Here is a 61,184-nt window from a genome sequence, read left to right as displayed (position 1 = left end):
TTTTTTTTCTTTTTTGTGTGTGTGATGGAAGTAATGCAGCCTAAAGAAGCATTGAAGTATCACGAAAATGAGATATCTTCTTCCCAAAATTTGTAAACCATTATCATATTTGCATATGTTTTTCAATACTTTGAAATAAAATGTGTGTGTGTATAATGGAAAATAATGAGAAGAAATACAAAGATTATGAAATATTCAAAATAAGAAAAGTTGAGAATGACAAATTATGTGATGGAGACTAAAATCAATGGAAAATGGGACTAAATAACTAAAGTCATCTTTGCTCTCTCATTTTCACTGTTGTGTGCTCCTCATTTTAATCTCTCTCATCCTATTTCAAAACACACACTTTAGAATATCCTACAAAATATCATATCATATTAAAACTATATTATTTGTGCAAACATTAATTTTAATTGAACTTACTTCCCAAACTTCTTAAAATATTGACAAGGACTAAACATCCAATGGTCTCACCCATAGCTAGGTTTTTCATGTATGGACCATATCATTTCTTTCTCTTTCTTCTCTTTCAAATCAGATAAAAAATACCATTTTGATTCCTGTGTTTACTCTCAATTTCATTATTCTATTTTAGTCCTACCAAATTAATTTTTATCGACTTTGATTGAATAACAATAATTATAATAATTTTCAAAGGAGAAAATACACTGTGTGAATATTTTCACAATTTATATGAGGAATATTAATAGAAACTAATTATTTTCTAGAAAAATGAACCATAAACTTACTGTAAAGACTAAGTCTAATTTTAAGATTTATTAAAAATAATGAACTAAAATAGTAACCATCTGGGTTGGCCTAGTGGTAAACAAAGGACATGAGTTTGATAAAGAATTAAAAGGGAATGGGTCCAATTCATGGTGGTCTCTACCTAGGATTTAATATGGGTAACTGCAATAGATCTCATTTTTAGTGATAATAAGTAAGTGCATAACATTTTAAAAAAAATATTATAAATTAGCAAAGTCTATCAATTATATGGTCTACCGTTGATAGACTTCTACTAATAATATGGTCTATTACTGATAGACTTCTACCAGTATTATGATTTATCACTAATAAACAATCTAAATTTGGCTATATCTGTAATTTTTTGGCACTGTGCTACATGTGCTAATACTTTAGGCTTGATCGTTATATTTGCAATTGCCCCATTTAATATCCTATAAGTTTTCTTAACTTGACACTTAATTATTACAAAATCAAGCGGGTTGTTCTATGAGATTAGTCGAAGTGTATGTAAGATGGTTCGGACACTCGCGAATATATAAAAAAAAAAAAAAAACTAAAATAGTATTTTAATTAAAAAAATATATTATTATTATTATTATTATTAATTTCTTAGTCCAAAGGAAAAAGAAAAGGTGGGACAAGAGAAAAAGAATGGCATGGCCATTGGGACCAAAGAGTTGAAATCTTGGAAGACAAGGAAGAAATTATAGTACAATGACCGACCTATGTTATAGCTTTTCAGCTCAAACATGGTACCATTTTTCTCTTATGCTATTCTTTGCTGTCATTTTTAATTATGATGGTAGGATTAGCTGGATTGCAATTAACACATCGTACGTACTTCTCGAACTCATTATTTTACGTTCGTTCAAGCATAGTTCAAATTGTTATATATTATAGTCATAAGTTCGAATCTTCTTCTCTAATTTTTTCATAATATAATACTCTTGAGTGAAGAAAAAATTATTTTATACTACTCGATATAATTCAAGTAATTAGAGATTATGTCTTTTTTTTTTCTTTAAAAGAGTCGAAGATTTGAACTTGATTTATAATATGACGTTATTTTTAAAAAGAAAAAAGAAAATTGATGGTCTCATTCAAGAGAGAAAAAAAAAAACGAGGGTAGTATTAGCTGTATTGCATTCAATTGGTGCATTGAATGTAGTTAGATTCATGATTCTATGTTGATTCGAATGTAATTTTAAATGGTCAAATATTAATGTAGGTGTCTAGTTTTAAATTTTCTTTCACTCATTTGTAATGTAAATTTAAGTCTTTAAGAAAAATAAAATGAATGGTTGTCCATTTATTTCTTTTCTATATCTGATCTTAATATAATAAACATTATTTTAGTACATATTAATTTTTTAGATCTTAATGAGTTAATTAAGAATATTTTTTATTTACATTTATTTAAGAAAATTTATTTTAAATAAAAAAATACTAAAATATTTTCAAATATAACAAAATGTCATAGTCTACTCTATCAATATCTATCAATATATATTACTAAGTGATATTTTGCTATATTTGTAAATATTTTTCTTCATTTTACTATATTTGAAAATAACCATTTTATTAATATTGTAACTATATTTTTATTACATTTATTTAAAAATGTTTTAACTTTGTTTTTTTTTCCTTTGTAATCTATCTAAACGCTTTTTTTATAAATAGGATCAGTTTGATGTTGAATAAAATATTTTTAATGTGTTTACTTAAAAATATGTTTTTAAAATTGGATTTGGATCGTTTTTCAATAAAATTAATTAAAAGTTTAGAAATTTTGAGTATAACGCAGGTTATGTCAATCATCGTTGATTTAAGTTGATTTTAATTAATTAAAAATTAAAAAATTAAAATATAATATTCTAAAATTTTTAAGTACTTACTATAATATTGAAAGTAAATAGATTAAAACCTAATGTTTAAAAGTTTAAAAATTAGAACTAAAGAAGTGAAAGGTCAAGAACAAAAGTAGGACTTGTGTGTGTATATATGCAATAAAACGAAAATATATTTTTTAAATAAAAACAAAATATTCTTTATTTTTCATACGTATATAAATGTCTTTTTTTTTTTACAACTACTTATATAAATAATTGATTAGTCTCTCATAGAAATAAAAATCTCATTGATAAATTTTTGGAAAAAAAAATCAAACAAACAAACCATGTGATCGTTACCTACATAAATAAATGTCTGTTAAATTCATAAAAAAAAAAAATGCGTTTCATTGCGAATGGATTTTTTAGTTTTTAATAAAAAAAAAAAAAATATTAACCAATTTATTTCTCAAAAAAATTAAAATATATATATTTTTTGAATTTAGGAAGAAATTTTGAAAACGGGACATTTTGATAATGTGATATGCATTTTATCATAGTTTATTTACATATTTTTAATTGTATATATTAATTTAAATTTTTTATTTATTTTGTCTCTAATATTTTCATCTTTATAATTTTTTTTCTTTCTAATATGGTCTCTCTTAAAAATAAAATGTCCAATCCCCTAGTTTTACTGCAATATACTTTAAGAAAACCCAAATTTAGACATAGCCGGATAAGATTTATTTTTTATTATTTTTATTTAATATACATAAAATTAAAGTTTAACCCAATTATTAAAACACATTTTCGTTCAAAATTTTGGTATGAAAATAGTATAATGATAGTATACAAATATAAACCTTTTTTTAAAAAAATAATAAAATAATAAATAAAGAAGATAGTATACAAATATAAACGAGAAGAATGATTTATTTATTATTTATTATCATCTGCCCAAGCTGCAAAATTTGAAATTGTGATATTTCATAATAATTTAAAATTTTATTCATCAAAACCTTCTAAAGTAGTTTTTGGAATAAATTTATCTTCCTTTTCTTAACAATCCCTTGTATTACCAAACTTTCCCTATTTTCACCATAATTAACTTTTTTTTTCCATTTGGAAACACATCCTTGATTAAAAAAAAACCCCAATTACTTTTCATCCTCCTACTTTGTCTCTTTGCAAAAGAACGTGAAAATATTAATCAACAAAAAAAAATATCAATCAAAGATTAGATTGAAAATACCTATCACAAAGATAGAAGGACCTCCCAGCCTAAGGTCGAGGGACAAACAAAACATAACGAAAAAACGAAAAGAAAATGGCATAAACTCATACTACAAATAAAGCACACCAAACTCAAGGAAAAAGGTCTCAAAGCAAAGAGTCCCTTTGGATCCTTACAAGAGAAGTCCCGGTCCACTTAGAACAACAAATAAAAATCTCAGGTCGATCAATCAAACTAATCACCTGAGCCGGACGCATAGAAGCCTATGAACTCGAAAATTACGCTCACACCAAATATGGTAGATAATTACACACCAAGCAACTCTCCAAACCTTACGCCTCAACCGCTTTCTAGAGCTAAACTAACAAATTCAAGTAAGCTTCATATCCCATTGTGAAATCTTGTGGGAACATTGACCCAACAAAAACATATCACCTCAAATAGTCTTACTAAAAGGATGGCCAAAGAATAAATTATCTCTAGACCCACCTCCACCAATACACAGAACATAGTCACTAGGGGTATCATAACAACAACAATGAACACGATCACGAATTTGCAAGCGATTCTAAATAACCAGCCAAGAAATGAAGGAGTGCCTGAGAATATTACCTCCAAACTAAATGAGGCTGGCCCAAAGCACCACATGATACCTAAGACATAATGACTCTCGCACACTAACTACCAAAAAACACACTAGAACCACAAGAGACCTAGATAACACTATCCTCCCGACCAACCTCAACCCTAATCAAATGAACCTATATAGGGATTATATTTGAAATCTATTAGATAAGGGAAAAAAAAAGAAAAAAATAATAATTTGTGGATGTATTATTAAACATTTTTAAAAGATTTGTTAGACTCAACATAAATAATTTAGAGACTTATTACACATAAGTTTGAGACTAAAATTTATAATTTAACATTCATACTATTGTGTAGAACTAAAGTTTTTAATACCATAAATATACCGACTATTTGTATATTAGTATATGTATACATATGTGAAAAAAAATTAGAACATAATAAAAAATTTATTACTGGATTTAAGTGTAATAAAAATTAAAATAATATATAAATATATAGAGATTGCAAAATTAGAAAATTGAAAATTAAAATTGTATATTAGCATATATGTTGGAACATTTATAAATGAAATGTGAATAGTTATACGTGGTATTAATTTTTAAAAGAGAAACTTGAAATAAAGTTCGAATATGTTTATAAAAAATGAAAATTAAAAAAATAAATAAATAAGAAATAATTTTCTACATCAGATTTGAATCTTGAACACAAGGGCCCACAATTTATTTCGGCCACTTTAGTGACCGTTGGAATAAGTCTACTATTTATTGTTTTAATAAACCGTATATTGTATGATACATATATTAAAAGTTACCCCACCTGACCCCTTTTTGGATCCATCCTCGAAGTTGATATCTTTGGCATTGGAAACAAATATCTAAATAAATTGATTATTTAAGTAGTCGACATTAAACACAATAACTAGTCCGTTTAATTGGTAATCTGGATTCTATTTTATATTTTCAGATCCATTGAATTAAACGAATATGTGTTTGGTAGACAATTCAGATTCTATTTCTGTTTCTGAAAACTGTTTTCGAATTCTGTAATCCAACCGGTGCAAATTCAAAAAACAATATTTTTATACTTTTATTGTATTCAGAATTTGAATGTTAAAATTTAAAATGCAGAAATTATATTAAGTAAAAATAAAGATATTCAGAAATACTATATGTCATATTATAAATTCAATTCTCTTTTTCTTTAAAGAAAATATGTATTATGTAATATACTATAAATTAGTTAACTTGCAAATTTGGTTTCATGGTTTTTATAAAGTTAGAAGTTAGTCCCTATAGTTTTAAAAGTTAGACTTTAGTCTATGTGATTTGATATAACTTCATATATAGTCCTTATGGTTTGTCAAAATTCTTTTATTCTCTTAAATAATCTCTACTATAGGTACAATTTATGAAGCTTTCATCAAAATTCTAATTATAAATTATATGACCCTTCTAACTTTCTCCAAACTATGGGAATTAATATTTCCGTTTATCTTATTAATTAGATAACATTACAAAATAATAATTATACAAACTTTTTTTAAACATAAAACATATCACAAATAAATTAATAATAGTTTCTTGTCAAATAACATGTTGTGGGTAAGTATAACTAATTTTCATTGTTTAAATTATAAATCAATTTTTGAATATGCTACCAAACACATTTATGTATGTATGAAGTTTGTATATACAATTTAATTTTTAATTAATTCTATTGTTTTCAAAAATTTTATGTTTACAGATTCTCTACTAAACAGATCTAGAGTGTATATTTTATTTTCAAAATCAAATGGCATCTAGTGAAGACAAAAGGTTATTGTCGCCTAAGATTTGAATAATTTAGATAACACGATAAAGTAAAATTTTCAAAAAATTAAAGGAAAAAAAAACGTTTTACTGGTAATACTTTAGGGTGATGTTAGCATCTTTTATCTAAAATCACATTATTTGGGCATCAATTATTTGTCCATCCAAATTAAATAATCCTGCATGGACTTAATAATCATAATCTTTAAAAATCTAATCCCATCTCAACCGAAAAAGGGGAAATGATTTTTACTTTGATACAATCATTGTTCTCTAACAAACCTTGACGCTCCGGAAATGAACACATTATTTTCTTGCTAACCAAAATTTATTATTATGGGACGCAATGAGAAATGAATTTTTAGAGCACATGCCAATTTATAATTGTACTTAAAATTGACAAGCATGCAACTCCTTCTTAAAATAAGCCACGTGTTTGTGTTCCAATCAAATATTATTGTCTCGTCCTCAACGAAAGTGATAATATTATCAAAGATATGAATATTGTTCGTGGATGGAATTACAAGATTAGTCCCTAAAACTTTTAAGTACTTTGTGCCTAGAAGGTGTTCGAAGATTTCTATTTAAAATTAAATTCATTGAATGAAGTTTGAATTTGTATGACTTATGTACAGTTATACAATATAATGTCTATATTTTGGTTCCTTTGATTCTTTCTCTTATAAGTTTTATAGGGAAGTTTTAGTAATCTATGTCGTCTTCTTAAAGTTTCGACTTTGACATCTTCAAAAACTCAATAAATATATTATTTTAGTCTTTCAAATCTTTATCCTTCAGACCTTCAACAAAGGTTAAATTGATTGCTTTAGCTTATCTTTCCACCCTCTAGGAAAATTCGATTATACGTTTCCAAATCTTTCAAATCTTCAATTTTTCAAAAGTCTTGACACAACGCTGATCCAATCTTCTAATTCCTCCCTTTGATAGTACCAGATTAGAGCGTTGTGCTCATAGAAGAACCACTATTTTCTGCCTTGAAAGCAAATCAGTGCAACCTCGGTACTAAATAATCACAAGAAATAAGTTGCTCTCCTTAACACCGATCTTCAATGTGCATTTAGTAGGGAAAGAATGAAATTGAAAGGAAAAATGGAGTCCAAAACAATAACAAAAAGACAAAATGTCTGAAGTAAGATATGAAATTGTATATTTTCCTCAAAAACATCAATATAAAGAGAGACAATGGTTTTCAAATTTGAAAAATAAATATCAGATCCACAAAATCAATGGAGAAAAACTTTAATAAATTTTTTTTTTGTAATGTTAATAAAATGGTAACTTTTTGGTAGAAAAATAAAAGAGAAATGTAGTAAAAAGTTATTTTTTTTAAGCACGAGCTTAGGTACTCAAACCTGCCACCTGTCCATTTGATTGGACGATGTTGTGACGGCGCACGACGTATATGAGAATGTTCTATTTCCACTACAACTACAATTTAGAATTTTACATGCAAGTCTTTGGGGTCCATCCCTTTGGACTTGGGCTTATATCTCTAAACAAAAACTAAATTTGAGTCTAACATTTTCCTTTGGCGATCCTGGGTTCAATCGTCTTAATTTATTCAAGGTCCAAGGTTAATCCCCATCGGGAACGGGACGATATCCCCACCCTATCCCTGCGCCCAAAACATTTTTTTTAATAATTTTTTAATAATAACAACATAAATAAATATAATAAAACAGTAGCTTTCAACTTTTTTTTACTTTTTTTTAAAATTTATTTATAATATTAACTATCTTAAACTTTGTATTAATATCAAATAATTATTTAATTATTAATTAAATAAATAAAAATAAATAATAATTTATACTTTTGTTTGTATTAAATCATTTAAAATTTGAATATAAATACCCAAAGTTTAATTGATTTAAACTAAATCATTAATGAAAAATATAAAATATGAAAAAAATTTCTCCCGCGGAGACACCCGATCCCCAAATGGAATTCCTCGACATCGACTCTACTATCCCCAAAATGGAATTAAAAATCTTCACTAGGACGAAGACAGGGAGTGCATCCCTGACCCGTCCTGCCCTATTACCAACCCTAATTGATGAGGCGAGATGACATGGAATTTCTCTTTTATATATTCTAATTTCCTTTCTCCCTCCTCTCCCCTATCTCAATGAAAAGCTCCAAGTGTGTCATCTCCCCCATCTAATCTCCCAAATTGCTCGAACTTAGGAAGCAAACCTGTGTCTTTCCACGATCAGCTTCCCTTTGTCATTTATTACCATCCAAAACCACAGCTCACTTGATCAAACACCCAAAAATCTATATTTTTAATTCTTCCATATTGTTCTCTATTTCCACAAATCAAAATTCTGAAATACACCACCCTGGTTCCTTTCATGTGGTCCACTAGCCCAAACATTCCTATCCCGCAGAACAGTAGCAACCAAGCGAGTTCGGAGTGGCCATGGAGTTCCCCAATTGCTTTAGGAAGAATCGATCTCCCTAGTCGCCGTTCCTAAACCAGCCGTTGGGTTTGGTGAACCGGAAGGCATAGCTAGTGGAACCGTCATTGATGGTCACAGCGTGGACCATTCCGTCATTGTCGAAGAGATGGTGTCCAGCAGTGGGCTCGTAGAGAGGAATGGAGGAGAGCCAACGAGAGGATGAAAAGAGAGGAGAGGAGGAGAAAGATAAGGGAAAGAATAAAAAGAAAAAGAAAAATGAAAATGAAAAAATTTTCATGTCATCTTTTCTCGTCAGCATCTATAATTTTTTTTATATTAATTTATAAACAATTTTTAGAGAGGGACCGTTTAAACCAATTCTTAAAATTCATGGACCAAATGTTGGCCAATTTGAAACATTGGAACCTAAATATACCTACTCAAATAGGGTTTTTTTTTTTTTTCCAAAACAGAATTATCCAAGAACACAACCCAAACAGAACCTACATATTTCCCTCAAATATATTCTTGGACAAAAGGTAGAATCATATATAGAAAAACCCATTCAACATAATAGGCTTGTTCAGTACTTCTGGACATAGTGTATGTATCCAATTTCATATGGAAAATGCTGATCCAAACATAATTCTAAGAGAGTGACGTTCAAATATTAAACACATTCCCCAAAAGTCGAAAATTCAAACCACGACAAGGAAAATGAAAACCTTACAAAACGAAGTATATCTGTCTGGAGAGAAATAGGAGAATTTGGAAACATTAGAGAGTTTGAAAGCCTTTGAATAAAGAACAGGTTGGACCTAAGTTTCAAGTCTCTTTTTCAATGTAAGTTCCCAAGGAGTTTCTAATCATCGTAACTTAGTAGAGATTTTTGTAATCGACCTATGTTTCTTATTATTTTACCATAGGTTCCTGTACATGGTCCTATTGCAGTGAGGTATTATTCTTTTTTTGTATAGCACATGCCTTCAATAAGTTAGCTAGAATCTGACAGTTAACATGTTCTCTATTGAGAATTCTCACAACCTAAAATGCTGAGTGCAAACATTCAAAAGAATAGACAAAGATAATATGAAATTTTTCCGCTTGTCCAATCCACCAACACCTTACAATCAACAAAACTATGTGAGAAAAAACCTAATTCATTATTTTGTTAACTTGCAAGTTGTTTTGGAATAAATCAATGTAGAAGTCAAGGTATATTTGTAGATAGAAATTGAACTAAATATAGAAATTATACCAACAAGATTATGTTGATTGAAAAAATCAAATGAGCAGAAGAAGAAATGCACTTGACATACTCTTCAAATTGGATTTTCCTCTTAAAAAACAACAGTCCTGTTTTCCTCGTATGGCAAAACGCGCAGTTCACAGTATGATCTAATTGCATTTGTTAGACATTGCTTTTCTAGGTTCTCTGACTTCTGTACAAAACTCTGCAAATTATCTCTGTGGGAAACCCTCTCAACCTGAGAATTTTGAACAGATATATTGTGGTTATATTATTGAAAGAAAATGGCAACTAACATGCTTGCCGGTACTGTTCAGCAGGTATATCACCATAAACAATTATGGACTGCGTTCAACTAGGATAATTATAAATTTTAAAAACAACCTACTGAATTTAATAGTTTACTAGAAAAACAAGGTATAAAGGATGACCGATTAAACATCCAAAGATTTATAAAAAAAAAGGAATATAGGAATAGGCTATGGTTCATATATAACGAACAACAAAATAGAGAATGTGTAGATTTGGTGCATTAAACAAATCTAAGCAGATTACCATCTTTCAATGATTGGTCCTGCAACAAGTTCTTCCGTCACTAATGACTTGTAGCATCCAATTAACTTCGACGCCGCATTAAATGCCTGTCACTAAATAACAAATTAAACATGCATTGACAGTTACAGAAAAGGAAACAAAATGAATGGGGTGAGGGAGGGGGGTTGATGGCTTCTGTAACTTGCCTGTTTTGAAGGATTACTGCCCTTGAATGAAGGCAGAAGACCATGGTGGATGTTAATGACATCATTGCCATAGCACCTCAAGAAATTACCAGATAATACCTGCAGAAGAACATTGATAATTGCCAGGATCAGATATTGAATTGCACAATAAATGAGTTTATTAAAAGCACTAAGAAATTGCACTAAATCTACTTTTCAACATCCATTGACTTCGTCCATATCTGTCTTTAATGAAAAGTATGATTTGGAAACCTGCATAATTAACTCTTTTTCCTTTTCCTAAAGAATCAAGCTGGTAGGAATGTGGAAGTATTATGATCCAATTTACCTGCATGTACCTGGCAAGTACTAAAAAATCGGTATTCTTCACCAATTCCAATATCTCTCCTTCTCTTTTATTATCTTCTTTTAGTGCAAATAATGATAAGCAATACCATCTTTCAAGAAAGCGCAATCAATGGGTGTTGGGGGCTCTATCATGATTACTGAAACAAGTGGATTGAGAAGAAAAGTCACGACACTTTGAAACAAATTAAAAAGTTGCAAAGATGTAACCTTATAACACATGTATTTCTCACTGGAAGTTTCCCTCCTTGCCATTGATGAAGCAAGTCATCAACCAGCCAATGATCCCTGCAATGAGGAAAAGTAAAGTTAATCTCAAATATCCATGCCAAACAAACAAACAAACAAACAAACAGAAGAAGCAGAGAGAGATGAAGAGAGAAGAAGAAGAAAAAGAACATGAAATTGACGGGTAAACCTGTTTTGAAGCAAGAATTGCAATCTTATATTTGGGGTCTTGATCTGGTACACGGACAACAGATTTCCAAGCGTTAAATGTTCTCGAAATCTTAAGGAAGTCTTCATCCATTTGCATCCTAAAAAAAAAAAAAAAAAAGAAAAAAAAAAAAAAATAAAAAAAAAATGTTCTCGAAATCTTACGAGGAAGTCTTCATCATTTGCAATCCTTGGGCCATTTAATGGATCAAAAACAACTGGCTGCAGAAACCGAAAGTGGACGAAGTTTGGAATATCAAAACCAAGTATTCAGCATAGTGGACTATAGAAATCCAAATTGCTTCCTTGAAGATATAGAGCTCGACCTAACATTCATCACAGCCTAGTTAATGGCCATAAACGAAAAATTGTACTAGTTTTATTCCAGTCAAAAACAGGTACAAAGCATGGCATACCATAATTCCCAACATGGAACAATACATTACAATCGGAATACATTTTAGATTTCAATTAAATTACTTGAACAGAAAACAAGGTTCAAATTTTAGTCCGATTTCATGATTTTTTAGTACCGTGTTCTTCTGCTTTCTCCTTCTTTTTTCTGGATAAGAAGCCAACTATTTAGGCATTTCTTTTCATACAAGATCCACAAAACACACTTTGAGAGTGTCAAGTATGCAATAACTTCAACTGTTCCCAGAAAGGAGAAAACGAAAACCTTGTTTGTTCCTCTCAAATTCTAGTTACTCATGCAAGTCCTCAGTAACACCCTTAAACACGTAAAAATTTCACTCTTTAAAAATTTCACTCTTAAAATTCTTTCACTCTTTAAAATTATTACTCCTGACAGGATATAAGAAATACTTTCAGAAAGGAGGACACGACTTCTAGAGATACAAGGCAAAAAAAAATACAAGAAATGAAATTTGAGCATGGACGTCATTCCTGGCTTGCCCGATGGTCATGGAACATTTGCTTAAGAAGTACTGGATCAAATATAAAACTCATATATATGAACCTGCCATATTCATTATCCTTCATTTTGAATCCATGTTTCTAGGCATGATGCGGAACAAAAATAAAAGAACATTTTTTACTCTGAATGTTACAATAGTGGAATAGATTGACTTTTGTATGCAATTGGGTAAGTTAGAATAATGAGGTCATCATCCACTTTTGTATGAAACAAAAAGTATATTGCATTTTTTTTTGGCGTCTTCGACTGCTGAAGGTTGAGGTTGGCTGAAGGTTGGCTGAAGGTTTGGAACAAGTTCTAGATGCCATCTCTTTATTGGCTGAAGGTTGGCTTACTTCCTTGTTTTAACTTCATGTCATCTACAAACCCCTCTTTTAACACAGAAAAGGAAAAGGAAAGAAATGGAAGCTACATAGTACCAGCATATAAAATGATTTATTCAGAAACAACCATAGGCAAAAGAAGCCAAAAATTCTTCAGGAATAGAAGACGTCGTTCTTGTTTTCAGGGACAAAAATATCGGCGCTGAGTATGTTTCCCCCTCTGGAAGCTATACATTCTGAGAGCTTAGCAACGATTCCCACGGCATCCTATCACAAAACCGATTCAATTGCACCCCCATGAAAAACAACAATATAATAGCACAAGAAATTTTCGATTACATCCGACTAGAAACATTAAAGCCGAAGATATTTAATTTATTAACAATCAATCAAATGAATCAAAGAAAAAGTACCGAATAATAACCGGTAGAGGAGAACTTACAGGACAATGGAAGACATGGATTCCATGAGCAAAAGAGGAAGAGGTCGGTAAATCCAAGGAATCGCCCGGAGAATTCAAAGAATACAAGGACCTATTTGCAAACCCAAAAACTCGAGGGAAGCTCGACGAAACTCTCCGAATGAGGGGGCCATCTCTCTTCCTCCCTCCCAACTCGCAAACCTTCCGAGCTCCACAAGGTTCAGAACTCATGACACACAAACGAATCCGCTGCAAGAACAACAAACGAAATCCAAATTCAGAGATTTTCAAAAGAAGCACAAACACACCCTCCATAAATCCACTACCAAAAAAAAAAAAAAAAAAAAAAAAAAAAAACAAACAATACAAAGAAACAATACCAAGAAAAATGAACTTAAAAATGAAATCTTCTAATGCTACCTCCCTCCATTCACCGACCCAAAAACCGAGCCCCTTCGATGCCAACTGTTACTCTGCTTCGAACAGAACCCGCCCTTAGCCTGAATCAAATCAACGCCAATGCCGCAAACGGAAGAGAAAGAGAGAATTTTACTTGCACAACATGGTGAAAGGGGATTAGGAGAATGAAGGAAACGAAGGATTCCGGAGACGGATAGAGCTTCCGGTCTGAATCGACGGTGAAAATGGAAGGGAAAGGGGTAAGAAAATGAGATATGGAGACGAAGATAAACAAAACAGATAGGAGGGAAAGTGTGGACGAACATTTTTCCCATCAAAACCGATTTTGCGAAATATATATTCTTTGTTTTTTTAACTTATATTTAAATTCGAATTAATTCCATCATTTTTTTTTTTTTAAAGTAAAAATAGGATATTAAACAAAAGACAGATTTTGATTGTTATTGCTATTATCACATAAATATGCCTAGTTGTGTTATTATCTAACAATTATTTTCATTCGAAGCTCTATTTTGCCTTTATCATTTTTATGAGTAAATACTCAATTCGGAGCTCTCCTAGAAATTGGTTAGTTACTTCTCGTTTTGTTCTAGAATTCTTCCGATTCCTAGGTCATTTATAACATGCAAGGGACTCAGCTGTACAGATCTTCGATCCTTGAAAAGATTCACGAAAAAATAGAAACATATTCATTATTTGTTTTTTAGATGCAATGTATGAATTTTGTTGAATGAGTATTAATATCTATAAATTTTAATGTACAATAAGAATGGAGAGAGAACAAGAGAATAGATCTGTTGAGAATATAAGAATGAAGTTATGAATAAAAATATTAAAATCATTTAAATATATGAGATATTAAATTTATTGTATAAATTTTCTTTTACATAATATGTGGGATGAATAATTCTAACCTCTAATCCAGAGTTTGATATTAAATTTTATTTCATTTGAGTTATACTCATGTTCATATAATTAATTAGTGAAGGATTAATTAGTAGTTAGCTTTACAACTCTTGTACATGAGAGTTTTTAATTAATTAAATAACTATAATAATCAATGTTAAGAAAAATAAAATCAACACTATTGAGTAAAATTCACTTAATTTCAACTTTGATTTAAATTAAACTATATTTTCATTTTTTTATTGTAAAATTAATACAATAGTAATTGTAATATACTACAAATTTTCCGATTGTAAAAATTGAACCCTCAAATTCATAGAACTGTAAAAAATTTGAACTTCAAACTTACATAATTGTATATTGAAAACGTAATGTAATAAATTTGAGGGATTAATTTTTATCATTTGGGGGTCCAATTTTTCAATACTATAATACGATTTGAGGGTTCAATTTTAACATTTATATTAGTTCGAGAACCCAATTTTTACAAGCCCAATTTTTACAATTAAATGTTTGAAAGTGTAATTTACAACTATGACCATAATTTTTAGGAGTAATTTTTGCAATTTTTTCCAAAATCTGTAAACTAGGCAATTGTTTGTTAACCATTTGGATTTTTTTGTTTTTGTTTTTGACAAAAAAAGTTTTTTCATCCATATTTCTTACAATAATTACAACTCTTTTTTAAGTATATATGATGAATCTTAACCAAATTCAAGAATAAAAACCAATTTTTAAAAGTTACATTTTTTAATTTCGAATGAAATTTGAAGGTGAAGTAATATCTATAATTTTAATTTCTAAAAATAAAAAAAAACAAAATGGTTAAAGATCCTAGTAATTAAAAAGCTCTTTTTTGCCCCTAAGTTTTTTTTAATTCGAGGGATTCACTAGTTAGATACATGATTCTCAAACTCAAATGAATATTATTAATTAAAAGATATTGGGGTTATCAAGTTTTAATCTTACAAAATAGTTAAACAAGAGTATTGTTTTTTTTATTTCAAACTTTAATAATAAAATAATTAATATAAATATTAATATTTAAATTATTTATTTTATTTTCATAAAAGATTAGAATGTTTAAACTACAAACCTTTCTATCGCTAATCACATTTATATATTCAATATAAACCTCGCTTTGACATCTAAAATTAATTGCTGCTATATTAATATTAGAAATTACATTGACACTATATTTTTAACAATATTAAAAATATGAACTAAAAAAAGAACTTATTATATAATTAATTAAAAATAATACAATATACATAAATATATATGAAAAGATGCAAAATTGTGATCCGGCCTTCCTAAATCCAAGTCTCCGTAAACTCTAATTTATCGAAAATACGAAATAAAAAAAAAGTCTGGAAGAACACAACTCTTAATATTTGTATTATCTTTGTCGTCGTCGTCTAATGATGGGGAGTCAATTGACATACAAATATATTAGTTAATTTGAATCTCATTGGTAATCATTGTTATTTTTTTTTAAATTTAAACTTATGGACATTATTCAACCGTCCAAAATTCTTCATTTGTTATCTATTTTTCATTAACAATTAAAAACCAAGCCAAAAAATTTTTGAGAATAGAAAAAATACTTTCAAAGATTGTTATTGTTTTTTAAATTAAGATAAGATAATTTCAACCATTTATAAGATGCAAAAAATTATTATAAATAGACTTAATTTTCAAAAACAAAAAACAAAAAAAATCAAATGGTTCAAACAGGGTCTTAGTAATTACGAAGTATGTGATTTTGAAATCCCTCCCCCACCTACAAATTGTATTTAAAAAAAATTATTATCTTGTCCCTCCGCTTACATTAATATTATATTCGTTTATTTTAATGATTGTATTAACGAATTCGAGAGTTAATTGCAATCGTTTTTCTTTATCTCTTCTCCTCCATCTTCTTCGTTCTTATGGATAAGAAAGAGAAAGAGCGGAAGAAGAAAAGATGGGTAAGAAGAAATAAGAGAGAGGAAGATAACAACTTTAAAAGTATTATTTATTCAAAGAAATTTAAATAGATAAAATAATTTGACAAAGAACTTAACGTAGTGACCTAGAAAATTGTTGAGTTGGAAAATTCAATGACCTAAAATGAAACCTAAGTCAAAAATCATGGACCAAAAGTATAATTTTCTCTTATTTTTTAAATAAAAGTTTAGGTTAAAATACCATGTTGGTGTTTATATTTTGAGTTTGTTAAATTTTTAGTAAATTTTAGTATTTCACATATCTTATTTTCTTGTATAAAAACTGCTATTACTATTTAATCAATTATTTGTAAGAAATTAATTTTAAGTACCAAATTAAGATTCATTGAAAATTCCTGAACTAAAATTGAACAAACCTTCGAAATATGAATATTAAAATAGTATTTTAATTAAAATTTTTAATATTACAAATTAATAAAAATATACTTTAGCCATATATCCTATAATTATAAAATGATTGGCTCATCATGCTATATATATATGCATACATACATACCATACATATGTATGTATGAAAACAAACCTTATTCATAGAATATCCCAATCGTTTTAAGATATACGAAATTACAAGGTTATTATATTTTTGTTTGAGGTAATTTTAAAATTAATTAATTAATTAAATTAATTAAGCCATTTGTAGTTATGTTTAAAGTGGGATTTTTTCGAAAATTTACGAGCATTTACGACTCCTCTGATAATCCATTTGATTAACTATTTTGTTTTTATTTTTATTTTCTTTAAAATTAAACTTATGATAAATTTTAACTAGGATTCGAAACCATTGTATTTAAGAAAATACAAATCATTGTAAGCAAATGTGAGGAACTAAACTTAATTTTTCAAAAACGAAAAATAAAAAATCAAATGCCAAATGGGGCTCAATTATTTATTTTTTGTTTTTTAAATTAAACCTATAAACACAACTTACTGTTACACTCTAGATTTTCTTGATTTGTTATGTAATTCTCCTACCAATATTTTAAAAAGAAACCAAACCAATTTTTGAAAAAATAATTAAATAATTTAAAACTGTAACTTATAAAAAAATATATATATATAGACTTTGAATTAAAAAAAAAAAATACAAAAATACAAAAAATGATGAAATAGTTTACAACACCATTTGGTAACCATTTGGTTTATTTTATTTATTTTTTAAATTGATCTATTTGTATCCCTATTTTCCTTACAGACAATTGTATCCTTTCTTAAAGTTATAAAAATTTAAATTCTTAGCCACATTTCAAAACAACTTTTTAAAAGCTTTTTTTTAGGTTTCTCAAAATTTGATTGACTTTTTAAAATCATAAGTAATAAAATAGATAAAAAAAGAAGAAATGTGACATACACTTACTTTTCAAAAACAACAATAAAATAATTATCAAAAAGATCCATCGTTTCACCATTTTCGTCAAGAACGAAGGAAAAAGATACAACTTCGTGGAAATTAATATTCCTCAAGTATAGTGTAAAATAAAAAATAATAAAAAATTAAAAATTAAAAAAAAAAAATCAAGAGAACTATTCCTAAGAAAGAGAACGCATAGAACTTTTCTCCCAACTGAAAGAAGAGAGAGAGAGACTGAACGCAAAGAACTTGAATAGTGGAAAACGAATTGTTAAAAAGAAATAGAGAATGAATAATAATTTCATTCGTATATTATTAAAATTTATGAAAAGCAAATACAGAAGAAGAAGCTCGAACAGTACAAGCCCCAATTACAGTACTCATCCGCATCGGATGCAAAGACATTGGCATCTCATTCAAATACATATGCTTGTACTTCCACTTAAACCCAGTACACAGAAATCAATTTGGAGCTTTCAACAGCATTCATTGATCTCGTACCGTCAGTCAACTGACGGGAAGCGGAGCGGAGCACGGTTCTTTGAACCTGTGGCAAGGCACGTCTCCATGGGACTACCCTACATTTGCAGAGGCTGCTGCATTCTCAGGGTGCCTTGATTCTTCGTAATCACCTCAAACTACTATCTGTGTTTGCTGTAGCTACTACGGTCACGCTCCCGCTCACGTTCTCTTGTTGAGCCTCTGGGATGTCTTGATTCCTCCTGATCCAGTCGGGATGGTGGAGGCGGGGATGGCTCATACCTAGATGGCTTTCTCTTGAAATGCCTATCGTCGTCGCTTGACTCACAATCAACAGAAGTGGCCCTACTCCTCCCACGACTGCTTGTCACCATTGTTGAGACTGCCTTTGCCTTGTAGTCATCGTAGTATCCGTTGGATGATGCCTTGTGATGTGTTGCTGAAGCACCAGAGTCGCTTGGTGGTGCTCCTTTGAAGAGTTCAATTTCCGTTTCTTCGTCGTCTTTCCGCCGGAAAGCTAATGCGAGAAAACACACATCTTTTTGCTTTACGGTCTGCAGCTGCCTGGCAGCAGATTTAGCCGAGACTTCAGAGGCTCCCCGGACTCTGAATGTTGACGATGACGATGGTGTGCTGGTCATAATGATCATTATGGTTGTCCTTGTCGATATCATGATCGTGGTGGTCAGACTTCCTTTTTGCGTGGGGGCGGGGGACAAGGTGGTCCAACATTCCTTGCAACATCAGGTGAGCTCTCAGGTCGGCGACGGTCGGGTTGTGCTCACTAGCTGAAGTTTGGGGTGCAAACTTCTGCACGTATAAGGAGAAAAGGCGGGCCAGTTAATCAATTTGAGAGGGGTTAAATTTTGTGTATTTCTCATCTCGATAAAGAAACTAAAATGGTTAAGATAAATTACACGATAATAATACACTGATAAAGAGAGGGAGGCTCGTTATTTCAGATTCTAAGAAAGAAAATCATGCTCTGAAGACAGATAAAAGTTCAACGGACCTAAGACTCGAGGAATATAGCACTAATCATACTACAGTAAAATCCCAGGCATTGATGCAGCACACTCACCAGTGCGAGGTGGATAAAGAATTCGATTTTATATTACATCTTTTACTTTTTTGGAACAGATAGAGAAATAAACATGTTCAAAGAATTGATTATTTTTCCATCCACAGCCACGTGTATAAGGGGTACATAACAAAAGCTCTACATCGATATAGAAAAGTGGTACAAATTACAATGCTCCAAACTAAGTAAATCGATCAATGTATCAACGTAGGACTAAAATTGATGCCATAAAAAGAATTCAAAACAGAATCAAAAGTGCCACAGATACAAACATGACATACAGATTTTTGTTTCATTGAAGGGCCATCCCCACTGCTGGACACTTCCCTTCCAAACTCCCGATCTTTCAGTGGCTCCCGCTCCCTGCTGCAATTTGTTTCAGAACAAATTTAGTTGGTATATCATAATATTAACAATTTCAAGATTAATTGCACATAGCAATGCTACAGAACGACGACCCCCGACACCCCCCCCGACACCCCCACCCCCCCCCCCCCCCCCCCAAAAAAAAAAAAAAAAGAATAAAAATAATAAGAGGGAAAAGAGTCAGACAGAAGGTGCCTTGGTTTTTGTTGAAGAGTCTTCGACAAATCAAGATTTTTGCTGAGAACCAATCATTTATCTGATTGTTTGCAACCAAGGACTTTTGTGTACCCACTCATCAGTGAAAGAAGCTAATTAAAGATCTTTTTTGTTTGATAAGACAAATTAGAGATTTACATCTTCCCAACAATTTCATTTTGCTTCTTAGGTCACAACCTCAACGTAAACGCTTCCAATTCCACCATTGCATAAATAGTTCGTATAAGTATTACCTTGGTCATTCATTTGTTTCTTATTTTCAGGAAGAAACAAAAGGACGAGAGAGAAGAAGGGTTCATATTCTAGAGTGTCGGTCAACTGTGACTAAACACGTGAACCCCAAGATATTGGAATATAAAAAGCAAAGAAGGTTGAGAAAAAATTTCATCACTGAAGGTATTCGATTGACAATGGATCGTAACAGCTTCAGTATTTAAAAAACCTATAAATATATTTGAAACCAATCACAGAAACTAAAATTTTCTTTTTTATTAATAACCAAATTTCCACATAAAGGGCATACAGATATGAGCCTATACCAGAAAGAGGCAACCTAAAAAAGGCCTCAATCAAGCGAAATAAGACCTAAGTGATAGTTACAAAGAACCGCTAAGGTACTGAAGCCCACAGAGACATGGAACCGAGCCCAAACATCACTTGATGACCTCTCAAGACCTCCAAAGACTGTTATTCCTCTTTCCCAAAGACACAACAGAACGACAAACAGCAAAAAACACCTCTCTCTCACAAAACGAAAAGGAGGCATTATAATGCTTCATATACCTTTCAATTCGTCTTTCATTTTCATGCTTCCTCCTCAAATTCAAACCAGCTTTCCGAGCCTCAAATTCCTCACGGGTCATTGCAGGAGGTGCAATATTCATACCCATGCCAAAGTCTGCAAGATCCCTACATATGTACAATATTGAAATCTCTTCAGCAGTGGTACAAAACAGTGAAATCTCTCACCATCATTTGTTTGATAAAGTAACATCAAAACACAAAGTAAATTAGAAGGGATCAGGCAATGTGAAAATATGCAATCAGTCGCACACGCAGAAAAACACCAAGTAGATCTCCTTAGCAATGAGTATGGGCATTATATATCCAGCTAAGGCCACAACAAATGGAAGCGATTTGGGGAACAGAAGTACATATTAAAACCAGGGGTTACGATAAACAAAAAAGGTCAGGGGATTCACTTCTGAACAAACTAATGTGTAAAGTAGACATGTTAAGTCCATAATACAATTCACTAAGATTTCATTTGAAATAACACTGCTACAGAGATACAAAGCTTCACTGAAGGGGTGGAGGGATTTAAAAAAGGATCTTCCATCTCATATATAAAACATGAAGACATACCTCTGAGGCGGGGCAACAGGAAACGCATAACTTTGCATAGCAAATGGATCCTGAGGTATGACAGGTCCAAAGGGCATGTCCAAGGGACCTAGCCCATAACCACCCATATATGGCATTGGAGCCGCAGCATATGAAGGCATGTATCCATCAAAACCAGGTTGCATGCCTGACCAATATGGATTATATGGCGTCGGGCCACCCATGGGCATCATATAGTTCTCTGCTACAAGATCTTGAGAAGTTTTCCATTGAAAGTCTGAAAGACATCCAGAAATAATATCCCGGACATTAGAGCAATCTCAACCAAATTCTTAATAATAAAACATATTAATGACAAAACTGTAGAAAAATTAAAGTAAAACCATAGTGGAACAGATTTGAATACCATTTGCAGGCATGCGAACTTTCTTCTTCTTCTTTTTCTTTACTGTATCAAAAAAGAAAACGTAATAAGTTTTGATCCAAACTATACATAAGAGGTACATCAACATGGTGTGTGCCACAAATTTCATTTCTCAAAAATTGCTAAAAAGAACAATGTGGAAAAACTACTTCAAATTACATCGTACAAAGCAAACAAACATATTATTAACACTCGCACTATTCCTTGCAATATTACCTGCCTCACTAGCAGCAGCCATCTTCTGCTGCACTTCTTCGTCAACTATTAAAGCACTCCCTTGTGAAGCTTGTTCCTTCACACTGATTGACTCATGTGTAGCTTCAGATTCGTCAACTAGTTTTGTGGACTTCACTTTCTCTAAGGTCTGGGGTCCAGAGGTAATAGCCTTTTCCTCTTCTACCTCCTTGGTCTTTGTAGTCTCTTCGTTGATTGACTGTATATTTCTTTCTCCCTTTGAAGCAGCAGATAAGGTAGGGGAAGGAACCTTTGGCTGTGCAACGCGAGCAGATTCCATATCTAAACATGAATTATCAACCGAATTAAGTCATAATATGGCAAATAAAAATCTCGGTCTAAGTGAAAGAGCCAAACCATAAAATGCATACCTTGCACCTGATAGGTACTACCAGCATTATCGGCACTACTATTACCAGACTCCAAAATGCGATTGATTGTATCCCTGAGTGTCTTATTTGGCAAGAGATCATCTGCAAGTATGTTGGTTGCTCCACAAACACATGCCGACTTATTGATAATATGATCCCTAATACCTGTGACAAATGTTTCACATTACAAAAAAAAAAAAAAATAACTTTTAATATGTGCAAGAGAGGCATGCATAATAATGCCTTACAAACCCACAGTAATTAACAGAGTCGAGCTAACTGAATGGTAACTAACACTTGAAATAAATGGAGTTCTAAACTCCAAAGTGATATTTAGTACTAAGACTCACGTGGTTAGTAATAGTTACAAAATTGTAGTCTTACATTTATCACAAAAGCTCTTAAAGCAACACTTGCTTGTTAAGACAGCATCTTTCATAACCTCCTTACACAGAGGACAGTGAAGCTCAGGGGGCAAATCACCAACTGAACGTGTCGAAGGTAGACCTTCAATCTCCTTCTCAAAAGCAGCCCTGTTCCAGTTCAGATATGATGAATGAATGGCTAGACTAGTTCAGATAGATAATTAAACTGAAAACGCTGAAAAACATATCTTACTCATTCGGCTTCAAGACAGCTACAGCACCACTTGGCAATGCATATGAACCATCAGGAGTGGCCATCAGCATAGACTTTGGAATCCCAGTGGGAGGCTTTACTCTTCTTATGTCATAAGTTGGATCTCCATTTGTGGGGCAGTGTTGAATAAAATGTCCTGGACACAGATATTAATACCACATTCAGATCCCCGCAAAAGAAAGCAAAAATGAAAGAAGAAAATACCTAAAACAACCAACGCCTTAATTAAGGAAAACATAAACGCACCAGGAATTTTGCATCTGTGACACACATATCCCTGTGGAGGTGTCTTCCTTTCAAATCCTGCACAGAATCATCAAATGATACAGAGATTAGAGGAGTTTAGATATGATCTTCTAAAATTTTAAGGTTTAAGCAGAGACGGTAGCAATATAGCCATTATCCATGAGTCCATGACATGAATCATTTAATAAAATATAAATTGATCAGGGATAAGTCCATACCAAAACCACGTCCTCCCATTCGTCCACCAGCACCCCTTCCAAAACCCCTACCGGGACCAAAGCCATCAGAACCTTGACTGCAATCCATAAATGCACGATGCAAATCAGAATCTTAAATAAACACATCACAATTAACAGTTGCAACAATAGTAGAATGTAACTCACTGTTGCCAATCTAAGGCTGGGGTATCAATTAAAGCCTTAATCTTGCTGTCCTCTTCAGCTTTATTTGTAGGAGGTGCATCTAGAATAGGATTGCTTGGCTGAACTGGAAGCACTTCAGGAATTGCATAAAGATCATTACCAAACTCATCCCACTCAGAATCATCAGGCTGTCGCATCAAAAGGCGTGTCACTTAAAAGATCATGGAAGCAATAGAATGATATAAACAAACTGAATCAATACAAATACAGAATATGAAGACTAAGGCTCACAAATCTCAGGGTAGCTGATGAATCTGCAACTGGAACAGTTGACTTGTCTTGTTCGATATCTTCAACTTCACTTTCAACTTTTGGCCTGCAAAAACCAAAACAGCATAACTAAGTCGGATCATCAAAAGTTATCTCCATAGGAAACTGACTTCACATTTGCATTCCCCTGTCCACAATTACTTTTGTTTTTAGGCTTATGTTCACAACACTCGGGAGTGCTGCTAACTCATGTAACACAATGGACATTCTTTTGTTGATTTACAAGGATGTTCATTTAAGAAAGACGATATGATCTAAATTTAAAAAAAAAAACAACCACACATGTAAGACCAACTTACAAAAACCATTTGATTAAAGGTTTAAGATCGTACTCTTGTTTAGTAACAATGGGTAAACGAGGTCTTCCAGGAACACGGCGAATTAAAACTGAAGTATTCTTTGGGATCAACATTGCTTCATCAAGATATTCTGAAAATTACAAAGGAGATAACAGAATCTATAAAACAATAGTACGACATCAATCCAAAAACCAGACTTAGAATATGTGATTCTCCATAGACGGTCACAAAAACCCCCATTGTTGATCTTCCAAATTAATACGAGGATAACCTCATAAATCCAACATTGTTAAACTGATCATTAAATTTAAACCAAACCACAATGAAATTCAACAGTTCTTAGTTTTAGAAAAGTCAAAATTTCTTAAGTATTAATGCAAGTTAGTGCCCTCAAACCTGAAATTTTAGACTATAGGAATAAAATAAGTCTCTCCAAAAATTACAGGAGATAATTAGTGATCGTAAGTAGCAGTCATCTAACAGCCCGCAACCCATAATCGTTTTAAAAGTGCCTATGAAAATTAGCTAAATTCAATTGGAGCCAAAACCCACCTTCATTAGTCTGGGCGTTGGTGACCACAAGATCAAAATCAGTGCCCCTTCCCAAGTGCTTCGATTCAAATATTTTTTCTTTCAAAGTACCAACTGAGATGAAAGGACCGTCCATAGCAATTGAATCATAATCTCTTGCACTCTTAAATTTATAATACACCGCCATAGTACTTTTTTTCAAAAATAATATATAAAAAGCCAAATGAACAAGCAATGAATATAAAGGAATGTGAAGAAATGAAAAGGTTCGAAGGCCTTCAGAAAAAAGGGCCTTATATTTAACTCGAACAAATGAAACAATACAAAATATCAAACACTTCTCCCTTCAACAAAACCGGGATCGAACAAATCGAACTGCGGAGAAGAGGGCTTCTACGAACTTCGTTCGCTGAAATTCCCGTTATTCTCGTCCGACAAAAGTACAATAAATCTCAATGGATTCGGTCGAAGCCCCGAAGACGATAAGAATCTCCTCTGAATCTCAATGGAGTTCCGTAGATCGAAGAATCAAATAGTAGAGATTCCCTTTATCGAAGAGCTCTTCGTGAAACAAAGAGCTCTTCGAAAAGGGAATTCTCTACTATTTGATTCTTCGATCTACGGAACTCCATTGAGATTCAGAGGAGATTCTTATCGTCTTCGGGGCTTCGACCGAATCCATTGAGATTTATTGTTGTCTTTTGTCGGACGAGAATAACGGGAATTTCAGCGAACGAAGTTCGTAGAAGCCCTCTTCTCCGCAGTTCGATTTGTTCGATCCCGGTTTTGTTGAAGGGAGAAGTGTTTGATATTTTGTATTGTTTCATTTGTTCGAGTTAAATATAAGGCCCTTTTTTCTGAAGGCCTTCGAACCTTTTCATTTCTTCACATTCCTTTATATATTCATTGCTTGTTCATTTGGCTTTTTTTATATATTATTTTTTTGAAAAAAAGTACTATGGCGGTGTATTATAAATTTAAGAGTGCAAGAGATTATGATTCAATTGCTATTGGACGGTCCTTTCATCTCAGTTGGTACTTTGAAAGAAAAAATATTTGAATCGAAGCACTTGGGAAGGGGCACTGATTTTGATCTTGTGGTCACCAACGCCCAGACTAATGAAGGTGGGTTTTGGCTCCAATTGAATTTTTAGCTAATTTTCATAGGCACTTTTAAAACGATTATGGGTTGCGGCTGTTAGATGACTGCTACTTACGATCACTAATTATCTCCTGTAATTTTTGGAGAGACTTATTTTATTCCTATGACTAAATTTCAGGTAAATGAGGCACTAACTTGCATTAATACTTAAAGAAATTTTGACTTTCTAAAACTAAAACTAAGAACTTGAATTTCATTGTGGTTGGTTTAAATTTAAGATTCAGTTTAACAATGTTGGATTTATGAGGTTATCCTCGTATTAATTTGGAAGATCAACAATGGGTTTTTGTGTGACCGTCTATGGAGAATCACATATTCTAAGTCTGGTTTTTGGATTGATGTCGTACTATTGTTTTATAGATTCTGTTATCTCCTTTGTAATTTTCAGAATATCTTGATGAAGCAATGTTGATCCCAAAGAATACTTCAGTTTTAATTCGCCGTGTTCCTGGAAGACCTCGTTTACCCATTGTTACTAAACAAGAGTACGATCTTAAACCTTTAATCAAATGGTTTTTTTGTAAGTTTGGTCTTACAAGTGTGGTTGTTTTTTTTTTTAAATTTAGATCATATCGTCTTTCTAAATGAACATCTTGTAAAATCAACAAAAGAATGTCCATTGTGTTACATGAGTTAGCAGCACTCCCGAGTGTTGTGAACATAAGCCTAAAAACAAAAGTAATTGTGGACAGGGGAATGCAAATGTGAAGTCAGTTTCCTATGGAGATAACTTTTGATGATGATCCGACTTAGTTATGCTGTTTTGGTTTTTGCAGGCCAAAAGTTGAAAGTGAATATGTTGAAGAGATCGAACAAGACAAGTCATACTGTTCCAGTTGCAGATTCATCAGCTACCCTGAGATTTGTGAGCCTTAGTCTTCATATTCTGTATTTGTATTGATTCAGTTTGTTTATATCATTCTATTGCTTCCATGATCTTTTAAGTGACACGCCTTTTGATGCGACAGCCTGATGATTCTGAGTGGGATTTGGTAATGATCTTTATGGCAATTCATTCTAAGTGCTTTCCAGTTCAGCCAAGCAATCCTATTCTAGATGCACCTCCTACAAATAAAGCTGAAGAGGACAGCAAGATTAAGGCTTTAATTGATACCCCAGCCTTAGATTGGCAACAGTGAGTTACATTCTACTATTGTTGCAACTGTTAATTGTGATGTGTTTATTTAAGATTCTGATTTGCATCGTGCATTTATGATTGCAGTCAAGGTTGAATGGCTTTGGTCCCGGTAGGGGTTTTGGAAGGGGTGCTGGTGGACGAATGGGGAGGACGTGGTTTTGGTATGGACTGATCCCTGATCAAATTTATATTTTATTAAATGATTCATGTCATGGACTCATGGATAATGGCTATATTGCTACCGTCTCTGCTTAAACCTTAAAATTTTAGAAATCATATCTAAACTCCTCTAATCTCTGTATATTTGATGATTCTGTGCAGGATTTGAAAGGAAGACACCTCCACAGGGATATGTGTGTCACAGATGCAAAATTCCTGGTGCGTGTTTTTTCCTTAATTAAGGCGTTGGTTGTTTTAGGTATTTTCTTCTTTCATATTTTTGCTTTCTTTTGCGGGGATCTGAATGTGGTATTAATATCTGTGTCCAGGACATTTTATTCAACACTGCCCCACAAATGGAGATCCAACTTATGACATAAGAAGAGTAAAAGCCTCCCTACTGGGATTCCAAAGTCTATGCTGATGGCCACTCCTGATGGTTCATATGCATTGCCAAGTGGTGCTGTAGCTGTCCTTGAAGCCGAATGAGTAAGATATGTTTTTCAGCGTTTTCAGTTTAATTATCTATTGAACTAGTCTAGCCATTCATTCATCATATCTGAACTGGAACAGGGCTGCTTTTGAGAAGGAGATTGAAGGTCTACCTTCGACACGTTCAGTTGGATTTGCCCCCTGAGCTTCACTGTCCTCTGTGTAAGGAGGTTATGAAAGATGCTGTCTTAACAAGCAAGTGTTGCTTTAAGAGCTTTTGTGATAAATGTAAGACTACAATTTTGTAACTATTACTAACACGTGAGTCTTACGTACTAAAATATCACTTTTGAGTTTAGTCCCATTTATTTCAAGTGTTAGTTACCATTCAAGTTAGCTCGACTCTGTTAATTACTGTGGGTTTGTAAGGCATTATTATGCATGCCTCTCTTGCACATATTACAAAGTTATATTTTTTTTTTTTTTTTTTGTAATGTGAAACATTTGTCACAGGTATTAGGGATCATATTATCAATAAGTCGGCATGTGTTTGTGGAGCAACCAACATACTTGCAGATGATCTCTTGCCAAATAAGACACTCAGGGATACAATCAATCGCATTTTGGAGTCTGGTAATAGTAGTGCCGATAATGCTGGTAGTACCTATCAGGTGCAAGGTATGCATTTTATGGTTTGGCTCTTTCACTTAGACCGAGATTTTTATTTGCCATATTATGACTTAAATTCGGTTGATAATTCCATGTTTAGATATGGAATCTGCTCGCGTTGCACAGCCAAAGGTTCCTTCCCCTACCTTATCTGCTGCTTCAAAGGGAGAAGAAATATACAGTCAATCAACGAAGAGACTACAAAGACCAAGGAGGTAGAAGAGGAAAAGGCTATTACCTCTGGACCCCAGACCTTAGAGAAAGTGAAGTCCACAAAACTAGTTGACGAATCTGAAGCTACACATGAGTCAATCAGTGTGAAGGAACAAGCTTCACAAGGGAGTGCTTTAATAGTGACGAAGAAGTGCAGCAGAAGATGGCTGCTGCTAGTGAGGCAGGTAATATTGCAGAAAGTGCGAGTGTTAATAATTTTGTTTGCTTTGTACGATTCTATGTATAATTTGAAGTAGTTTTTCCACATTGTTCTTTTTAGCAATTTTTGAGAAATGAGAATTTGTTTCACACACCATGTTTATGTACCTCTTATGTTATATTTGGATCAAAACTTATTACGTTTTCTTTTTTGATACAGAAAAAGAAAGAAGAAGAAGAAAGTTCGCATGCCTGCAAATGGTAGTTCAAATCTGTTCCACTATGGTTTTACTTTAATTTTTTCTACAGTTTTGTCATTAATATGTTTTATTATTAAGAATTTGGTTGAGATTGCTCTAATGTCCGGGATATTATTTCTGGATGTCTTTCAGACTTTCAATGGGAAAACTTTCAAGATCTTGTAGCAGAGAACTATATGATGCCATGGGTGGCCCGACGCCATATAATCCATAATTGGTCAGGCATGCAACCTGGTTTTGATGGATACATGCCTTCATATGCTGCGGCTCCAATGCCATATATGGGTGGTTATGGGCTAGGTCCCTTGGACATGCCCTTTGGACCTGTCATACCTCAGGATCCATTTGCTATGCAAAGTTATGCGTTTCCTGTTGCCCCCCTCAGAGGTATGTCTTCATCTCATGTTTTATATATGAGATGGAAGATCCTTTTTTAAATCCCTCCACCCCTTCAGTGAAGCTTTGTATCTCTGTAGCAGTGTTATTTCAAATGAAATCTTAGTGAATTGTATTATGGACTTAACATGTCTACTTTACACATTAGTTTGTTCAGAAGTGAATCCCCTGACCTTTTTTGTTTATCGTAACCCCTGGTTTTAATATGTACTTCTGTTCCCCAAATCGCTTCCATTTGTTGTGGCCTTAGCTGGATATATAATGCCCATACTCATTGCTAAGGAGATCTACTTGGTGTTTTTCTGCGTGTGCGACTGATTGCATATTTTCACATTGCCTGATCCCTTCTAATTTACTTTGTGTTTTGATGTTACTTTAAAAACAAAATGATGGTGAGAGATTTCACTGTTTTGTACCACTGCTGAAGAGATTTCAATATTGTACATATGTAGGGATCTTGCAGACTTGGATGGGTATGAATATTGCACCTCCTGCAATGACCCGTGAGGAATTTGAGGCTCGGAAAGCTGGTTTGAATTTGAGGAGGAAGCATGAAATGAAAGACGAATTTGAAAGGTATATGAAGCATTATAAATGCCTCCTTTTCGTTTTGTGAGAGAGAGGTGTTTTTTGCTGTTTGTCGTTCTGTTGTGTCTTTGGGAAAGAGGAATAACAGTCTTTGGAGGTCTTGAGAGGTCATCAAGTGATGTTGGGCTCGGTTCCATGTCTCTGTGGGCTTCAGTACCTTAGCGGTTCTTTGTAACTATCACTTAGGTCTTATTTTCGCTTGATTGAGGCCTTTTTTAGGTTGCCTCATTTCTGGTATAGGCTCATATCTGTATGCCCTTTATGTGGAAATTTGGTTATTAATAAAAGAAAAATTTTAGTTTCTGTGATTGGTTTCAAATATATTTATAGGTTTTTTTTAAATACTGAAGCTGTTACGATCCATTGTCAATCGAATACCTTCAGTGATGAAATTTTTTCTCAACCTTCTTGCTTTTTATATTCCAATATCTTGGGGTTCACGTGTTTAGTCACAGTTGACCGACACTCTAGAATATGAACCCTTCTTCTCTCTCGTCCTTTTGTTTCTTCCTGAAAATAAGAAACCAAATGAATGACCTAAGGTAATACTTATACGAACTATTTATGCATGGTGGAATTGGAAGCGTTTACGTTGAGGTTGTGACCTAAGAAGCAAAATGAAATTGTTGGGAAGATGTAAATCTAATTTGTCTTATCAAACATAAAAAGATCTTTAATAGCTTCTTTCACTGATGAGTGGGTACACAAAAGTCCTTGGTTGCAAACAATCAGATAAATGATTTGGTTCTCAGCAAAAATCTTGATTTGTCGAAGACTCTTCAACAAAAACCAAGGCACCTTCTGTCTGACTCTTTTCCCTCTTATTATTTTTTCTTTTTTTTTTTTTTTTGGGGGGGGGGGGGGGGGGGTGGGGGTGTCGGGGGGGGGTGTCGGGGGTCGTCGTTCTGTAGCATTGTCTATGTGCAATTAATCTTGAAATTGTTAATATTATGATATACCAACTAAATTTGTTCTGAAACAAATTGCAGCAGGGAGCGGGAGCCACTGAAAGATCGGGAGTTTGGAAGGGAAGTGTCCAGCAGTGGGGATGGCCCTTCAATGAAACAAAAATCTGTATGTCATGTTTGTATCTGTGGCACTTTTGATTCTGTTTTGAATTCTTTTTATGGCATCAATTTTAGTCCTACGTTGATACATTGATCGATTTACTTAGTTTGGAGCATTGTAATTTGTACCAACTTTCTATATCGATGTAGAGCTTTTGTTATGTACCCCTTATCACGTGGCTGTGGATGGAAAAATAATCAATTCTTTGAACATGTTTATTTTATCTGTTCCAAAAAAGTAAAAGATGTAATATAAAATCGAATTCTTTATCCACCTCGCACTGGGTGAGTGTGCTGCATCAATGCCTGGGATTTTACTGTAGTATGATTAGTGCTATATTCCTCGAGTCTTAGGTCCGTTGAACTTTTATCTGTCTTCAGAGCATGATTTTCTTTCTTAGAATCTGAAATAACGAGCCTCCCTCTCTTTATCAGTGTATTATTATCGTGTAATTTATCTTAACCATTTTAGTTTCTTTATCGAGATGAGAAATACACAAAATTTAACCCCTCTCAAATTGATTAACTGGCCCGCCTTTTCTCCTTATTACGTGCAGAAGTTTGCACCCCAAACTTCAGCTAGTGAGCACAACCCGAACCGTCGCCGACCTGAGAGCTCACCTGATGTTGCAAGGAATGTTGGACCACCTTGTCCCCCGCCCCCACGCAAAAGGAAGTCTGACCACCACGATCATGATATCGACAAGGACAACCATAATGATCATTATGACCATGCACACCATCGTCATCGTCAACATTCAGAGTCCCGGGGAGCCTCTGAAGTCTCGGCTAAATCTGCTGCCAGTGCAGCTGCAGACCGTAAGCAAAAGATGAGTGTGTTTTCTCGCATTAGCTTTCCGGAGGAAGAGACGACGAAGAAACGGAAATTGAACTCTTCAAAGGAAGCACCACCAAGCGACTCTGGTGCTTCAGCAACACATCACAAGGCATCATCCAACGGATACTACGATGACTACAAGGCAAAGGCAGTCTCAACAATGGTGACAAGCAGTCGTGGGAGGAGTAGGGCCACTTCTGTTGATTGTGAGTCAAGCGACGACGATAGGCATTTCAAGAGAAAGCCATCTAGGTATGAGCCATCCCCGCCTCCACCATCAGACTGGGATCAGGAGGAATCAAGACATCCCAGAGGCTCAACAAGAGAACGTGAGCGGGAGCGTGACCGTAGTAGCTACAGCAAACACAGATAGTAGTTTGAGGTGATTACGAAGAATCAAGGCACCCTGAGAATGCAGCAGCCTCTGCAAATGTAGGGTAGTCCCATGGAGACGTGCCTTGCCACAGGTTCAAAGAACCGTGCTCCGCTCCGCTTCCCGTCAGTTGACTGACGGTACGAGATCAATGAATGCTGTTGAAAGCTCCAAATTGATTTCTGTGTACTGGGTTTAAGTGGAAGTACAAGCATATGTATTTGAATGAGATGCCAATGTCTTTGCATCCGATGCGGATGAGTACTGTAATTGGGGCTTGTACTGTTCGAGCTTCTTCTTCTGTATTTGCTTTTCATAAATTTAATAATATACGAATGAAAAATTATCATTCTCTATTTCTTTTTAACAATTCGTTTTCCACTATTCAAGTTCTTTGCGTTCAGTCTCTCTCTCTCTCTCTTTTGGGAGAAAAGTTCTATGCGTTCTCTTTCTTAGGAATAGTTCTCTTGATTTTTTTTTTTTAATTTTTTAATTTTAATTATTTTTTATTTTACACTATACTTGAGGAATATTAATTTCCACGAAGTTGTATCTTTTTCCTTCGTTCTTGACGAAAATGGTGAAACGATGGATCTTTTTGATAATTATTTTATTGTTGTTTTTGAAAATTAAGTGTATGTCCAAATTTCTTCTTTTATCTATTTTTTTACTTATGATTTTAAAAAGTCAATCAAATTTTGAGAACTAAAAAAATAGCTTTTAAAAAGTTGTTTTTAAAATTTGGCTAAGAATTTAATTATTATACTTTAAGAAAGATACAAATTGTTGTAAGAAAATATGGATAAAATAGACTCAATTAAAAAATAAAAATAAAAAACCAAATGGTTACCAAATGGTGTTGTAAACTATTTCATTTTTTGTATTTTTGTATTTTTTTTTTAAATCAAGTCTATATATATATATTTTTTTAATTTACAAGTTAAATTATTTTAATTATTTTTTTCAAAAATTGGTTTGGTTCTTTAAAATATTGGTAGGAAATACATAACAAATCAAGAAAATTAGAGGTGTAACTTGTAAGTAGTGTTTATAGGTTTAATTTAAAAAACAAAAAATAAAAAATTGAGGCCCCATTTGGCATTTGATTTTTATTTTTCGTTTTTGAAAATTACGTTTATTTCATCTACATTTCTTACAATGATTTGTATCTTTCTTAAATACAATGGTTGAATCCTTAGTTAAAATTTATCATAAGTTTAATTTTAAAAAATAAAAATAAAAAACAAAATAGTTATCAAACGGATTATCAGAGGAGTCGTAAATGCTCGTAAATTTCGAAAAAAATCCCACTTTAACATAACTACAAATGGCTTAATTAATTAATTAATTAATTAATTTTAAAATTACCTCAACAAAACTATATTACCTTTTTAATCTTCGTATATCTAAAACGAATGGGATATTCTATGAATAAAGGTTGTTTTCATACATACATATGTATGTATGTATGTATGCATATATATATAGCAAGATGAGCCAATCATTTATAATTATAGGAAAATGGCAAAAGTACTATTTTTATAATTTGTAATATTAAAATTTTAATTAAAATACTATTTTAATTTCCATAATTCGAAGTTTGTTCAATTTTAGTTCATGCATTTTCAATGAATCTTAAATTTGGTCCCTTAAAATTAATTCTTACAAAAATTGATTAAATAGTAATAGCAGTTTTTATACAAGAAAATAAGATATGTGAAATACTAAAATTTACTAAAAATTTAACAAACTTCAAAATATAAACACCAAAATGGTATTTTAACCTAAACTTTTATTTAAAAATAAGAGAAAATTATACTTTTGGTCATGATTTTTGACTTAGGTTTCATTTAGGTCATTGAATTTTCAAACTCAACAATTTTAGGTCACTACGTAAGTTCTTTGTCATTTATTTATTATTTAAATTTCTTTGAATAAAATACTTTTAAAGTTGTTATCTTCCTCTCTCTTATTTCTTCTTACCCATTCTCTATCTTCTTCCGCACCTTTCTCCTTCCTTATCCATAAGAAACGAAGAAGATGGAGGAGAGAGCAAAAAGAAAACGATTGCAATAACTCGAATTCGTTTATACAAAAAGAAGCATAAAACGACATATAATATAATGTAAGCGAGACAAGATAATAATTTTTTTTAAATACAATTGTAGGCTGGGGGATTTCAAATCACATACTTCGTAATTACTAAGACCCTGTTTGATAACCATTTGATTTTTTGTTTTTGTTTTTGAAAATTAAGTCTATTTCATCAACATTTTATTTGCATCCTTATAATGGTTGAATTCTTAACTAAATTTAAAAAACAAAAACAATTCTTTGAAAGTTATTTTTTCTAGTTCTCAAAATTTGGCTTGGTTTTTTAATCTGTTAATGAAAAATAGATAACAAATGAAGAATTTTGGAGGTAGAAGTAATGTCCATAAGTTTAAATTTAAAAAACAAAATGATTACCAAATGAGATCAAATTAACTAATATATTTGTATGTCAATTGAACCATCATAGACGAGACGACAAAGATAATCAAATATTAAGATTTGTGTCTTCATAGACTTTTATTTTATTTTCGATAAATTAGAGTTTACGGAGACTTGGATTTAGGAAGGCCGGATCACAATTTTGCATCTTTTCATATATATGTAATTGTATTATTTTTTAATATAATTACTAAATAGTTCTTTTTTTAGTACATAATTATAATAATTGTTAAAAATATAGTGTCAATGTAATTTCTAATATTAATATAGCAGCAATTAATTTTAAGATGTCAAAGCGAGTTTAATTGATATATAAATGTATTAGCGATAGAAAGGTTTGTAGTTTAAACATTCTAATCTTTTATGAAAATAAAAATAAATAAATTTAAATATTTATATTTATTATTATTATTATTATTATTAAAGTTTGAAATAAAAAAACAATACTCTTGTTTAACTATTTTGTAGATTAAAAATTGATAACCCCATATCTTTTAATTAATAATTCATTTGAATTGAGAATCATGTATCTAACTAGTGAATCCCTCGAATTAAAAAAAACTTAGGGGCAAAAAAGAGCTTTTTAATTACTAGGATCTTTAACCATTTTGTTTTTTTTTATTTTTAGAAATTAAACTTATAGATATTACTTTTACCCTCAAATTTCATCGAATTAAAAAAGTAACTTTTAAAAATTGTTTTTATTCTTTGAATTTGGTTAAGAATTCAACTATTATACTTAAAAAAGATTACAAATTATTGTAAGAAATATGGATGAAAAAACTTTATTTTCAAAACAAAAAACAAAAAACCAAATGGTTAACAAACAATGCCTAGATTACAGATTTTGGAAAAATTGCAAAAATTACTCCTAAAATATGGTCATAGTTGTAATTACACTTTCAAACATTTAATTGTAAAAATTGGGTTCTCGAACTAATATAAATGTTAAAATTGAACCCTCAAACGTATAGTATTGAAATTGGACCCCCAAATGATAAAAATTAATCCCTCAAATTTATACATTCGTTACAATTTACAATTATGTAAGTTTGAAGATCAAATTTTACAGTTCTATGAATTTGAGGTTCAATTTTTACAATCGAAAATTTGTAGGTATAATTACAATTACTATTGTATTAATTTTACAATTAAAAAAATGAAATATAGTTTAATTTAAATCAAAGTTTGAAATTAAGTGAATTTTACTCAATAGTGTTGATTTTATTTTTCTTACATTGATTATTATCAGATATTTAATTAATTAAAACTCTCATGAACAAGAGTTGTAAAGCAAACTCACTAATTAATCCTTCACTATTAATTATATGAACATGAGTATAACTCAAATGAAATAAAATTTAATATCAAACTCTGGATTAGAGGTTAGAATTATTCATCCCACATAATGTAAAAAAGAAAAAATTTATGCCAATAAATTTAATATCTCATATATTTAAATATATTAAAATTTTTATATATTATGCAACATATCTCAACAGATCTACACTATGTATTAACGACCATCTTATTGTACAAATAAAATTTATAGATATTAATACTCATTCAACAAAATTCATACATTGCATCTAAAAAACAAATAATGAATATGTTTCTATTTTTTCGTTGAATCTTTTTCAAGGCTCGAAGATCCTGTTACAGCTAGAGTCCTTGCATGTTATAAATGACCTAGGAATCGGAAGAATTCTAGAACAAAACGAGAAGTAACTAACCAATTTCTAGGAGAGTCCGAATTGATTATCTTACTCATAAAATGATAAAGGCAAATAGAGCTTCGAATGAAAATAATTGTTAAAATAAACACAACTCGGCATATATATGTGATAGCAATAACAATCAAAATCTGTCTTTTGAATCCGATCCTATTCTTTTACTTTAAAAAAAAAAAAAAGAATGGAATTAATTCGAATTTAAATATAAGTTAAAAAAACAAAGAATATATATTTCGCAAAATCGGTTTTGATGGGAAAAATGTCGTCCACATTAATTCCCTCCTATCTGTTTTGTTTATCTTCGTCTCCATATCTCATTTTCTTACCCCTTTCCCTTCCATTTTCACCGTCGATTCGCCGGAGCTCTAATCCGTCACCGGAATCCTTCGTTTCCTCTCATTCTCCTCATCCCCTTTCTCCATTTGTGCAATTAAAATCCTCTCTCTTTCTCTTCCGTTTGCGGCATTGGCGTTGATTTGATTCAGGCTAAGGGCGGGTTCTGTTCGAAGCAGAGTAACAGTTGGCATCGAAGGGGCTCGGTTTTTGGGTCGGTGAATGGAGGGAGGTAGCATTAGAAGATTTCATTTTTCTGGTATTGTTTGTTTGTTTGTTTGTTTTTTTTTTTTTTTTTTTTTTTTCTTTTGGTAGTGGATTTATGGAGGGTGTTTGTGCTTCTTTTGAAAATCTCTGAATTTGGATTTCGTTTGTTGTTCTTGCAGCGGATTCGTTTGTGTGTCATGAGTTCTGAACCTTGTGGAGCTCGGAAGGTTTGCGAGTTGGGAGGGAGGAAGAGAGATGGCCCTCATTCGGAGAGTTTCGTCGAGCTTCCCTCGAGTTTTTGGGTTTGCAAATAGGTCCTTGTATTCTTTGAATTCTCCGGGCGATTCCTTGGATTTACCGACCTCTTCCTCTTTTGCTCATGGAATCCATGTCTTCCATTGTCCTGTAAGTTCTCCTCTACCGGTTATTATTCGGTACTTTTTCTTTGATTCGATTGCTTAATAAATTAAATATCTTCGGCTTTAATGTTTCTAGTCGGATGTAATCGAAAATTTCTTGTGCTATTATATTGTTGTTTTTCATGGGGGTGCAATTGAATCGGTTTTGTGATAGGATGCCGTGGGAATCGTTGCTAAGCTCTCAGAATGTATAGCTTCCAGAGGGGGAAACATACTCAGCGCCGATATTTTTGTCCCTGAAAACAAGAACGTCTTCTATTCCAGAAGGTAATTTTTGGCTTCTTTTGCCTATGGTTGTTTCTGAATAAATCATTTTATATGCTGGTACTATGTAGCTTCCATTTTCCTTTTCTGTGTTAAAAGAGGGGTTTGTAGATGACATGAAGTTAAAACAAGGAAGTAAGCCAACCTTCAGCCAATAAAGAGATGGCATCTAGAACTTGTTCCAACCTTCAGCCAACCTTCAGCCAACCTTCAACCTTCAGCCAGTCGAAGACGCCAAAAAAATGCAATATACTTTTTTTTAATCATACAAAAGTGATGATGACCTCATTATTCTAACTTACCCAATTGCATACAAAAGTCAATCTATTCCACTATTGTAACATTCAGAGTAAAAAATGTTCTTTTATTTTGTTCCGCATCTGCCTAGGAAACATGGATACAAATGAAGGATAATGAATATGGCAGGTTCATATATATGAGTTTTATATTTGATCAAGTCCTTCTTAAGCAAAATGTTCCATGACCATCGGGCAAGCCAGGAATGACGTCCATGCTCAAATTTCATTTCTTGTATTTTTTTTTGCCTTGTATCTCTAGAAGTCGTGTCCTCCTTTCTGAAAGTATTTCTTATATCCTGTCAGGAGTAATAATTTTAAAGAGTGAAATTTTTACGTGTTTAAGGGTGTTACTGAGGACTTGCATGAGTAACTAGAATTTGAGAGGAACACAAGGTTTTACTTCGTTTTCTCCTTTCTGGGAACAGTTGAAGTTATTGCATACTTGACACTCTCAAAGTGTGTTTTGTGGATCTTGTATGAAAAGAAATGCCTAAATAGTTGGCTTCTTATCCAGAAAAAAGGAAGAAAGCAGAAGAAAGGTACTAAAATCATGCATCGGGAGCTAAAATTTGAACCTTGTTTTCTGTTCAAGAATTTAATTGAAATCTAAAAGTATTCCGATTGTACATGTATTGTTCCATAGTAGGGATTATGTATGCCATGCTTTGTACCTGTTTTTGACTGGAATAAACTAGTACAATTTTTCGTTTATGGCCATTAACTAGGCTGTGATGAATGTTAGGTCGAGCTCTATATCTTCAAGGAAGCAATTTGGATTTCTATAGTCCACTATGCTGAATACTTGGTTTTGATATTCAAACTTCGTCCGACTTTCATTTTATCTGCAGCCAGTTCGTTTTTGATCCATGTAAATGGCCAAGGATGCAAATGGATGAAGACTTCCTTAAGATTTCGAGAACATTTAACGCTTGGAAATCTGTTGTCCGTGTACCAGATCAAGACCCCAAATATAAGATTGCAATTCTTGCTTCAAAACAGGTTTACCCGTCAATTTCATGTTCTTTTTCTTCTTCTTCTCTCTCTCTCTCTCTCTCTCTTCTGTTTGTTTGTTTGTTTGTTTGTTTGGCATGGATATTTGAGATTAACTTTACTTTTCCCATTGCAGGATCATTGTCTGGTTGACTTGCTTCATCAATGGCAAGGAGGGAAACTTCCAGTGGAAATAACATGTGTTATAAGGTACATCTTCTGAAACTTCTTTTAATTTGTTTCAAAGTGTCGTGACTTTTCTTCTCAATCCACTTGTTTCAGTAATCATGATAGAGCCCCCAACACCCATGTGATGCGCTTTCTTGAAAGGCATGGTATTGCTTATCATTATTTGCACACATACAATGATAATAAAAGAGAAGGAGAGATATTGGAATTGGTGAAGAATACCGATTTTTTAGTACTTGCCAGGTACATGCAGGTAAATTGGATCATAATACTTCCACATTCCTACCAGCTTGATTCTTTAGGAAAAGAAAAGAGTTAATTATGCAGTTCCAAATCATACTTTTCATTAAAGACAGATATGGACGAAGTCAATGGATGTTGAAAAGTAGATTTAGTGCAATTTCTTAGTGCTTTTAACTCATTTATTGTGCAATTCAATATCTGATCCTGGCAATTATCAATGTTCTTCTGCAGGTATTATCTGGTAATTTCTTGAGGTGCTATGGCAATGATGTCATTAACATCCACCATGGTCTTCTGCCTTCATTCAAGGGCAGTAATCCTTCAAAACAGGCAAGTTACAGAAGCCATCAACCCCCCTCCCTCACCCCATTCATTTTGTTTCCTTTTCTGTAACTGTCAATGCATGTTTAATTTGTTAGATTTCATTGACAGGCATTTAATGCTGGCGTGAAGTTAATTGGTGCTACAAGTCATTTTGTGACGGAAGAACTTGATGCAGGACCAATCATTGAACAGATGGTATCTCTTAGATTGTTTAATGCACCAAATCTACACATTCTCTATTTTGTTGTTCGTTATATATGAACCATAGCCTCTTCCTATATTCCTTTTTCTTTTATAAATTCTTTGATGTTTAATCAGGTCATCCTTATCCCTTGTTTTTCTAGTAATCTATTAAATTCAGCTAGGTGTTTTTAAATTTATAATTATCCTAGTTGAACGCAGTCCATAATTGTTTATGGTGATATACCTGCTGAACAGTACCGGCAAGCATGTTAGTTGCCATTTTCTTTCAATTAATATAACCACAATATATCTGTTCAAAATTCTCAGGTTGAGAGGGTTTCCCACAGAGATAATTTGCAGAGTTTTGTACAGAAGTCAGAGAACCTAGAAAAGCAATGTCTAACAAATGCAATTAGATCATACTGTGAACTGCGCGTTTTGCCATACGAGGAAAACAGGACTGTTGTTTTTTAAGAGGAAAATCCATTTGAAGAGTATGTCAAGTGCATTTCTTCTTCTGCTCATTTGATTTTTCAATCAACATAATCTTGTTGGTATAATTTCTATATTTAGTTCAATTTCAATCTACATATACCTTGACTTCTACATTGATTTATTCCAAAACAACTTGCAAGTTAACAAAATAAATGAATAGGTTTTTTCTCCATAGTTTTGTTGATTGATGGTGTTGGTGGAATTGGACAGCTGAAAATATTTCATATTATCTTTGTCTATTCTTTTGAATGTTTGCACTCAGCATTTTAGGTTGTGAGAATTCTCAATAGAGAACATGTTAACTGTCAGATTCTAGCTAACTTATTGAAGGCATGTGCTATACAAAAAAAGAATAAAACCTCACTGCAATAGGACCCTGTACAAGGATTCCTATGGTAAAATAATAAGAAACATAGGTCGATTACAAAAATCTCTACTAAGTTACGATGATTAGAAACTCCTTGGGAACTTACATTGAAAAAGAGACTTGAAACTTAGGTCCAACCTGTTCTTTATTCAAAGGCTTTCAAACTCTCTAAAGTTTCTCCTATTTCTCTCCAGACAGATATACTTCGTTTTGTAAGGTTTTCATTTTGTGTGGTTTGATTTTCATTGTATTGGAATGTTTAATATTTGAACGTCACTCTCTTAGAATTATGTGATCTGCATTTTCATATGAGAATGGATACATACCACCTATGTCCAGAAGTACTGAACATGCCATTATGTTGATGGGTTTTTCTATATATGATTCTACCTTTTGTCCAAGAATATATTTGGAAATATGTAGGTTCTGTTTGGGTTGTGTTCTTGGATAATTCTGTTTTGGGAAAAAAAAAAAACCCTATTTGAGTAGGTATATTTAGGTTCCAATGTTTCAAATTGGCCACTTTGGTCCATGAATTTTAAGAATTGGTTTAAACGGTCCCTCTCTAAAAATTGTTTAAATTAATATAAAAAAATTATAGATGCTGACGAGAAAAGATGACATGAAAAATTTTCATTTTCATTTTTCTTTTTCTTTTTATTCTTTCCCTTTCTTTCTCCCTCCTCTCCTCTCTTTTCATCCTCTCGTTGGCTCTCCTCCATTCCTCTCTACGAGCCCACTGCTGGACACCATCTCTTCGACAATGACGGAATGGTCCACGCTGTGACCATCAATGACGGTTCCACTAGCTATGCCTTCCGGTTCACCAAACCCAACGGCTGGTTTAGGAACGGCGACTAGGGAGATCGATTCTTCCTAAAGCAATTGGGGAACTCCATGGCCACTCCGAACTCGCTTGGTTGCTACTGTTCTGCGGGATAGGAATGTTTGGGCTAGTGGACCACATGAAAGGAACCAGGGTGGTGTATTTCAGAATTTTGATTGTGGAAAATGAGAACAAAATGAAGAATTAAAAATATAGAATTTTGGGTGTTTGATCAAGTGAGCTGTGGTTTTGGATGGTAATAAATGACAAAGGGAAGCTGATCGTGGAAAGACACAGGTTTGCTTCCTAAGTTCGAGCAATTTGGGAGATTAGATGGGGGAGATGACACACTTGGAGCTTTTCATTGAGATAGGGGAGAGGAGGGAGAAAGAAATTAAAATATATAAAAGAGAAATTCCATGTCATCTCGCCTCATCAATTAGGGTTGGTAATAGGGCAGGACGGGTCAGGGATGCACTCCCTGTCTTCGTCCTAGTGAAGATTTTTAATTCCCATTTTGGGGAGTTGAGGTCGATGTCGAGGAATTCCCATTTGGGGATCGGGTCCCGCGGAGAAATTTTTTTATATTTTATATTTTTAATTAATGATTTATTTAAAATCAATTAAATTTTGGTATTTATATTCAAATTTTAAATATTTAATACAACAAAGTATTATTATTATTATTTTATTTATTTAAATTAATAATTAAAATTATTTTAGATTTAATAAAAAGTTTAAGATAGTTATATTATGAAATAAATTTAAAAAAAAGTAAAAAAAAGTTGAAAGCTACTGTTTTATTATATTTATTTATTGTTGTTATTATTAAAAATTATTAAAAAAAATGTTTGGGCTCAGGGATAGGGTGGGGATATCGTCCCTGTTCCCGATGGTGATTAAACCCTTGGACTCGAATAAATTAAGACGATTGAACCCAGGATCGCCAAAGGAAAATGTTAGACTCAAATTTAGTTTTTTGTTTAGAGATATAAGCCCAAGTCCAAAGGAGATGGACCCAAAGACTTGCATGTAAAATTCTAAATTGTAGTTGTAGTGGAAATAGAAACATTCTCCATATACGTCGTGCCGCCGTCACAACACGTCCAATCAAATGGACAGGTGGCAGGTTTGAGTACCTAAGCTCGTGCTTAAAAAAAATAACTTTTTACTACATTTCTCTTTTATTTTTCTACCAAAAAGTTACCATTTTATTAACATTACAAAAAAAAATTTATTAAAGTTTTTCTCCATTGATTGTGGATCTGAAATTTATTTTTCAAATTTGAAAACCATTGTCTCTCTTTATATTGATGTTTTGAGAAAATATACAATTCATATTCTTCTTCATGACATTTTGTCTTTTTGTTATTGTTTTGGACCATTTTTCCTTTCAATTTCAATCCTTTCCCCCTATAAATGCACATTAGAGATCGGGTGTTAATGGAGAGCAACTGATTTCTTGTGATTTAGTACCGAGGTTGCACGATTTTTGCTTTCAAAATAGTGGGTTCTTCCATGACACAACGATCTATATCTGGTCCTATCAAAAGGGAGGAAATTAGAAGATTGGATCATCGTGTCAAGACTTTGAAAAATTGAAGATTTGAAGATTTGAAAATTATAATCGAATTTTCCTAGAGGGTGGAAAGATAAGCTAAAGCAATCAATTTAACTTTGTTGAAGGTCTGAAGGATAAAGATTTGAAAGACTAAAATAATATATTGAGTTTTTGAAGATGTCAAAGTCGAAACTTTAAGAAGACGACATAGATTACTAAAACTTCCTATAACTTATAAGAGAAAGAATCAAAGGACAAATATAGACATTATATTGTATAACTGTACATAAGTCATACAAATTCAAACTTCATTCAATGAATTTAATTTTAATAGAAATCTTCGAACACCTTCTAGGCACAAAGTACTTAAAAGTTTTAGGGACTAATCTTGTAATTCCATCCACGAACAATATCATATCTTTGAAATATTATCAACTTATCGTGAGGAGAGACAATAATATTTGATTGGAACACAAACACGTGGCTTATTTTAAGAAGGAGTTGCATGCTTGTCAATTTTAAGTACAATTATAAATTGGCATGCTCAAAAAATCATTTCTCATGTGGTCCAAAATAATAACTTTTGGTTAAGAAAGAAAATAATATTTCATTTTCAGAGGTCAAAGTTTGTTTAGAGAACAATGATGAATCAAAGTAAAATCATTTCCCCTTTTTCGGTTGAGATGGGATTAGATTTTTAAAGATATGATTATTAAGTCCATGAGGTATTATTTAATTTGGATGGACAAATAATTGATGCCCAAATAATGTGATTTTAGATAAAAGATGCTACATCAACCCTAAATTATTACCAGTAAAAACGTTTTTTTTTCCTTTAATTTTTTTGAAAATTTTACTTTATCGTGTTATCTAAATTATTCAAATCTTAGGCGACAATAACCTTTTGTCTTCACTAGATGCCATTTGATTTTGAAAATAAAATATACACTCTAGATCTGTTTAGTAGAGAATCTGTAAACATAAATTTGAAAACAAAGAATTAAATAAAAATAAAATTGTATATCATGTTTTCATAAATGTGTTTGGTAGCATATTCAAAAATTGAATTATAATTTAAACAATTGAAAATTAGTTATACTTACCCACAACATGTTATTTGACAAGAAACTATTATTAATTTATTTGTGAATATGTTTTATGTTAAAAAAAGTTTGTATAATTATTATTTTGTAATGTTATCTAATTAATAAGATAAACGGAAATATTAATTCCCATAGTTTGGAGAAAGTTAGAAGGGTCATATAATTTATAATTAGAATTTTGATGAAAGCTTCATAAATTGTACCTATAGTAGAGATTATTTAAGAGAATAAAAGAATTTTGACAAACCATAAGGACTATATATGAAGTTATATCAAATCACATAGACTAAAGTCTAACTTTTAAAACTATAGGGACTAACTTCTAACTTTATAAAAACCATGAAACCAAATTTGCAAGTTAACTAATTTATAGTATATTACATAATACATATTTTCTTTAAAGAAAAAGAGAATTGAATTTATAATATGACATATAGTATTTCTGAATATCTTTATTTTTACTTAATATAATTTCTGCATTTTAAATTTTAACATTCAAATTCTGAATACAATAAAAGTATAAAAATATTGTTTTTTGAATTTGCACCGGTTGGATTACAGAATTCGAAAACAGTTTTCAGAAACAGAAATAGAATCTGAATTGTCTACCAAACACATATTCGTTTAATTCAATGGATCTGAAAATATAAAATAGAATCCAGATTACCAATTAAACGGACTAGTTATTGTGTTTAATGTCGACTACTTAAATAATCAATTTATTTAGATATTTGTTTCCAATGCCAAAGATATCAACTTCGAGGATGGATCCAAAAAGGGGTCAGGTGGGGTAACTTTTAATATATGTATCATACAATATACGGTTTATTAAAACAATAAATAGTAGACTTATTCCAACGGTCACTAAAGTGGCCGAAATAAATTGTGGGCCCTTGTGTTCAAGATTCAAATCTGATGTAGAAAATTATTTCTTATTTATTTATTTTTTTAATTTTCATTTTTTATAAACATATTCGAACTTTATTTCAAGTTTCTCTTTTAAAAATTAATACCACGTATAACTATTCACATTTCATTTATAAATGTTCCAACATATATGCTAATATACAATTTTAATTTTCAATTTTCTAATTTTGCAATCTCTATATATTTATATATTATTTTAATTTTTATTACACTTAAATCCAGTAATAAATTTTTTATTATGTTCTAATTTTTTTTCACATATGTATACATATACTAATATACAAATAGTCGGTATATTTATGGTATTAAAAACTTTAGTTCTACACAATAGTATGAATGTTAAATTATAAATTTTAGTCTCAAACTTATGTGTAATAAGTCTCTAAATTATTTATGTTGAGTCTAACAAATCTTTTAAAAATGTTTAATAATACATCCACAAATTATTATTTTTTTCTTTTTTTTTCCCTTATCTAATAGATTTCAAATATAATCCCTATATAGGTTCATTTGATTAGGGTTGAGGTTGGTCGGGAGGATAGTGTTATCTAGGTCTCTTGTGGTTCTAGTGTGTTTTTTGGTAGTTAGTGTGCGAGAGTCATTATGTCTTAGGTATCATGTGGTGCTTTGGGCCAGCCTCATTTAGTTTGGAGGTAATATTCTCAGGCACTCCTTCATTTCTTGGCTGGTTATTTAGAATCGCTTGCAAATTCGTGATCGTGTTCATTGTTGTTGTTATGATACCCCTAGTGACTATGTTCTGTGTATTGGTGGAGGTGGGTCTAGAGATAATTTATTCTTTGGCCATCCTTTTAGTAAGACTATTTGAGGTGATATGTTTTTGTTGGGTCAATGTTCCCACAAGATTTCACAATGGGATATGAAGCTTACTTGAATTTGTTAGTTTAGCTCTAGAAAGCGGTTGAGGCGTAAGGTTTGGAGAGTTGCTTGGTGTGTAATTATCTACCATATTTGGTGTGAGCGTAATTTTCGAGTTCATAGGCTTCTATGCGTCCGGCTCAGGTGATTAGTTTGATTGATCGACCTGAGATTTTTATTTGTTGTTCTAAGTGGACCGGGACTTCTCTTGTAAGGATCCAAAGGGACTCTTTGCTTTGAGACCTTTTTCCTTGAGTTTGGTGTGCTTTATTTGTAGTATGAGTTTATGCCATTTTCTTTTCGTTTTTTCGTTATGTTTTGTTTGTCCCTCGACCTTAGGCTGGGAGGTCCTTCTATCTTTGTGATAGGTATTTTCAATCTAATCTTTGATTGATATTTTTTTTTGTTGATTAATATTTTCACGTTCTTTTGCAAAGAGACAAAGTAGGAGGATGAAAAGTAATTGGGGTTTTTTTTTAATCAAGGATGTGTTTCCAAATGGAAAAAAAAAGTTAATTATGGTGAAAATAGGGAAAGTTTGGTAATACAAGGGATTGTTAAGAAAAGGAAGATAAATTTATTCCAAAAACTACTTTAGAAGGTTTTGATGAATAAAATTTTAAATTATTATGAAATATCACAATTTCAAATTTTGCAGCTTGGGCAGATGATAATAAATAATAAATAAATCATTCTTCTCGTTTATATTTGTATACTATCTTCTTTATTTATTATTTTATTATTTTTTTAAAAAAAGGTTTATATTTGTATACTATCATTATACTATTTTCATACCAAAATTTTGAACGAAAATGTGTTTTAATAATTGGGTTAAACTTTAATTTTATGTATATTAAATAAAAATAATAAAAAATAAATCTTATCCGGCTATGTCTAAATTTGGGTTTTCTTAAAGTATATTGCAGTAAAACTAGGGGATTGGACATTTTATTTTTAAGAGAGACCATATTAGAAAGAAAAAAAATTATAAAGATGAAAATATTAGAGACAAAATAAATAAAAAATTTAAATTAATATATACAATTAAAAATATGTAAATAAACTATGATAAAATGCATATCACATTATCAAAATGTCCCGTTTTCAAAATTTCTTCCTAAATTCAAAAAATATATATATTTTAATTTTTTTGAGAAATAAATTGGTTAATATTTTTTTTTTTTTTATTAAAAACTAAAAAATCCATTCGCAATGAAACGCATTTTTTTTTTTTATGAATTTAACAGACATTTATTTATGTAGGTAACGATCACATGGTTTGTTTGTTTGATTTTTTTTTCCAAAAATTTATCAATGAGATTTTTATTTCTATGAGAGACTAATCAATTATTTATATAAGTAGTTGTAAAAAAAAAAAAAGGACCTATTTTATATACGTATGAAAAAATAAAGATTATTTTGTTTTTATTTAAAAATATATTTTACAGTTTTCTTGTGCATTTATACACAACAAGTCCTACTTTTGTTCCTTGATCCTCTCACTTCTTCTAGTTCTAATTTTAAACTTTTAAACATTAGGTTTTAATCTATTTTCATGTCAAGAACTTTCAATATTATAGTAAGTACTTAAAAATTTTAGAATATTATATTTTTATTTTTTATTTTTAATTAATAAAATCAACTATTAAATCAACGATGATTGACATAACGTGCGTTACTAATCAAAATTTCTAAACTTTTTAATTAAAATTTTATTGAAAAACGATCCAAATCCAATTTTAAAAACATATTTTTAAGTAAACACATTAAAAAAAAATTTTATTCAACATCAAACTGATCCTATTTATAAAAAAAGCGTTTAGATAGATTACAAAGGAAAAAAAAACAAGTTAAACATTTTTAAATAAATGTAATAAAAATTAGTTACAATATTTATTAAATTGGTTATTTTCAAATATAGTAAAATGAAGAAAAATATTTACAATATAGCATAATTTTAACTTAGTAATTTATGATAGATATGAAGAGTTAGACTATGACATTTTGTTATATTTGAAAAATATTTTAGTTTTTTTTTATTTATAAATAATTTCTTAAATAATGTAAATAAAAAAATATTTCTTAATTAACTCATTCAGATCTAAAAAATTAATATGTACTAAAATAAGGTTTATTATATTAAGATCTGATATAGAAAAGAAATAAATGGACAACCATTCATTTTATTTTTCTTAAAGACTTAAATTTACATACATTACAAATGAGTGAAAGAAAATTTATAAACTAGACACCTACATTTAATATTTTGACCATTTAAAATTAACATTCGAGATCCAACATAGAATCATGAATATAAACTACATTCAATGCCCCAATTGGAATGCAATACAGCTAATACTACCCTGTTTTTTTTTTTCTCTCTTTGAATGAGACCATCCAATTTTTCTTTTTTCTTTTAAAATAATCGTCATATTATAAATCTGTTCAAATCTTCGACTCTTTTAAAGAAAAAAAAAGACATAATATACTCTAATCTACTTGAATTATATCGCAGTAGTTTAAAAATAATTTTGTCTTCAATCAGAGTATTTTATATGAAAAAATTAGAGAAGAAGATTCGAACTTATGACTATAATATATAACAATTTTGAACTATGCTTGACGAACGTAATATATAATGAGTTCGAGAAGTACGTACGATGTGTTAATTGCAATCCAGCTAATCCTACCATCATAATTAAAAATGACAGCAAAGAATAGCATAAGAGAAAAATGGTACCATGTTTGAGCTGAAAAGCTATAACATAGGTCGGTCATTGTACTATAATTTCTTCCTTGTCTTGTCTTCATGATTTCAACTCTTTGTTCCAATGGCCCCATGCCATTCTTTTTCTCTTGTCCCACCTTTTCTTTTTCCCTTTGGAACATAAGATATTAATAAATAATAATAATAATAATATATTTTTTTAATTAAAATACTTATTTTAGTTTTTTTTTTTTTTTTTATATATTCGCGAGTGTCCGAACCATCTTACATACACTTCGACTAATCTCATAGAACAACCCGCTTGATTTTGTAATAATTAAGTGTCAAGTTAAGAAAACTTATAGGATATTAAATGGGGCAATTGCAAATATAACGATCAAGCCTAAAGTATTAGCACATGTAGCACAGTGCCAAAAAATTACAGATATAGCCAAATTTAGATTGTTTATTAGTGATAAATCATAATACTGGTAGAAGTCTATCAGTAATAGACCATATTATTAGTAGAAGTCTATCAACGGTAGACCATATAATTGATAGACTTTGCTAATTTATAATATTTTTTTTAAAATGTTATGCACTTACTTATTATCACTAAAAATGAGATCTATTGCAGTTACCCATATTAAATCCTAGGTAGAGACCACCATGAATTGGACCCATTCCCTTTTAATTCTTTATCAAACTCATGTCCTTTGTTTACCACTAGGCCAACCCAGATGGTTACTATTTTAGTTCATTATTTTTAATAAATCTTAAAATTAGACTTAGTCTTTACAGTAAGTTTATGGTTCATTTTTCTAGAAAATAATTAGTTTCTATTAATATTCCTCATATAAATTGTGAAAATATTCACACAGTGTATTTTCTCCTTTGAAAATTATTATAATTATTGTTATTCAATCAAAGTCGATAAAAATTAATTTGGTAGGACTAAAATAGAATAATGAAATTGAGAGTAAACACAGGAATCAAAATGGTATTTTTTATCTGATTTGAAAGAGAAGAAAGAGAAAGAAATGATATGGTCCATACATGAAAAACCTAGCTATGGGTGAGACCATTGGATGTTTAGTCCTTGTCAATATTTTAAGAAGTTTGGGAAGTAAGTTCAATTAAAATTAATGTTTGCACAAATAATATAGTTTTAATATGATATGATATTTTGTAGGATATTCTAAAGTGTGTGTTTTGAAATAGGATGAGAGAGATTAAAATGAGGAGCACACAACAGTGAAAATGAGAGAGCAAAGATGACTTTAGTTATTTAGTCCCATTTTCCATTGATTTTAGTCTCCATCACATAATTTGTCATTCTCAACTTTTCTTATTTTGAATATTTCATAATCTTTGTATTTCTTCTCATTATTTTCCATTATACACACACACATTTTATTTCAAAGTATTGAAAAACATATGCAAATATGATAATGGTTTACAAATTTTGGGAAGAAGATATCTCATTTTCGTGATACTTCAATGCTTCTTTAGGCTGCATTACTTCCATCACACACACAAAAAAGAAAAAAAAAAAGAAAAGAAATGGTAAACAATGGTCGGACAATTGAGTTAGCTACACAAAGATAGGAGTAACTTAAGATGCACCTAAATAGTTTTGTATATTTTTCTTATAAACATAAATAAAATTTTGTTTTCTCATTCTTTACTTATAGTTGCATTAGTTATATAATTTAGCTAGGTTAAACATTTTGTTAAGACTATTACTTTTTACCATTAATACTATTACTTTTTACAATTATGGTTATCTTTTTCTTAAAGAATATAATAACAAAATATATGAGAAACTTAAAAAAGAGTAGAATAATATATATTTATATATGTATTAAATTAGCTTTGAGTACTATATAATTTAGATATTCAGAATATAAAGGTAAACATGTAATTAAGGATTTACCCTCGCCTTCCAATCTCTCCCAACACAGAGGTACCCACTATTTAAAATGGCGTCGGGAGAGGAATTTTCTCTTGATGGTATTATTATCTTAGGGAGAGACGGTTTTCCTCGACTATTTTTTGTGTGTGAGAAAAGAAAATCTGTCAGAAGAAACTGAATTTCTTATGGTGAAACACATTTTTTTTCCTTGTAAAGCGTATTTTTAATGAAATATTATTTCAAATTGATCCTACATTCATTTTCATTATGTCATGATGATATCATTTGTTGCTCACTCTCTCCATACTGAGCCTTTGAATGAAAAGATAAGTGGAAATTGTATTGTCACAATTTTATATCAACTTTTATGACACAACTCTCTTTCCAAACAATTTCCCTCCTATCTCATTCTAAAAATCATTTCTATATCAAGGTTTAGACAAAAATTTTCACCTTGAGAGACAAAGTTTTTACATTCTAACATATCATATAGAAAAATTGGACAGATGACACATTAGATGGGAAATTTTTAAATATTGTCTAAGATAACGGACTACAGGTATATCTTTTTTGTGTCTATGATAACGGTCAAAGGATAACGCTTATTTCTTCTTCACTCAATTCATTTTATCTCTCTAGAAATATATCTTTCTTCAAGACAAAACATGTTTCTGTTTAAAAACAATTTCTTTCTCCCTCTCTTAGTCTCTTATTCCAACTAACCCTTGTCTCCCTTGACCCCCATGCCATAGACCAAACTAGAAGATAGAGCCTCTTTTTAAGTTTCACTAGAAGAAATTCAGCCTAAACCGACATTAAAGGTAGTGTTATTAAAGGCCTTTAATGTCGGTTTTAAACCGACATTAAAGGCCTTCAGTAACGCAACCTTCAATGTCGGTTGCATTAAAGACCTTCAATGTAGGTTGCAATGGACATTAAAGACCTTCAATGTCAGTTGCAACCGACATTGAAAGTCTTGCAACCGATATTAAAGCCTGTTTTTTTTTAATTCTTAACTGACATTGAAGCCCGAATCTATCAGTTTTTTTTTTTTTTAAATTCTGTTTTCAAATCAATTTTTTTGGTCAAATAAGTTAAAAACGACATTATATGTCTCGTTTTGGGTCAGGAAATGTCCATCATTGTTTTATATTAAATAGTATAAAAAAAATTGCATGGCGAGCCCATCAATATTTGTCTTCCATATATGAATTTATCCACAAACAAGAATCACAATACCAGAAGCAGACTTTCATAGAATACTTACACCAAGCCAACCAGAACCAGACTTTCATAGAATACTTATACCAAGCCAACCAGAACCAGACTTTCATAGAATACTTACACCAAGCCAACCAGAACCAGACTTTCATAGAATACTTACACCAAGCCATCATTTCTCTCATTCACAAATATCTAGTACTAGTTCCATGAATAAACCAGAATCACAATACCATAAATAAAGCTTTCAATGATAAACAGATCATGTCTTCCACCTATGAATTTATCCACAAACAAGAATCACAGTACCAGAACTAGACTTTCATAGAATACTTACATCAAGCCAACCAGAACCAGACTTTCATAGAATACTTACACCAAGCCATCATTTCTCTCATTCAAAAATATCTAGTACTAATTCCATGAATAAACAAGAATCACAATACCATAAATACAACTTCCAATAATAAACAAAACATGTCTTTCACCTATGAATTTATCCACAAACAAGAATCACAATACTAGAACCAGACTTTCATAAAATACTTACACCAAAGCCATCATTTCTCTCATTCACAAATATCAAGTAGTACTAATTCCATGAATAAACAAGAATCATAATACCAGAATACAGCTTCCAATAATAAACAGATCATGTCTTCCACCTATGAATTTATCCACAAATTCATTCTAAGCTAGCATTTACATTCTATTGAGATAAAAAAACAAGAATTACATCCTTACACAAATCGGCCAACAAAACTTGTCCATTGGGTCCGAATTACGTCGATCTCTCCTTACGTATATGCATCTTTTGTATTGAACTACAAAAAGGAAAAAAAAAAGATAAACTCAACATAAGTTTACGTCCATTTATTAAATTAAAGCTGGCACTATATAAAAAATAAATAATTTACGTACGAGGCTAGTAATGGGAGTAGTAGGGTTATGCACTATTTCGTGTATATACTTTTGCACATAGTACCTGCATCCTACAGAATCTAATTGACGAGGGCACTGCATATAAAGTTTGAAATAATTGTTAAATTGTTATAAAGAAGTCGAATGAACATAAATCGTTAAAAAATGAATACAAATTTACATGTTTCCATTTTGGAGAAGACCGATAGTGTTGGAGATCGTGATTGGCTTGCCATGTTCTCAATCCACTAAATAGTTTAAAAACATTAATTAAACATAAATACTTCAATTAAGAGCTAAGAAAGTTCAATTACACTTACATATTTATAACTCCAAGAAAATCCTCTTGAACCTTGCTTTGAAGAGAATCCAAAACATAAACACAATTTTCTTGTAGATTGATTACAATCAATATCCAATGATAACTATAATAAGCAACAATTTTGAAATATTAGTACGTGTATAATGCAAATTAGCCACAACATAAACATAATTTACTTACCCCGTGTTATATGGAATGAGGACTATTTGGTCTAAATTAGCCAATTCTAGTTGATTGGCTAAATTTTTAGATCGGATATCTTGAGACTTCACGTGTGGCGATATTCTTGCTTGATCAATTATAAAAAACTTCTTCGTAATATCACGACCACATTCATCCCAAAGATATCTAAACAAAGTAAAAGTTATTATTTATCAACATGAAACAAAGTATACATGAGTGAATTTAGATGAGTAATACTTACGCAATGTATGTCAAAATATACATGTAGCCTATTTCAACCATATTGCAATATTGGAGCAGATCATCATAGCCTAAATAAATAAATTTGTCTCTTCCAAATATATGCTCGTCCAAAGAGATACGGATCATGTCTACATCGTTCATGTTATGCATGGCATGTCCGTTCAATAATTTGATAGTACCATTAGCGTTAGCATATTTGGAGGACTGGCTGAAGCTCTTAATTGGTGAATGATCCTACCATAACCAAAGTTACAAAAATTCAAAGTAGGAAAAATAATAAATAACCAAACTCATAAACTGAAAAGGAAACATACTTTTTTCTCGTCAACAATAACTACAAGTCTCGTGTTCAAAAGGATACATCCACCTCAAATAAACAGTTCCACAAAACTCAACTTCTCTTACGAGATGCACTACAAGGTGTACCATTATTGTGAAGAATGATGGAGGAAAATACTTCTCTAAGAGGCATAGAGTGACAACGATATCCTTTTGCATACCCTTTAATTGAGATGAATCGATCGCCTTGCAACATATAGCATTAAAGAAGAAGCATAGGCGAGTAATTGCAAGTCTTACATGTTTGGTTAAAATATCACGAATGGCTATCGGTAATAATTGTTGCATAAGAACGTGATGGTCATGCGACTTAAGTCCGTAAAGTTTCAAATCTGTGAGCGACACTAAACTTTGAATGTTCGATGAATAGCCTTCAGGTACTTTAATTTCTGATAGTACCTTACAAAAGCTCAATTTCTCAGCTCGTGTTAATGTATAACATGCGGGAGGTAAAAAGACTTTTTTCTCTCCTACTTGAGGGACTAACTGTGATCTAATGTTCAATTCCACCAAATCTAATCGAGTCTTTTTTCCATCTTTTGTTTTACCAGGAATATCAAGCAATATGTCAATAGGATTTGCACATACATTCTTTTCAATGTGCATCACGTCTAAACAATGCCGCATGTCAAGATACTTCCAGTATTCTAACTCGAAAAGAATAGATTTTTTCTTCCAATTAGTTGAAGTGCTATCTCCACTGTTCTTTTCTTTGATACTTTTCTTACCAAATGAATATTGATACTTACTTGTTTCTGCAAGAATTTCTTCCCCATTCAATGGTTCTAGACCAAATTCTAATTCTTGTGCACAATTAAAAGCTTTCTTTTGTTTCCTATATAGATGATGGCGGGATAGAAACTTGCAATGCCTGAGATATGCCATCATCTTCCCTTTTGGTAAATAAATGGATGTAGTATTCTCTCCACAAATTGGACATGCATGATATCCTTTAACCGTACAACCACACAAGTTACCATACGCAGGAAAATTATTAATGGTCCATAATAAAATGGCTTTAAGCATGAAACATTGTTCTTCATATGCATCGTAACATTCTACCCCATCTTTCCAAAGTTTTTTCAAGTCATCTGCTAACGGAGCTAAATAAACATCTATGTCATTTCTCGGTTGTTTAGGACCAGATATTAGTGCAGTCAATATAAAAAATTTTCGCTTCATGCAACCATGGAGGTAGATTGTATGTCACTAACATCACTGGCTAACAACTATATCTACTACTAAGATCTCTATGTGGATTTACCCCATCTGTCGAAAGAGCAAGACGAAGATTTCTAGGTTCTGACCCAAACTCTGGCCACAAATTGTCTATTTTTTTTCCATGATAGGGCATCTTTGGGATGTTTTAATAAACCATCTGTTTCTTTTTTTTTTTAGCATGCCACGTCAATAAACTTGCTGTTTCTTTACTTCAAAATATTCTTTCAAATCATGGAATTGGGGGAAAATACCACATGACTTTTGATGGGATATTCTTAGCCCTTTCGTTTAAATTTTTTTGAAGCTTCCATCTTGACGTATCACAAATGGGGCATACATTTGCATTAGAGAGTTCTTTTCTAAACAAGCAACAATCATTTCTACATGCATGAATCTTCTCGTACTTCATTCCAAGAGTACCCAACATCTTTTTTGCTTCATAAGTAGAAGTTAGAATTTCATTAGGACTAGGTAATATGTCATGAATTAATTCCAACAACTCAGTGAAACTCTTATCGCTCCATCCAAATTTAGCTTTTAAATTATATAACTTTACCAATGTAGATATTTTGGAAAAATTTTTACAATTTGGGTACAATGGTTTCTTCGCATCATCTAATATTTCTTCAAAATTATTGGATTTTCCACTAAAATAGTTATTGTATGCAGCCTCAAACATTGTGTCATCAAAATCAACATCATCCTCATCAACTTCGTCTCTTTCACTAGTAGACACATTTTCATCGTTTCTCTTAATCGGTAATGATTCACCGTGAAAAATCCATGTCTGATGACTTTGATCTATACCATTAAAAAATAAGTGTTCTCTTATTTTGTTCACATCTAGAGTCTTTGCATTAACACACTTCAAACATGGACAACTCATGACATTTGGTATATTTGAATGTTGTAGACCATTTTTAATAAACATCTCGACCCCTAAACCATACTCAACTGACATTCTATTCATTTTCATCCATGACTTATCCATGATTATAAAATATGCAACTTAATCTACAAAATAAAACAATAACAAGGAAAAATTTAAAAGCATAAAATTATGATTATAAAATATGCAACATCAACAAATTTAGAACAACTAGACTTTTAAGATAGGCATCTTATAAATATTACCTTGTCCTTGTTATTAAAGTTGTTATGAAGTCCTTTTTGTGTTGGGTGCACCTTCTCTACTTGTCAACCTTCTTAAAACACGTCCAATGCAATCTTCCTATCTTCCTTCCAAATCCCCAAGAATCAAAATTTAGCCTTACACGTCAAACTTGAACCTAACAAATGAAAAACTTCACTCAAAATCAAGTATTGAATCCAAACAAATATCACAATAAACCGTGTCCTTAGATCGTATTTTGTATGAGTCAATATCAAGGACTAAGTTCCTATCAATGAAAAGAAAAGCCAAAAAAAAAAATCTAGGGTTATTCTGAATAATAAAGTAAGAAGTTGTGTTCAGAAAATACAAGTAATATCTAACTAAAAGCAACAAATGTTTAATTCTAAATATGCAGTTGAATAAACAAACTCAAAGGCTAAAAACGTACTTCATTAACAATCCAAAGTTTGCACTCTTTAATTTCAAGCGAATTAATCATAGAGAAAACGAGATAGTGAAACCAATATCCAATTAGTTCACATATCTATTAAGCAAAAAAAAATAGGCATACCAATTAGGAGCTACATTGACTAACTGCTGCATAATACATCACCTCATTTTCCATGTTTTATGAAAAGGAAAAAGAAAAAGAAACTTTCATCTTTCTTACTTATTTGGCCCTTTCAATCTCTAGAAGCTCACACCTAATAATGACTCACAAAAACCAAACAAAGATTTAGAGTCTGCTGAATTCAAGCCTCAATATCATCAGAGTTCTCCATCATTTAGCAAAAGGAATCAAAATTATCCTACTAGTTTTGAACCATCTTATCTATAAGAACCATTAACATAATAGAATTAAGCCAATACAAACTCAAATAAATAAAACCAAGGCTTCCCAATGAGGTGGAGGAGAATCCAATTCTCAACACACCACCAGCTTGACACTGAAAAAGTTTATGGAGAGAGAGAGAGAATTGGATGTCAATTTATGGATTTGATTTGGTGGTTTGCAGAACATCCCAATAGGAAAGGATTAAACCAGAAAGTAAACTTAAAAAAAAAAAACATGAAAGGAGGGAAGAAGTACAAACAAGAAACAATTACAAGTTAGAAGTAAAAGCTTGAACATGTCTCAATGACCAGAAGGCTTAATCTATAAGTTTGGGAGATGTCATTTCCTCAAGTGGGCAAACTAAAAATGACTTCAATTATCAACCCTAACCATCCAACAATCTCACACTCTCTCTACTAAAACTATTGGGTTTTATTCAGTCAAGCATTATCACAAACAAAAATTGAGAAGTCAAATTAATGCCATTAACATAATCTATAGAAATTGTGAATTTATATAAGAAAAAGTAAATTATACATCATCTGTTGAGTAATTAACACTCCTAATAAAATTTCCCCTTCCCCTTTGGTTTTATCCTTGAAAAACTATAGCAACCAAAATCAAATGAACAAAATGTCATCAACATAATAAACTCATTTTACAAGCTAAACGATGAATTCAAAAGAAATTTGCTTACAAACATGTATATAGTTTACATTGTATCGAAATTTCCATTTGCTACTTTTATCATTTGAAATCAAAGATTATTCAGAATAACCCTGTAAATGGTTTTGTGAAAGAATGGTTTTGTGCAAGAATGTGTATGGAAAGGAAAAAAGAAATTAAACAGCAAAAATTGGGGGAATTGGAAAACTAATGAAAATCAACAAAAACATCAAAATTTCAACACTGCTCAAACTTAACTCATTCAACATTGGAGACTACGAGGTCTATAGTCCTCATTCACGTTGACGGCGTGAAAGAGATCAATATAGACGGAAGAGAAGTTGCAAATGATCAGAGGTTTAAATAATCACCTCTCACGGAAGAGAAGGAGATCGACAGACATGGACACGGCGTGAAGAAAATCGACGGACGAGCGAAGAAGGGTGAAGGACGGGTGCGAGCGAGATAGGGTTTGGGCGTAAGAGAGAAGGATGCGGTGATATAGGGTTTTATTATTTAATAAAATAAGGAAAAAAAAAGCATTACACCTTTAATGTCGGTTTCCATTTTTTTTTAACCGACATTATAAATCCAATTTTACTTTTTTCAACCGACATTAAAGCCCGAATTTCTTCTAATGAATATCTAATATAACTATTATATTAAATAAAAGAAACTCTAACATCTAAACTATATATTATAACATTTTATAACATACTTTCAATGCATGTAACATGCTTCCTACGGTGGGATTCTAAATCTACATGGCATACTGTATGTACATACAAGATTTATTTAATTATTACATACATCACAAGTATAAACAATTAAACACAAACTGATATAGTTTTAGTTTTGGCATAAACAAGTAAACAAAAGCCTAATTATTAGAAAATAGCTTCTGAACTACTTCTGGACCGCTCGAACTGCTCCAAAACGAACCAAATAGCTTGAACCGGGCCCAATTCGTCTGAATCGGACCAACCAAAAACCATTCGAGCTGAACCGGACCGAACTTCAAGAGAACCGTCGAACCGACTGCTCTCACTCCATGCTCAATATCTCGCTAAGGCTCATAGTTTAGCATTGACGACCATCATCATGTGTTTGCCTGATCGTTTAGTGTTTGCGTGATCTGTAGCAGTAATGCATGGCGCCTGATCAAGTTACACGATCGTGTAATGTCTTCCTTCTAGCGCATAGTGTCATCGTCTAGTGTCAGACAACGCTACACGATCGCTTAGTGTCTAACGTGCAGCTCCATAGTCTAGCACCAGACAAATACTACACGATCGCTTAGTGCCATTGTCTAACGCCTGAAGTTGATTGTTTAGCGCGCGCACAAAGGTAAGCGATCGTGTAGTGCTATCGCATAGCACCTCGATGCATCGCTTGGCTACCACACAAAGGTAAATAATTGTATAGTGTTATCGCATAGCTCTTCAACACATCGTTTAGCTCCCACGCGAAGCTACACAATCGTGTAGTACCATCGTATAGTAATTCAATGCATCGTTTAGTTCCCGCAGGTACACGATCGTCTAGCGCATAACACTTCAACACTCAACGCCTGAAGTTACACAATCGTCTAGCTTTTCTTCACATCGTCTAACACCTGAAGCTAAACAATCGTCTAGCACTGAACCTCAACGATGATATGAACAGAGGCTGATAAACTAGAATCTGCAACTCGGCCTTCTTCACTTGTTTCTTCAATTACAGCTTAATTTCAACTCTAATGACTCCAAATAAATTACAGACTCTTGGGAACACATATAAGTTCATCAAGCAAGAGCCAATTACAAATTTAATTAAGAAATCAAAGAGAAGTTAAAAGCCAAAACTCAAAAAACCATATCAGTGTAACAGTTTCATATAACTCATATAAAACACCCAACACACCAAAACTAAATCGAATTGAATGCTTACATGATGCTCTGATACCAATTTTTGGATCGTATCAACACGCAGCGGAAGCAACAAGGATCGATAAGCACTCTAATTCATTAATTTTGGCAAAACTAAAGCATGTTATAGCAGAAATAAATGGATATCTTTGTAAATCTTCTTCAAAGCTTGATCTCGGCTGCAAATATCTCTGAATCTTCTTGTAGACCACCTAAATATCTTCCCTATTATCCTCTTGGTACTCTAGATTGAGTTGTGAGACTCAAAATAAGCTTGAATTAAGGGAACTTGGAGAGGTACTCACAACAGCAACCCACTTGAAGAACTCCTTCAACTCGAATTTTTAGCAAAATTCTATCGGTTGCATTGCCTTAAATATACTCCAATCTCTTCAATATATTGCAAAACATCATGCAATGAGAATGGCTGCATGAGATGCAACTCATGCTTGGAGTAATTGAAGACTAAAAATGGTGGGTTATGGGTGAGCTACTTGAAGATGACAATGGAAAATCTCAATTTTCCATTTTGTGTTTTTTTTTTTTTTTTATTTCCAAATTCCAAATTTGATTTTAAAAAAACATTTGATTCAAAAATCAAGATTTATTAATTTTTCAAATTAATTTCATAAATTAATTTTCTAATAAAATTAATAAACAATTTTTAAACAATTTAAATAATTCTAATTAATTTAATATTAAATATTAAATTGAATTTTACACAATTCCACCTTCATATATTTAAATCATATTAATTCTCCAATTTCGTTTAATTATAATTTGAACATTTCAAATTAACTTATCACGCTACCCTAAAGCTAATCCATTTACGAGTTAGTAGGGGGATCTCGCGGACCTATAGATCATGGGCTCCAACGATTCGAGATTAATTGGCTAAACTCACTAAACTGAATTAACCCTCATTCGTTAACTAATAGGTAAATCCACTAAAGCTCATAATTGAACTTCCCTCACTGTAGATATATTATGTCCACTCGATATAACCATGATTAGTAACTTAACCCTTCACAGGTTGTTCGTAATAACGGCTGGGTCAAATCTCTGTTTTACCTCCGAAATTACCTCTTGTTCCTTAAGTCCCACTGATCCTCTAATGAACAATTGATTTTCGATCCAATCAACAAATCGAGTCCCTCTCAGGCCAATGAGAGAGTGAGGTCTCTTGTTCAAGATCCAGAATCAGCACTTAAAGGGAACAACCTCTCTACTAAGCCTAATCGGGTAGGAGTGAATTCCATCTTGGATGGCTATATCCCCCGTTATTCATCCGGTCTTATCCCCAAAATGGGAGGCTTATTGAGCAGTGCTGTTGGACTACTCTCACCGTTTGCAGATCAAAGGATAATCCCGAACAAACAAGAGTTCATAGTTAGCTCAAGATTAAGGTCAAGTTACCTAGGTCATCGCTTTGAAATAGTCAGTCTTAAACAGTAAACAGCGTTATAAAGTAAGAGTGACTGATTTCGTGGTCTGATCCTTTACAAAACTCATTTGCACAGGACGCCCCCACTTCTCATGTCATAACATGTACGAATTAGGATCACTTTGTTTGTAGCACTTTACAACTCTTTGTAACAACTACA

The 61,184-nt window shown here is 31.9% G+C and overlaps 2 protein-coding genes and 4 pseudogenes across 4 annotated transcripts; 3 read left to right on the top strand and 3 right to left on the bottom strand.

The window, feature by feature from the left end:
- Window positions 1-9,975: 9,975 nt before the first annotated feature.
- LOC150031506 (formyltetrahydrofolate deformylase 1, mitochondrial-like) lies at window positions 9,976-13,637 on the bottom strand (annotated as a pseudogene).
- A 4,628-nt stretch (window positions 13,638-18,265) lies between these two features.
- LOC150031505 (E3 ubiquitin ligase PARAQUAT TOLERANCE 3-like) lies at window positions 18,266-25,222 on the bottom strand (annotated as a pseudogene). The gene is made up of 15 exons (XR_016525769.1): window positions 24,719-25,222; window positions 24,200-24,296; window positions 23,829-23,913; window positions 23,559-23,725; window positions 23,394-23,470; window positions 23,176-23,232; window positions 22,909-23,065; window positions 22,675-22,823; window positions 22,291-22,455; window positions 21,902-22,201; window positions 21,668-21,709; window positions 21,283-21,538; window positions 20,701-20,826; window positions 19,617-19,701; window positions 18,266-19,064 (listed from the first exon to the last, which is right to left on the bottom strand). The product of XR_016525769.1 is annotated as an E3 ubiquitin ligase PARAQUAT TOLERANCE 3-like (transcript).
- A 403-nt stretch (window positions 25,223-25,625) lies between these two features.
- On the top strand, window positions 25,626-26,735 carry LOC150031504 (E3 ubiquitin ligase PARAQUAT TOLERANCE 3-like; annotated as a pseudogene).
- An 83-nt stretch (window positions 26,736-26,818) lies between these two features.
- On the top strand, window positions 26,819-32,521 carry LOC150031503 (E3 ubiquitin ligase PARAQUAT TOLERANCE 3-like; annotated as a pseudogene). The gene is made up of 12 exons (XR_016525768.1): window positions 26,819-26,998; window positions 27,082-27,158; window positions 27,319-27,375; window positions 27,486-27,645; window positions 27,730-27,876; window positions 28,102-28,266; window positions 28,358-28,655; window positions 28,849-28,890; window positions 29,022-29,276; window positions 29,738-29,861; window positions 30,866-30,947; window positions 31,498-32,521. The product of XR_016525768.1 is annotated as an E3 ubiquitin ligase PARAQUAT TOLERANCE 3-like (transcript).
- A 4,091-nt stretch (window positions 32,522-36,612) lies between these two features.
- On the top strand, window positions 36,613-40,495 carry LOC120091748 (formyltetrahydrofolate deformylase 1, mitochondrial-like). The gene is made up of 9 exons (XM_039049863.2): window positions 36,613-36,969; window positions 37,097-37,322; window positions 37,491-37,603; window positions 38,748-38,898; window positions 39,026-39,099; window positions 39,172-39,331; window positions 39,553-39,651; window positions 39,754-39,840; window positions 40,156-40,495. The coding sequence occupies exons 2-9, from the start codon at window positions 37,173-37,175 to the stop codon at window positions 40,300-40,302; spliced, it is 981 nt and encodes a 326-aa protein (XP_038905791.1). The 5' UTR covers window positions 36,613-36,969; window positions 37,097-37,172; the 3' UTR covers window positions 40,303-40,495.
- An 11,973-nt stretch (window positions 40,496-52,468) lies between these two features.
- Window positions 52,469-53,753, bottom strand: LOC150031502 (uncharacterized). The gene is made up of 6 exons (XM_090308885.1): window positions 53,497-53,753; window positions 53,253-53,420; window positions 53,071-53,175; window positions 52,932-52,998; window positions 52,751-52,846; window positions 52,469-52,653 (listed from the first exon to the last, which is right to left on the bottom strand). The coding sequence occupies exons 1-6, from the start codon at window positions 53,646-53,648 to the stop codon at window positions 52,627-52,629; spliced, it is 615 nt and encodes a 204-aa protein (XP_090165011.1). The 5' UTR covers window positions 53,649-53,753; the 3' UTR covers window positions 52,469-52,626.
- Between the last annotated feature and the right edge of the window lie 7,431 nt (window positions 53,754-61,184).

The sequence above is a fragment of the Benincasa hispida genome, unplaced genomic scaffold, assembly GCF_027475165.1.
Source record: "Benincasa hispida cultivar pf3 unplaced genomic scaffold, pf3_genome.v1.1 HicScf118, whole genome shotgun sequence".
Classification (NCBI taxonomy): Eukaryota; Viridiplantae; Streptophyta; class Magnoliopsida; order Cucurbitales; family Cucurbitaceae; genus Benincasa; species Benincasa hispida.
This window is presented reverse-complemented; position numbering and strand designations above follow the sequence as displayed.

Excerpts from the sequence above, each read along its gene's own strand:
- LOC120091748 (XM_039049863.2), top strand. The coding sequence starts at position 37,173 with ATGGCCCTCATTCGGAGAGTTTCGTCGAGCTTCCCTCGAGTTTTTGGG. Across the intron at positions 37,604-38,747 it reads AACGTCTTCTATTCCAGAAG|CCAGTTCGTTTTTGATCCAT; the intron begins GTAATTTTTGGC and ends TTTTATCTGCAG. Across the intron at positions 39,841-40,155 it reads GACCAATCATTGAACAGATG|GTTGAGAGGGTTTCCCACAG; the intron begins GTATCTCTTAGA and ends CAAAATTCTCAG.
- LOC150031502 (XM_090308885.1), bottom strand. The coding sequence starts at position 53,648 with ATGCATAACATGAACGATGTAGACATGATCCGTATCTCTTTGGACGAG. Across the intron at positions 53,421-53,496 it reads TATATTTTGACATACATTGC|ATATCTTTGGGATGAATGTG; the intron begins GTAAGTATTACT and ends TACTTTGTTTAG. Across the intron at positions 52,999-53,070 it reads TTTCTTGGAGTTATAAATAT|TGGATTGAGAACATGGCAAG; the intron begins GTAAGTGTAATT and ends TAAACTATTTAG.